A 72089-nucleotide genomic window follows, 5' to 3' on the forward strand; every position below is an offset into this window, starting at 1 on the left:
TTCACGAGGTCAGTGTAATTTGGAGAACAGGGAAAATCCAACCAGCAATACAGCATAAGGTGAGCTCATAAATTTGGGAGAATGAATTTTGCCAAGAAGTCAAGAGCCTTAGTAAATGGTGTTCTTGCCAAAATATGCTGCTTTCTAGGAAACAATTAATGATAGTGTTTCTTGAGTTCTCACTTTGGGACAGGTACTGTTCTGAGTGCTCCCCTTGAATTTACTAATTTAACCTCCTTCCCCACCCCACCCCCACCCTCGCAATTGCTATGAGGAAGATCCTATTTTTCACTCTCATTTTGCAGATGAGGAGAGTACAACACAGAGAGATTGAGTGACTTGTCTAAGTTCACACTTTCACACTGATGTTGACCAAGGCTAACTGTCTCCAGAGCATAGGTTCTTAACCACTAGGAAGTGCTGTCACTTGAAACAAAGAGAGCAGACTTGTACTGGTTGCCTGGGCATTCTAGCTAAGTATAAATCTAGCCTCATGCAGAGCAACAGGTCCAGTTGAGTTTTACTGATACACTCTCTGCACTATAACTTGTATACAATGGCTTGAGGCTACCAGGAACATATCCGCTGAAGTTTATTGCCTGGCAGTCTAGGATTTACAACCTGCATATGGTAGTGGTGTGTTTTTAACATCCCCCTCATGTATATTTTCTCAGTGAGATAGCAAGTTTCCCAAAGATTTGTGTGTAGCCCTTTATTTCTCTTGTATATTCCTTATTCATAAAGCTTTGGGGCTTAGTAAGTGGTTTTGATTGACTTTCAGCAACTCTGCATGGTGGTCACAGTGATCATATTTGCAAAATGAAAAAAGGGTTTAGTTCCATGGTTCAGCTGCTTAAGAATTTTCTTCCAGATTCTGAGGCTTTATTCTTAGTCTGGTTTTATAAGACAGCAAGCCAATAGACATTCAGTGTACATTTATTTATGTATTTATTTATTTTTATTGAAGTATAATTGATCTACAGTCAATACACTTTTTTTTTTTTGAGTGTTCTCCATCAGAAAAAGCCAGTGGCTAGGTACAGAAGAGTCCAAAGGCAAATAAGACACTGATCTTCAAGAACTCACAATATAGTGGAGATTAAATTAAACAATATGCCTCTCAGTTCAGTTCAGTTGCTCAGTGGTGTCCGACTCTTCGCGACCCCATGAATCACAGCATGCCAGGCCTCTCTGTCCATCACCAACTCCCGGAGTTCACCCAGACTCACATCCATCAAGTCAGTGATGCCATCCAGCCACCTCATCCACTGTTGTCCCCTTTTCCTCCTGCCCCCAATCCCTCCCAGCATCAGAGTCTTTTCCAATGAGTCAACTCTTTGCATGAGGTGGCCAAAGTACTGGAGTTTCAGCTTCAGCATCATTCCTTCCAAAGAAATCCCAGGGCTGATCTCCTTCAGAATGGACTGGTTGGATCTCCTTGCAGTCCAAGGGACTCTCAAGAGTCTTCTCCAACACCACAGTTCAAAAGCATCAATTCTTCAGCGCTCAGCCTTCTTCACAGTCCAACTCTCACATCCATACATGACCACAGGAAAAACCATAGCCTTGACTAGACGGACCTTTGTTGGCAAAGTAATGTCTCTGCTTTTGAATATGCTATCTAGGTTGGTCATAACTTTCCTTCCAAGGAGTAAGCATCTTTTAATTTCATGGCTGCAGTCACCAGCTGCAGTGATTTTGGAGCCCAAAAAAATAAAGTCTGACACTGTTTCCACTGTTTCCCCATCTATTTCCCATCAAGTGATGGGACCGGATGCCATGATCTTTGTTTTCTGAATGTTGAGCTTTAAGCCAACTTTTTCACTCTCCACTTTCACTTTCATCAAGAGGCTTTTGAGTTCCTCTTCACTTTCTGCCATAAGGGTGGTGTCATCTGCATATCTGAGGTTATTGATATTTCTCCCAGCAATCTTGATTCCAGCTTGTGTTTCTTCCAGTCTAGCGTTTCTCATGATGTACTCTGCATATAAGTTAAATAAGCAGGGTGACAATATACAGCCTTGACGTACTCCTTTTCCTATTTGGAACCAGTCTGTTGTTCCATGTCCAGTTCTAACTATTGCTTCCTGACCTGCATACAGATTTCTCAAGAGGCAGGTCAGGTGGTCTGGTATTCCCATCTCTTTCAGAATTTTCCACAGTTTATTGTGATCCACATAGTCAAAGGCATTGGCATAATCATTATGCCTCTAGAGGGATGGAAATCTGCCTGGAAGAATCTGGAATGACTCCTTGGAGAAAGTAGGATTTAACTGAACTTTGCAAAAAGCAATAGAATTGAGAACAATATATAGAACAAAGAAGTTTTAAGAATGATCACCCTCGCACTTGAACAGGGGTAGAAATTTCAGCCTAAGTTGATGCACCCATCATAACAGAAAGTTTTTCCTATTTCTATCCTGGAACTTTAAGTGGGATAATTTATTCTTCCAAAAAAAAAAAATTCTGTATGATTTAAGAAAGGAAGAACTGGTCATTTCACAATTTACTTGGAATGAGGTATGGGAGGACTAAATTGTTAAATGCTTTGTATGTGTGAAAGTGAAAGTGAAGTCACTCAGTCATGTCTGACTCTCTGCGACCCCATGGACTGTGGCCCACCAGGCTCCTCCATCCGTGGGATTCTCCAGGCAAGAGTACTGAAGTGGGTTGCCATTTCCTTCTCCAGGAGATCTTCCCAACCCAGGGATCGAACCCAGGTCTCCCGCATTGCAGCCAGACACTTTACCATGTATGAAACAGAATGTTAAATGCTTTAAAATTGTATTATTTAATTCTCACATAAATATAAGAAAACCAAGTCTTAAAAATAACAGTGACTTTCTCATTATCATGCAGATAATAAGTGGCAGAGCAGAAATTAAAATCAGGTATGTCTGAATCCAAAGTCCATACACTAACAAAAAGTACACCTCATTCTGTCGAACTATCTGAGCTTCATCTTGCTATGGGTTCTTGTTTATTCTTCTCTGTGAACACTGCATTTATAGGAAATTTTAAAAACGTCTAAAATGTATAAGTTCACTTTTATTCAGTGTGCATCCAAGTTTCACATTAACTGCCTATTTTTCTTTTCTTTTTCACCCCAAGGTTTTTTTTTTTTAGCTAAAACTTTTCAACCTTCTGTGATCTCTTTATAACTCCCTTTAGAATGCATAATTGTGCTCAATCAATTTGTTAGAGGCTTTTGAAGTGTTAAAAAAACTACATTAAAATTATTTTCTTTCAGGTTTTATGTTAATGAACATAGGTGCTATTCAGAGCAAAGTCAGGGTGTCAAGGGAACTTTAGTTAAAGTTATTCATACATAAACTAAAAAAGGAAACATCTTTAGTGGAGGAAAAATACATTTAATGAGTAAGTACAGCACACAATTCCTCCTTTCAAAAATGTCAGCTTGTATTGAACCTCCATTCTAGATATCTTACAATTACTTTGTCAACAGAAGGTAGAGCAGTGATGGATGACGCATTGGTTCTTGAAACCAAACTTTTGTGAGTTACTTAGGCTGAAACTAAGTGCTTTTACATTCCAGTCTTATTGATGATAGTGGTTTTATATTTATCACCCTGTCATTTCAGTTGACTGTATCAGGCTCTTCCCTGTAAGAATATGGACACTAATGGGGTGTGTCCTTAGTGCTGGGAAGGGTCACCGATTCATTCTGCTAACACAGTCAGGGCACAGACTGTTTCCCATGGAAGCTTGGAAGCAGCTTTTCCCATTTCAAAAAGAGATCAGTAAAAGGGGCCTTAAAACGCCTTTGGAAATTGTCTTCTTACTGGCTCTCTTTTGACCATGACCCATCCTTGCGGTGCTGCACACAGAGGCATTCGGCTCTCAGTAATGGAACATTACTATTTTGCTGCCTCCCCTATAATAGGAAGAATTCTACCAGGACCTTGGTGAGTCCAGGACCTGATTGCAACACTTTATTTATAAGAAATTCTGTCAAGAATCAATAATAGTCTTGGGTCTCAAGTTCTTTCTTTAATAATACTTTGATATGATTTGTCACAAGCTCGCCCAGAGTATCCACCAGATTTTATTACTTACCTTGCAGCACAGTGTCTTATCTTTGAGTCATGAGATCAGCCATGGGGAGACCTTTAAAAAGCTATATTCTTTACTGTTTGGTTATTACAGAAAGTCTATATGACTCAATAATATCTTTTATAGGGTGTGCTGTCACATCTTCACACAGATGTTTAACCCCAATGTAGATATACTGGATGCCTGGAGGCCATTTCAGTGACATGGACGTTGTTTTTCATGATTGGCTGCCTGATGTATCAATAGCAGCAAAAATAGACCTATATGAAAAATCACAATGAAAACAATACCAAAAACACTACCACCGTAACATAGTATGTTGACTTATTCTCCCAGCCTGACGTTTCTGACTGGATCTTAAACTAAATGTCCATTTTGACAGAGATTTTGTTTCGAGTCCAGAGTTTTAGGTTTTTATTACCTGAAAGCAGCAGAAATTTGGAGATCAATTTAGATTCCTTTCCTGTGTGTGATCAGCTCCTCAGGTTTCACTGTACATCTCAATAAACGTGCTCCTCCTACATCAGTAGTGTGCTCTACAGCCATAGCTCCAAATATATTTTGCACCGCTCAGCCGTGGAATTCGTACTGCTGCAGCTAATGCCTGTTGGTAAATGCTTGTATCATTACATGTTGTATTTACACAACTGTATATTGTCAGCCTAGGGTTTCGTCTCTCCAATCTGTTTTTCTTCTCTGGAAGAAAATAGCAGAAAATGTACTAATACTCACTGCAGACAAAACACACACACACACACACACACACACTCAGACACTCACAAGGAGACACACATGCAAACCAAGATTTCCAAATGGTAATCATTTTGAATTTTGAAATTAGAGGAAATGAGGGAGAAACACTCCTTAGAAAGTTATTATTTTAGATCTTTCATCTGTCTCCAAATTGGTACTAATTTTAAATGTAGATTTTTAAACAATTTTTGGTATGTGAGCAAACATTTTATTTTAAAAGTTTTCTGTTTTGTTCCCACGGCTGCTGCAGTTGTTGCCCAAGGGGAGTCTTCTCACTAGGCCAGCTGCTTTCTCCAGCAGTTTGGATCCTGGCTGACCCTGCACACGGCCTGAGCAGCGACACCCTACCCTGGCTCAGCCAGGAGCGTGCTTTCACTGCCCAGAAGACATGTATTCTAAGTCGCTTCAGTTGTGTCTGACTCTGCGATCCCAAGGACTATCGCCTGTCAGGCTCCTCTGTCCATGGAATTTCCCAACCAAGAATACTGAAATGGGTTACCGTTTCCTGCTCCAGGGAATCTTCCTGGCTAGGGGATCGAAACTGCCTCTCTTATATTTCGTGAAGCAGCAGGTGGATTCTTTACAAGACATCCTGGCTTGATTTCTTTGCCTTCTCCAGCATAAGCAGAGGCAGTAAAGCCAGGAGACCCTGGTGACCCGACTGCTGGCTCTGGCTGTGACCCGCCACCCTACTTTGTCTCTGATCCTTTCTTTCAGATCAACACTCCTTTCAGTGCAGAATCGGGACACTTCCCAACCCTCACTCACCTTCTCTCCTCAGACTGGACTTAGGCTGAAGCTAAGCCTAGCTCACGAGTGACAGGTCTCTGCTCCTGTCACTACCCTCCTCAGCTTTCCCAACAGGGAGAAGTGGTAGGAATGTTCAAGAAATTGCCCTGGGCTTGACTCAGGATCCCTTGGTTTACCTGTAGGATTGTGTCCAAGGGCAGGAAAAGGAATCTATAATTGCTAAATACGTACTGTATGCCAAAATCTGAGCCAGGCTTCTGTGTACATTAGCTCCTTTCATGCTCATACCATGCTCTCCATGATACAAATGAGGAGCCCTTCATTCAGAGGTTTTGCTGCCCTTATGAAAATGGGAGTGTGGGAACTGACCTACAGATTGAAGGGGGTTCGACTAAAATTCATCCTTTCTCTACCCAAATTGCCAAACCATGCAGCTAGCCTCTTGCATGCTATCATCCATGGACCACTGTCCCTTGGAGATTCTCATAAGACTACTTTTCAGCCCATTCCCCGCATCACCTGTGCCCTCCCTTCTCTTCCTATCCAAATGCCAGCTCAGTCCTACATCTCTGGGAACTCTACTGCAATGAACTGATTCAGGCTTTTGCTAATTTTTCTAAACTCTTTAATTTGCAATAATTATAGACTCACATGTGACTGTAAGACCTAGTGGAGAGATATCTTCTATACTCTTCACCCAGTTTTCCTGTTATTTATAGTATAGAATCACAAATGGGATGTTGATACTGAAACACTTCACCAGCTTTATTTAAAATTCACCAGTTTCACAAGCTTTCATATCTGTGTGTCTGCATGCCTGCACAAGCATGTGTGAGTGTGCATGTGTGTATTTCATTCCAGGCAACTGCATCACACATGCAGATTCATGTGATAATCACCGCAATTAAGATACACAGACGTTCCATCACAGGATCCCTTGTGCTGCACTCATACAGCCACAGCCACTTTCCTATCTATGCTTACCAGCTCCTGGCTGTCTCTCATCAGTTCTCCACTTACACTTTGTTGTCATTTCAAGAATGTTATATAAGTGAAATTATATGATATGTTGCTTTTGAGGGTAAATCTATTTAGCTTTGAAAATTCTGTTCTTGACTGAAGTATATTTTGTATAGAATTATTCACTTATTTGAAACTAATTGTTGGTCCCCTACAACTTACCAGGTACTTTGAGATACTGAACATACAACAGTGAACCACACTGACAAACATCCCTGTGCCATATACTTGGGTCCTTATTTCTGGTGCAGTTTATTGCTCTTGATGTATATTTCTTACCTAAACTTTCATTCCATCAATAGATCTTAAGCTTTCTGAGAGCAGAGAGCCCATCACACAACCATTCTGTTTTTACATGTGAGGCCTAGAACCACAAACTTTGACTGTAGACTTATGGTATAGGGAGGAGTCTGTAGAGATCATCTGGTCCGTTCTCACATGAAAAGAATTTTAAGGGAGGGGACATTGCTGCTGCTGCTGCTAAGTCACTTCAGTCATGTCCGACTCTGCGTGACCACATAGACGTCAGCCCACCAGGCTCTCCTGCCCCTGGGATTCTCCAGGCAAGAACACTGGAGTGGGTTGCCATTTCCTTCTCCAATGCATGAAAGTGAAAAAGTGAAAGTGAAGTTGCTCAGTCGTGTCTGACTCTTAGCGACCCCATGGACTGCAGCCTACCAGGCTCCTCCATCCATGGGATTTTCCAGGCAAGAGTACTGGAGTGGGGTGCCATTGCCTTCTCCAAAGGGAGGGGACATTATTGCTCTCCTAACATGTGGAAGGGCCTTGCACTAAACAATGACATGTAAAACAATTTAAACCTACCAGCTCCTTTCACAAGGCATTCAGATCTTCAACACCCCTCACTCAGACAGCTCATACTGTCAGTCTTCACGCTCCCAATAGAAGAAGCTTAGCTTCTACAATTAGTCTGTACAACAGATGCACAGCATCTTCTGAGTGAGATCTGCACATCACAAGAGAAAAAGGCTCATCATTGTGCAGATGGCAGCCTTGTTCCACTCACACAGCACCCATGACTGTATCAACACCAGCCTCCCCTTGTGATCACTGTGCAGTTCTTCTCTGTGCGGAGAGTAAAATAACAAGTTCTCCCCTTCCTCTTAAGCATGGAGATTTTGTGAGGACCTTCTGGAGACCTTGTGATGATTCCTTCAATCTGGTGCAAAGGTGAGAAAAATGAACTTAGTAAGCTTTGTAAAGGGTGATCAGCTTCCACAATCAGTCACCAGCAAATTCAAGTCTACAGAAAATGAATTTCCAATGTGGAATGTGACTGTTATTATAGTCTTATAGATTCCTATTGAAAAATAAACCAAGAGAAATGAGTTCTATTGTGAGCCATTGTATCAAAAGTTTTGTGATTACAGAATTGAATTTCCCAGAAGTACATAATTGTTTAAATTGAGTTATTTTCCTCCTCCCCAATTACAAGTCTATTGTCTCTTTATTATATAACAATTGTTGACAAAGAATGGAAAGTTAAAACTTTACCGAAGGATCCTGTATTCAGTTTTCTGTGTAATAGAACTTCTGGAAACCCCAGGATACATGGTAAATTGATTCCAAAATATAACCATTGTCCTGATAGGATTCTCAGGAGGAGAATGCAGTTTTTATCTCAGCACCTTCAGAATACTGACTTGGCACAATAATCTATTTGCTGACTCTAAAATGATAGAATGAAGCCTTGTAGCAAATGATACATTGAAAAGATGAGAAATGAAGTAATCCATGAATCTGAAAAGATTCCTTTATTCAGTATATCATCTGTTCAGAGGATTAAGTTGTTGGCATCAGATAAAGCAGATAAGCTTACTAGCAAAGTGGAAATGTGGACTTTTTTATCTGGCTTTTGATGAATTAGCTGGCCTTGCTGGTGCTGCCCAATGTGCATTTTTTCTTAAGTTTTGTGTTTTAGGGATCATATTTTCATAATCACTAGTGCAAAGAGGAAGTTTTAGTACAATAAAATAGACTTGGCCTGTGATTCATTTGGGTATAGTTTCTAATGATACCCAATCCTGAACTAACCCCATCTTCCACAACAGTTTCACTATCTGTTCATCATTTGGAGCATTGAGTACAGAATCTAGCAGAAAGTAGACTGCTCTCTGCTGAAAGTCTAAGTGGACTTCAGAAGTTGTTTGGGCCTGCTCTCTTTGGTTGAGATTGTGAAGGAATAAGCCATGATTGTGGGAGGATATTCTATTTTGTTAATTGACACAATTCATGCATCAGATGAAGAAATCTTACTTTTTGCAATTTACATGTAGTACAATGAAGAACTGGTGCTCATGAATGAATTATTTGGCTCCTATTGGTTCTGGAAAGATTTGGGGAAAAAAGAATTTCTAGAACAATAAGCAAAAATGAAAAAAAGTAGTCTAAGAGATTTTTAACAAATTCTTTCAGTTACTATTTAGAAGACAATAATTATAGCATTCCAGATAATTATTAGAGAAGATTTAGTGGGAAAGGTAAAAACATTTTTATTCATTATCATAATTTTGTCTTAGAAGGAATTTTAATATTTCTGCCAGGCCCTAGGGGGAAGAAACTAAAAGAACAATAAAACGCTTACAAAAGTTAGATCTAGAATTTACTGGGGTTATTACCAATTTAAACAGAAACTAAATGTCTTTTAAGAATGAGGCAGAAGCCATGTTAACTGGCATTAATGTAGATAGGATGAATGAAATTGTCTGAACAGATGACCTTGTATGGAGTTTGTGGAGTGATGCTGTTGATGGTGATTGCCATTTGTATCCAGTTGATAGACTGAGAATATGTGACACGATGTGCCAAAAAGGAGGAAATAAGCCAAGGACAGTGATGTTGTGCTCAACCATGTCCAACTCTTTGGGGCCCCCTGGACTGCAGCTTACCAGGCTCTTCTATCCATGGAATTTTTTTTTTTTTTTTTTGGCAGGAATACTGGAGTGGGTTGCCATTTCCTCCTCCACAGGGTCTTCCTGATTCAGGGATCAAACCCATGTCTCTTGCATCTGCTGCATTGTCAGGCAGATTCTTTACCATTAAGTTACCTGGGAAACCCCAGGAGAGTGGTGTTGCATGCCCTAAAATGGAACAGCAGGGTATTTGTTATTAGAAGTACAATTTGCCAAGTGGTTTATTTTCACTCTAAACAATTGTAGGTGATTCATAATTTACTTTCAGACTTTTGGTGGTGCACTCTTCATGTCTTGTGATAAACATCCTATATTTTGAGATTCTTTATCAAATAATTGGTTATGACTAACCTGACTGAATTTTTCTTTTTTTAATTGTACTTTTTTGTATACAAATACTGTGCTAAATATTTCCTACATGTTTATTCCTCCTAGGATCCTAATGATGACAATATTATTATCACTCTCATTTTTTAAGTGTTGGAACAAAAAGCTAGAAGAACCCAAGTTCCTATCATAAATAGGACTGGCCACCTACATATCCTTTAAAGCACAGTTGTCTTAGACTTTTCTTCTTATACAACTAAACCTAATCCTAACTGATATACTAACCCATTAAAATTCCAAGGAAAAGGGGAATTGGGGCAATTTTATGTGCTAGACAATTTATATGTAATAACTCATATAATTCTGACATGTATAAAAATTTTTTATTTCCATGTCATAGTTGACAAAGAATCTCAGAGAACTTAGCTTACTTTAATGATGAGAATTTTGGGATCCAGGAAAGTTTTTTAACTTCACACAAGTGATAAATATAAGTCAACCACAGGTCTTTATGGTTCCAAATCCCATGCTTTTAATTAGACTGTGTTGCTTTAGACTATAGAAACCAAATTTAAAAGGTTTCTGTCTTTAATATCACATGATTACCGAAACTGGTTGAGAAAGGAAGAGAGGGTAAACAGACAAACCTGTTGTTGCCCACAGAAAGTGAGTTGGCATTATTTGTTAAGTGAAGAATGAATAAATGATAACTGTCTTTTCACCAGTTCTACTGCAAGCACCTATACATGATGTAAAACAACAGCCACAACAATATCAGAACTTTTTAAAAAACTCAAAACCATTAAAACAAAAAATACCCATTGAGAAGATCGAGGATCCCAGGCACAGAGGTAAACTGGAATCTGGCAGGAAATGCAGATTTGGGGATGAAGTGAAAATCTCATAGAATCATGAGACCACCCGCATATGAGCTCCACTAGTATGTTCAAGAAGAAGGCAATGACACCCCACTCCAGTACTCTTGCCTGGAAAATCCCATGGATGGAGAAGCCTGATAGGCTGCAGTCCATGGGGTCGCTAAGAGTCGGACACGACTGAGCAGCTTCACTTTCACTTTTCACTTTCATGCATTGGAGAAGGAAATGGCAACCCACTCCAGTGTTCTTGCCTGGAGAATCCCAGGGACAGTGGAGCCTGGTGGGCTGCCGTCTATGGGGTTGCACAGAGTCAGACACAACTGAAGCAACTTAACAGTATGTTCAAGTCCAAAATGCTAGCAGCAGAGGGGGAATTGGAGGATGCTTCTCTAGTGAAATTAAACCAGTACAGACCTACAGATGAGAATAGTTAGATGTCCCAGTGAAAAAGCCAGCCGGTCACTCTTGTGCTACAGAGGCACTCATTAGTTGACTGCTGCATTAATGTATGGTTTCCCATCAACTCTTTAATGCCTAACTATGAACAGAGAAGAATGATTAGATACTGTAATATAGAGAAACAAATAAAGAACAGAACTGATAAGAAATCTGGACAATGGAAAGAATGAATATCTTTCACTAATGAATTAACAATAGAAAATGGAACAATTTGAAAAAAATATAGTGTTTTTAAAATTAATGTATGATAGCCAAATTTGAATAAAAGTGTTATAAGATACAGTCAGAAAATATCCCAGAAAGAATGATAATAGAAAGAGATGAACAGATGAAATGTTTTGGAACACCTTATGACCCAAAAATGAGGTCTAACATAGACTTAATAGGCATTCTGGAAAGAGAGAACAGAGAAAATAAAAACAAGGAAGTTATTTTAAAAGAATTCAGGGATTAAAAAAAAAAAAACTAAAGAATATAAAGTGGAAATTCTTTATATTTCCACTGTGGACTGGCTCCAAATTGGGAAAGGAGTATGACAATGTTGTATATTTTCACTCTGCTTATTTAACTTACATGCAGAGAACATCCCAGCAAAATGCTGGGATGGATGAATCACAAGTTGGAATCAAGATTGCTAGGAGAAATAGCAACAATCTCTGACACTCAGACACCACTCTATTGGGAGAAAGTGAAGAGGAACTAAAGAGCCACTTGAAGACAGTGAAAAAGCTGGCTTAAAACTCAACATTAAAAAACCAAGATCATGGCATCCTGTCCCATCACTCCATGGCCAATGTAAGAGGAAAAAGTGGAAGCAGTGACAGATTTTCTTTTCTTGGGCTCCAAAATCACTGTGGATGGTGACTGCAGCCATTGGCAGGGCTGTGTTCTCTCAGGTCAAACAACAGGGGGGAACACAGCTGCGCCTATCAACAGAAAATTGGATTAAAGATTTACTGAGCATGGCCCCACCCATAAGAATAACACCCAGTTTACTCTTGAATAGGCTCTCACATCAGGAAGCTTCCATAAGCTTCTTATCCTTCTCCATCAGAGGGCAGACAGAATGAAAACCACAATCACAGAAAACTAACCAAACTGATCATATGGACCACCGCCTTGTCTAACTCAATGAAACTATGAGCCATGCCATGTAAGCTGCCCAAGATGGATGGGTCATGATGGAGAGTTATGACAAAACATGGTTTACTGGAGAAGGGAATGGCAAACCACTTCAGTATTCTTGCCTTGAGAACCGCATGAACAGAATGAAAAGGCAAAAGATAGAACACTGAATGACGAACTCCCCAGGTTGATAGGTGCCCAATATGCCACCGGACATCACTGGAGAAAAAACTCCAGAAAGAATGAAGAGATGGAGTCAAAGCAAAAACAACACCTAGCTTTGGATGTGACTGGTGATGGAAGTAAAGTCTGATGGTGTAAAGAACAATATTGCATAGGAAACTGGGATGTTGGGTCTATAAATCAAGGCAAATTGCAAGTGGTCAAACAGGAGATGGCAAGAGTGAACACTGACATTTTAGGAATCAGTGAACTAAAATGGACTTCAGTTCAGTTTAGTCACCAAGTCGTGTCCGACTCTTTGGGACCCCATGAATCGCAGCACGCCAGGCCTTCCTGTCCATCACCAACTCCTGGAGTTGACCCAAACTCATGTCCATTGAGTCGGTGATGCCCTCCAACCATCTCATCCTCTGTTGTCCCCTTCTTCACCCACCCTCAATCTTTCCCAGCATCAGGGTCTTTTCAAATGAGTCAGCTCTTCGCATCAGGTGGCCAAAGTATTGGAGTTTCAGCTTCAAAATCAGTCCTACCAGTGAACACCCAGGACTGATCTCCTTCAGAATGGACTGGTTGGATCTCCTTGCAGTCCAAGGGACTCTCAAAAGTCTTCTCCAACACCACAGTTCAAAAGCATCAATTCTTCAGTGCTCAGCTCTCTTCACAGTCCAACTCTCATATCCAAACATGACCACTGGAAAAACCATAGTCTTGACTAGATGGACCTTTGTTGACAAAGTAATGTCTCTGCTTTTTAATATGCTATCTAGGTTGGTCATAACTTTCCTTCCAAGGAACAAGTGTCTTTTAATTTCATGGCTGCAATCACCATCTGCAGTGATTTTGGAGCCCAGAAAAATAAAGTCAGCCACTGTTTCCATTGTTTCCCCATCTGTTTGCCATGAAGTGATGGGACTGGATGCCATGTAAGGTCTGTTTAGGTCTTACTGTTTAGGTAGGACAGCTACATGTAAAAGAACACCATACAAAAAAATAAACTCAAAATGGATTAAAGAGCTAAAGCTAACACCAGAAACTATAAATTTCTTAGAAGAAAACATAGGCAGAACACTAGATGAAATAAATCAAAGCGAGATCCTTTATGGCCTACCTCCTAAAGTAACGGAAATAAAAACAAAAGTAAACAAATGGGACCTGATTAAACTTAAAAGATTTTGCACAGCAAAAGAAACTATAAGCAAGGTGAAAAGACAAACCTTAGAATGGGAGAAAATAGTAGCAAATGAAATGGCTGACAAAGGATTAATTTCCAAAATATACAAGCAGCTCATACAACTCAATACCAGAAAAAAAACAACCCAATCAAAAAAGTGGGAAAACACCTAAACAGACATTTCTCCAAAGAAGACATACAGATGGCTAACAAGCACATGAAAAGATGATCAACATCACTCATTATTAGAGAAATGCAAGTCAAAACTACAATGAGATATCACCTCACACCAGTCAGAATGGCCATCATCAAAAAGTCTACAAACAATAAATGCTGGAGAGGTTATGGAGAAAAGGAAACGCTCTTGCGCTGTTGGTAGGAATGTAAATTGATGCCGCCACTATGGAAGATGATATGTAGATCCCTTAAAAACCTAGGAATAAAACCACCATGTGACCCAGCAATCCCACTCTTAGGCATATGCCCTGAGGAAACCAAAATTTCAAAAGACACATGTATCCCAATGTTCAATGCAGCACTATTTACAATAGCTGGAACATGGAAGCAACCTAGATGTCCATCGACAGATGAATAGATATAGAAGCTGTGGTACAAATACACAACAGAATAGTACTCAGCTATAAAAAGGAACACAGTTGCATCAGTTCTAAAGAGGTAGATGAACCTAGAACCTATTATACAGAATGAAGTAAGTCAGAAAGAGTAAGATAAATAGCATACTCTAATGCATATATATGGAATCTAGAAAAATGGTACTGAAAAATTTATTTACAGGGCAACAGTGGAGATACAGATATAGAGAATAGACTTAACGACATGGGGAGAGGGGAGGAGAGAGTGAGATGTATGGAAAGAGTAACATGGAAACTTACATTACCATATGTAAAATAGATAGCCAACAGGAATTTGCTGTATGACTCAGGAAACTCAAACAGGGGCTCTGTATCAACCTAGAGGGGTAGGATGCAGAGGGAGATGGGAGGGAGTTTCAAAAGGAAGGGGATATATGTATTCCTAAGGCTGATTCATGTTGGGCTTTGACAGAATACAACAAAATTCTGTATTGCAATTATCCTTTAATAAAAAATAAATTAAAAAAAAAACATTGCTAGGAGAAATATCAATAATGTCAGATATGCAGATGACACCACCCTTATGGCAGAGAGTGAAGAAGAACTAAGGAGCCTCTTGATGAAAGTGAAAGAGGAGAGTGAAAAAGCTGGCTTAAAACTCAACATTCAGAAAATTAAGATCATGGTATGCAGTCCCATCACTTTGTGGCAAATAGATGGGGAAACAATGGAAGCAATGACAGACTTTATTTTCTTGGGCTCCAATATCACTGCAGATGGTGACTGAGCCATGAAATTAAAAGACACTTGCTCCCTGGCAGAAAAGTTATGACCAAAACCTAGACAATATATTAAAAAACAGAGACATTACTTTGCCAACAAAGGTCTGTCTAGTCAAAGCTATGGTTTTCCCAGTAGTCATGTATGGATGTGAGAGTTGGACTGTGAAGAAGGCTGAGCGCTGAAGAATTGATGCTTTTGAACTGTGGTATTGGAGAAGACTCTTGAGAGTCCCTTGGACTGCAACTAGTCCATCGTAAAGGAAATCAGTACTGAATATTCATTGGAAGGACTGATTTTGAAGCTGAAACTCCAATACTTTGGCCACTTAACACGAAGAACTGACTCATTTGAAAAGACCCTGATGATGGGAAAGATTGAAGGTAGGAGGAGAAGGAGATAACAGAGGATGAGGTGATTGGATGGTGTCACTGACTCAGTGGACATGAGTTTGAGCAAGCTCTGGGAGATGGTGATGAAGAGGAAAGCCTGGGATGCTGCAGTCCATGGGGTTGCAGGGAGTTGGACATGACTGAGAGACTGAACTGAAACTGAACTTGCATCTTGGAAGGATAGTTATGACAAACCTAGGCAATGTATTAAAAAGCAGAGATATCATTTTCCCAAAAAAGGTTTGTATAGTAAATGCTATGGTTTTTCCAGTAGTCATGCATGGATGTGAGAGAAGGCTGAGCACTGAAGAATTGATGATTTCTAAGTGTGGTGCTGGAGAAGACTTGTGGGAATCTCTTAGAGCGCAAACACATCAAACCAGTCAATCTTAATGAAAATCAATCCTGAATATTCACTGGAAGGAATGATGCTGAAGCTGAAGCTCCAATACTTTGGCCACCTGATGCGAAGAGCTGACTCATTGGAAAGGACCCTGATGGTGGGAAAGATTGAGGGCAAAAGGAGAAGGGGGTGGCAGTGGATGAGATAGTTAGATATCATCACTGACTTAATGGACATGAAATTGAGCAAACCCCAAGAGATAGTAAAGGACAGAGGAGCCTTGTATGCTATAATTCATGGTGTCACAAAAAGTTGAACATGACTTAGTCACTGAACAACAGCTGTATGTATATTTATGTGTGTAAAAGACCTAAAATCTTCATTTACTGCTTTAATAGGTCAACAGATGATGTTTTACTTTGATAAATCACAATATAGCTGGGTAGCAGTAGACATAGTTAAAAACATTAAAAAAAGTTGTTGCCCTTGGCAATATATAAACTGGGTAGTAAACAGAAAGGATAATTTTTTTTTTTAATGTATATATTGCTGTTAGTAATGGTTAAATTCTTCAACTGTATACTCACATTTCTTTAATTTTTTAAGTTTGTAGATCCTTGCCATCATTGCTACTTGACCATCCCTGAATCTATCAGTTTCCTCTTTAGCTTTACAATGCCTCCTTTCTCTTTCTGCCAGTTGTCCCTTCAGTAACGTGGAATTGGGCTAAAATCACTATTATGCACATTCAGAGTTCTTAGAAAGATAAGAATTTATTCCCCCTGCGGTGCTTCTTTTTCAGTTCTGAGCACAGCAAAGACATGTTACATAACTCGGAGTTTCAACAAACACCTGGGAATCAGGCTGTGTATTGCTCAGATGAGACCAGACATGAAGAGATTGGTAGTGACAAGTGTTGTCACTTCTCTCTCTGACAGCAGGCAAGTGGCACACTGTATATACAAGGTCTGATACCATGCTCTCCAGATGAGAAAAAAAGGAACAAGTAAGTGAAAAATAACATTTCAGAGAGAGCTAGCTGGGGAAATAATGGCAAATTACACATGATTTAGCTTTGCTCTTGGCTTTTATAAAGACTCAAGAACTATGAACTGAGCGGTTGAGCCCTAATTAAGTCTCCTCTTGATGTCTGCACTGCACACCCAGTTCTCAGGCTGTGTTTTAAAAAGGCATCATATCATCCTCTAATTCATCTGCTTTTTTTCCTGCCTTGCTTTATTTTTTTTAATTTCCCCTTTGTTTTCCTTGAGTAAAATGAGGTTAAAGTGAGTCATTAAGAATTTTAAAAAGATTACACGATGAAAAAATAGCTCAGATGAATTTTAATTAGAGTCTAATTTAATGGGATTTGAACCCACCACACTGCAAGTCTATAGCTGTAACTTCAGTCATTAAATTGCAAGGCCTTTGCTTAAACTCAGTGGGAGTTTAGAGAGATTATTTTGGCTGCTTGAAGACACCATGTTTTTTCCATTAATGCCAGGGAAATATATTGAGCGACTAAAATATTACTAATAAAAATAAATGTGAAAGTTGTAAATTTCAAACAATGTAAGACCCATAGTTCATACCTGAATTTCCAAATGTGTATGTGACATTTCATTAAGCTTAAAGCTGAAGACACACTGTATTATGTCTGACCTCTTTGAAAAAAGGAACCTAAATATTTCTGCACTTTGTCATCCCTTGGAATCTAACAATAATAAGGCAGAAAATATGATAGGATCTGAGTCTAGAGAAAGCTGTTACGGAAACTCCCTGGTCCTGAGCTCAGACATGAGGCATCGCCATGACCTTTTAGCATCCCCAGTCCTCCCACTGCCTTCTAATGGGTTGTTCTCATTCATAAAATGGAAACAGTGAAATATATCAATTTGGATGGGAGATTATGAGGTAGATCAATTAAAATCCACACCTCAAACCTTTCCAGAAAAGGTAATGCATGGTAAGAGCGAGGCGAAATTCCCAGAGGGATTTGAACTCTTTATCTCAGAAGTTAAGTGCTTCCGCCTTGAACCACTAGGCTGTACGGCCTCGAGAAATACCCCTGTTGGTTTCAGTCGCTAAGTCAGCCACTGGAGGGAGCCAAGATGACTCCCAGAGTGTAGTTGAATATGCTGAACTGGTAGGGAAAGATAATTTTAAAATGGCACGTAAGGATGACAGAATTTGAACAAAATCCCTTTTATTTATTTATGCCAAAATCTGTGTGAATGTAAAATGCCATCTCAATCATGCTTTATTTATGGTGTGGTTTTTTCTTTGGGGAAAAAAAGAAAAGAAGCAGAATGTTGGCTTGACTTTCTCCTCTGACTGATTCTCATTCCCACTGGCAAGTGAGCCATGTGGAGAGCTCGGACACCAGAGCAAGCCCCAGCACAGGCCAAGCCAGGTGTGGGCACGCTCCCTGACTCAACTTGCCTGGTCTGATTTGGGCAGGTTAGAAAAGGCATTGCTTGTCATTTCGTGCAGCTAAAAATCATGCCTATGCCTCTCCTTGAATAGAGAGATGTGCAATATGTAAAATTCCTAAAGACAATTTTATTTATAGCTGTTGCAAATAATGTTTATACAAAGTTTATTAAATATGTCACCCACATTGATTTATCCCAACCAATCTCTTCAATCACTAATATTTATGTGATCGGTTCAGTTGCAACAATTATTTTATATGCTGTAGAGTATGTTATAACTAGGGATTCACCCTGGCAATTATATGAAAGATAAAATGCTTCCTGAAGACCTTGGGGCAGGCCAGGAAGTATATTATTGGACACAAGGTGGTTTTAACTGAATGCCACAGCACTTAATTTAGAGCAAGAAATGTAGAGCATCTTATGCTTTAAAAATGAAAGTTAGTTTTGTGTTCTTTCTGGATTTTTCTTATTTCTGGGATGGTAGTAAAATCCTCTGCACAATTCCTTTCTCACATCCAAACCTTGGGCCTGGAAACACTTTCATCTCTTTGAAACACTTGTCATCTCTTTGAAATTCTGTCAGTTTTTGCTTCTCAGCAGAATTTGTCTTTATTTAGTGCCCAAAGTGGGCAGGAGAGTCTACTTGGCATTTACAAACACCTATGAAGGAAACTAGACACATGTTCGTTGCCTGAAAGGAATTGGCATCTGATATGTGGGACTGAAGCATGGTTAACAAGAAACCAGAATTTTCTAAAGAGCCCAAGGTAACTGTTGAAATTATGAGATGATAAGCTCAACAAAACATAAAAAGTTATTAAAAACTCAAGTGAACGCAACTTCTGTTTCCTAAGAAAGACTCAAAAGTCCTTTGTTTGGCAAAACTGATTTGACAGACCCATTTCAGTTAGGAGAGTAGAGCCTCAGGGCATGGCATGAAAATAGACAATGAAACAAAGAGGAGTCTAAAGTGTTTTGCAAAAGAAGTTAGCAGTCTTTCAGGGATGAAGTTCACTGTAGAAAGGAGAGAGGGCACAAGTTTGAGATCTAGGAAGCAAGAGGAGGGTGAACAAGAGAAGATGATGACTGAAAATTGTTTTCTCCCAAGGATGGGAAACAACCTTGAGTGCAGACATGTGTCATATTCAAGTTGGACAATTTTGCTTTGTTGTTGTGAATGCCTCTGCTTGCTCCCAAATCAACATTTTGGGAAGTGGGGAGTCCAAACTGAAGTAAACTATTTCATAAAAGCACATAGTGATAATTGATAAACTGAGATAATTTGGTCTTTGGTCAAAGCAAAAATACAAAACCAAAGGTAACTAGAAATGTTTTGTCAACACTCTCCCTAACTTCCAAAATCTCTGGGGAGACTGGGAGGAATCCTCACTGAGAGATGAGGACTCCTTTTAAAGTAATTTAATCTCAGGGACAGAGTGAATCCTGACCTAAGGGTTGTGTAACATTGCCACAGGCAACAAATGGGTTCTTCCAGTTCTGCACTAGCAACTGGCTTCTACCCTTTTCTTCCTCCTACTATATATTTTTCAAAAATACTTATTTCTCTGCCAGGAGAGATTTTTTCCACTAACCAAATTGTCCTCTTTAGTTGCGATTAGATTTGATTTTCAGGCTGTTTCATCTCATAGCCTTTTCTAGCAATTAGTATAGACAATGAAGAACTTTGGGGCCTTAAAGATTTGGAAATACTTGTGTAAAACCAATCACTCTCAAGTAGAATCTATTGAACTTGTAGAAACTTTGTGATCAACTCTTTTAGGAAGGCAATTATCCATGAGTTACATGAATAAATCAATTGACTGTTCATTGAACAATCCTGGCACCAGGCTGCAAGCTGGACAAAAGATGAAGAAATCTTCATCTGCAGCAAGTATGCATCTTCATGAGGAAGGAAGTGAATGACCAATCATTTAGGAGAAGCATCAAAACAGTATGGAGTGACTCTCATCTTTTTTGGTCCAATTTATCATTTAATGCAAAGAAGAAAGATTTTACTTCAACTTGGTAGTAGAAATTTGGGCTTTGCCTCATAGGTTCATAAAACAGGGTTATCTGTTAGGAAAAGTTTGCAGAACCTAAGATATTAGAGACTCTCATTGTGGCTGCTAACGGGTATGTTGTAACCTTAGCGTTAAGTTGGTATCCAGAAAAAACCTATGTAACCAACTTAAGGGGTTCATAGTTTTACATGGTATGATGTTATACTATTCTTTTACACTCTTCCTCTGGGAATCTTAGTTTACAACTCTTGACAAAGAACGCTCATTCAGTAAAGTCCTACAGGGATAAATATAGTATAACATTGCTGACAGTAAGATTCTCCAAATTTCTGTGTCCTATGAGACCGTGATGCGGAGTATCTGAGGCCTACTTGATATACTCCCTCCGAGTCCCAAGTTCCATTGAACTGCCAACCCGCATTGCTATCTGATTGCCACAATTCCTTGATATATGAAATCATGGTGGAATTTCCTTGGAATGATATATCTTAAGCCAGGATAGCATTCAATGACTTCCAGATGCCTTCACAATGATGGTCCACTGCGTAAGGAATTACCACAGATTATCTCCCCTTTGATTTGTCACAGTTTTGTATGGAGTTTATTATCAGAAGAAATATTAACCTAACCTTCAACAGCAGCCTATTTCTGAAATCGTCAGACAATATTGAAAAAAAAAAAAAAAGGAACTAAAAAAGGAGACTGTTATTCTTTTTACTGACATGAGAATGGTCAGTTATTTCTGCTAAGCTCCCAGAAAAAAAATGAAGGAAAATCCCATGGTCCTGAAGTGCTTTCTATCCTAAGCATGGAACAAATATCCAGTGGTCTAGAGAGTGTTCATCTAGAGAGTGAACATAGTGGCCAAGGTAACAGAAGTGGGCAGGTACTGTCAGCGCACTGAGCGGGGAAGAGCAGGGCTCTTTCTGTCTGCCACCTACCTTGGCCTCTAGGCTGCTGCCATGCATGTGATCTTGGATTCTGCACCACAGACCTATACAAAACTAATTGTTCATGTGATTTTCTTTCTGAGCCACTGCAGATGTCCTTTTCTGTAACAATTTAATTAACACTTTAAAATAATGATGCATTAATTAATGCCAAATTACAATGAAAATCCTGGAGAATTACACTTTATATCAACATTAATGCAAAATGAGTTCCTCCTGGATAATTTTTCTTACAATGAATACAAAAAGAGATAATACTAATTAGGCCATCAATTTAAATTTACCATAATTTCAATCCATGTCATTTATCTGCTTCCCAGCACAAAACAATTCTGGTCTACCACACGTCTGTACTGCAGTAGGGATGTCTGTGTAGCAATCAGGCCAGGGTCAACTTTAAGGTATTGTAAGATGGGCCTGAATTTTGTATCTCAGTTACTGAAAACAGTGTGTGTGTGTTTAAGAAAGAGAAAGAAATCCAAAGCTTTAGTAATAAAATGTCTTGATTTCAATAAAGTTACATACTCAGTGTTATGATATGCAGGGCATAAGTCATCAGGCTGTCTATCAAGTCACATATAATTCAGTTTATTTTTCAGTCTCAGGGTCATGACCCAGGAGTTAGAACTGTAGTATCTCAGGGCCATTAGTTCCTGAGCAGACCTATATCACCTCTTCCCATGTTCAAAAGTGATACCATCAGCACCTGTTACATTTCATTTTCATTGCTTCTAATAAGCAGATGTTCCTTTCAGCACGAGGAAGAGAGCAGGCTCCAAAGGTTAACGTTACAACTTGTAAAGAAGGAAATCGTGGCAGTGGCTCTTCCATTTCATCTATTTTCTCTCTTCAGTGACCCTTCACACTGGTCTTTCTTGTCGAGATTCACTTCATGTCTAGAGCATTGAGGGTCTGTAGACCATTGTGCTTCTAAGTTAAAACACCTCAACTAAATATTTTCATAAAATCTTAAATGTTTTATTCTTATGTGAGTCTTTCAACAGTAAGAGAGCTCACTGGGTCACATTCCTTCAGCTGTGTGCATGCTAAGTTGCTTCAGTTGTGTCCCACTCTTTGCAACCCTAGGGACTGTAGCCTGCCAGGCTCCTCTATCCATGGGATTCTCCAGGCAAGAACACTAGACTGGGTTACCATGCCCTCCTCCAGGGGATCTTCCTGATCCAGGGATCGAACCTGTGTCTCCTGCATTTGCAGGTAGATTCTTTACCACGAGTGCCACCTGAGAAGCCCATTCCTTCAGGGCTTAATCTTAAATTATACTCTCTTTTTGACAAGGAAGTCTAAGATGATAGAAATTCCCACCTCTCATGTTTGGGAATCCTGACATACACTTTGCTAAAGTGCTGCAAAAACATAATTAATAAAATGACCAACTGTAATGCAGGGTAGATATGGAAATATGCCAGCAAAATAAAGAAACTTTCAACAGTAAGAATCTCTACCTTCAGAAAGGATAACATCAGAATGTGGTGTCATTCTTGTACCTCTGGGGCACTTTCCTGGATGTGTGCTAACTCCTTTTAGCAATTTATCACCACGCACCTCTTGAAGATCACTTTTCCCTTGTATTAAATGACAAAAACTTTGCTCTTTATAGTTTGATTTTCCCATGTTCTAAATCAGCAGTGGAAATTTCTGCTTGCCCAGGTGTTCTCAAGGAAAGTAGGCAATGGGCCTAAATGAAGTCTGGCAGAAAGAAATTAATTTTAAAAAATCAATAAGCTCTGCCTTTGTTTTTATTCAGCTTTAGGGGAATACATATCAGTGACATTTACCTTGGACTGTGTCTCCATGCCTGAAATAACAAGAGCATGTCAGAGCGGATCGGGGGCATAGGTGATCCATTCCACCTCCTCTGCCTGGTTGACTGCCAGGTGGTAGATGATGAAGACAGCTGAAAACTCGATCTTGTAGGACTACTTGGTATCATACAGTCATCTTTCAACCATATGTATCTACAGGAGGCATCAAAATGATGCAATTCAACATGTGCTCCTTGTTTGCATCTGTAGAGTTTTTCATGAGGATGGTAAAAATCTCTAAGCTAGTTCATCATATATGCCATTAATTATATGCTTGAAACTTCTTAAGGTAATTCTAGAAATTAAACAGCATATCCTCATAGCTTAGCTCAGTATCTCAATATTTGTTTATTTGCCTCTTATGATACTTATATTCTCTTCCTACTCCATTCCCCTATCAGGAAATACTAGTAAAAGACTATGCAAATTTAGGAACATTCTGAAATGGAACTGTTTTACAAAGATATGAATTATGTCATGTTGCTGGCAGATGAATGTTTTCAAATCTGTTCTTTTAATAGTATCTTAGCAAGGTTATTATACAAAGAAACTATTTAGACTATTTCTCAGCTGACATAATTTAATCCTTCTAGTTTAAGGTTTATTTTGAATGGTGAAGGCAATGTGTCTCAAATGCTGGATTGCATTGAGTTAGAAATAGTAACTTTACAAAAAAAAAATGAACTTTCTTATTAAATGATCTTCCTGATTTTCTTCACCCACACTTATCCAAGCACAGAACAAGCAGGAACCATAAGACCCTAGTGGCTAGGTCTCAATTTAACCTCATGAGTAGAAACCTGTTAGCCCCAGATCTTCTTCCACTCTTGGATTTTTGCATTGCTACTTTGCCCTTAAGCTCTGAAATTAGATGGGAATTCAAATTTCAGCTCTACCCTAGGAAGCTACCTACCCTCACTAAGCTTTGGTTTTCTCATCTACAAAGTGGAAATAATAGTACAAGTGGTTTTGAAGATGTATGGAATCAAAGTGCTTATACAGTGTTGTGTACTTTTAGTTCAGTTTCTGTTGGTTGAAAATTCATTCGTTGTTTCTGCAAACATTGACTGATCACCTTTTAGTGACAGTCACAAGCCTCTGGCAATAATAAGATGATTAAGATAAATTCTTTATCCAAAAGAACATCACAGTCTAGGTGCCCATTTAGGTACAAGTTCAGTTCAGTTCAGTTTAGTCTCTCAGTCGTGTCTGACTCTACGACACCATGTACCGCTGCACACCAGGCCTCCATGTCCATCACCAACTCCCGGAGTCCACCCAAACCCGTGTCCATTGTGTCAGTGATGCCATCCAACCATCTCATCCTCTGTTGTCCCCTTCTCCTCCTGCCTTCAATCCTTCCCAGCATTAGGGTCTTTTCAAATGAGTCAGCTCTTCACATCAGGTGGCCAAAGTTTGGAGTTTCAGCTTCAACATCAGTCATTCCAATGAACACCCAGGGCTGATCTCCTATAGGATGGACTGGTTGGATCTCCTTGCAGTCCAAGGGACTCTCAAGAGTCTTCTCCAACACCACAGTTCAAAAGCATCAATTCTTTGGAGCTCAGCTTTCTTTATAGTCCAACTCTCACATCCACACATGACCACTGGAAAAACCATAGCCTTGACTAGACTGATCTTTTTTGGGAAAATAACATCTCTGCTTTTTAATATGATGCCTACTTTGGTCATAACTTTCCTTCCAAAGAGTAAGCGTCTTTTAATTTCATGGCTGCAATCACCATCTGCAATGATTTTGGAGACCAGAAAAATAAAGTCAGCCACTGTGTCCACTGTTTCCCCATCTATTTCCCATGAAGTGATGGGACTGGATTCCATGATCTTAGTTTTCTGAATGTTGAGATCTAAACCAACTTTTTCACTCTTCTCTTTCAATTTCATCAAGAGGCTCTTTAGTTCTTCTTCACTTTCTGCCATAAGGGTGGTGTCATCTGCATATCTGAGGTTATTGATATTTCTCCTGGCAATCTTGATTCCAGCTTGTGCTTCCTCCAGCCCAGCACTTCTCATGATGTACTCTGCATATAAATTAAATAAGCAGGGTGACAATATACAGCCTTGACATACTCCTTTTCCTATTTGGAACCAGTCTGTTGTTTCATGTTCAGTTCTAACTATTGCTTCCTGACCTGCATACAGGTTTCTCATGAGGCAGGTCAGGTGGTCTGGTATGCCCATCTCCTTTAGAATTTTCCACAGTTTATTGTGATCCACACAGTCAAAGGCTTTGGCATAGTCAATAAAGCAGAAATAGATGTTTTTTCTGGAACTCTCTTGCTTTTTTGATGATCCAGCGGATGTTGGCAATTTGATCTCTGGTTCCTCTGCCTTTTCTAAAACCAGCTTGAACATCTGGAAGTTCATGGTTCACATATTGCTGAAGCCTGGCTTGGAGAATTTTGAGAATTACTTACTAGCGTGTAAGATGAGTGCAATTGTGCAGTAGTCTGAGCATTCTTTGGCATTGCCTTTCTTGGGATTGGAATGAAAACTGACCTTTTCCAGTCGTGTGGCCACTGATGAGTTTTCCCAATTTGCTGGCATATTGAGTGCAGCACTTTCACAGCATCATCTTTTAGGATTTGAAATAACTCAACTGGAATTCCATCACCTCCACTGTCTTTGTTCATAGTGATGCTTCCTAAGGCCCACCTGACTTCACATTCCAGGATGTCTGGCTCTAGATGAGTGTGAGTGATCACAACTTCATGATTATCTGGGTCGTGAAGATCTTTTTTGTACAGTTCTTCTGTGTATTCTTGCCATCTCTTCTTAATATCTTCTGATTCTGTTAGGTCCATACCTTTTCTGTCCTTTATCGAGCCCATCTTTGCATGAAATGTTCCCTTGGTATCTCTAATTTTCTGGAAGAGGTCTTTAGTCTTTCTCATTCTATTGTTTTCCTCTATTTTTTTGCATTGATCGCTGAGGAAGGTTTTCTTATCTCTCCTTGCTATTCTTTGGAACTCTGCATTCAAATGGGTATATCTTTTCTTTTCTCCTTTGCTTTTCATTTCTCTTCTTTTCACAGCTATTTGTAAGGCCTCCTCAGACAGCCATTTACTTTTTTTTAGGTACAAGAGTAAATAATTAAAATACACTATGTTATAATGGAGGCATGAACAAAATACTATATAGTAACAGAAAAATGGAGAGATTAACTTTGGGGAGTAGGAGGAGGGATCCACATAATAGGTGATATTTGAGTTACAGTCCAGTGAAGAATAAACACAGCACCATTCTAAGAAACCAAGATGCATGTAGAAAAGAGGAGAGTTCATCATGTGTCAAGATGTAGATATGGACATATATGGATTCATAACAGCTTGTTTATGAGGACAGAGATTAAGTGAGTTTGGATGTAAATGATCCAAAACATATATTTTCCTTCTTATAACTCTGGAGAATTTGGTAAACATAACCAAAGTCTTAAATTTTTAGGTACACTATTCTATAGCATTTCTGTTTGCAGGAATTTATTTTAAGAGAATTGTCATGAAATAAGAATAAAGTTGTGATATGAGTTTCTGGTTCTCACCAAGATAGCAAACTAGAAGGACCGTTGGATCCCTGCCTCTAATCAATCCTAGAAACATTAAGAAAAAATGAGAGACTCTGGGACAAACAATATCACAAAACTGTGAAAAACCAATGAGACCACAGTGGATGGTTGACTTTTGAATGTGTGGTAGTACTGGATGCACAAAGAGACAGTAAATGGAGACACAAGATATAACTGGTTATGGCAATAAATATGTGAACCTGGCTAGAAAGGTTTAATTTTTGTTCTCACCTTTCCTTCCATTATCTTGGGATCATTAATGCCTGCTATTTTTCTAGAGACCTACACTCTCAGTATTTGGGTCTGAGGGATCGGATCAAAGTAGCATAGCAAAAATCCCTGAAGGTATGAATAATTGGGGTGAACAGGTTCCTGCCCATCAGTTGTCCTCAGGTGCCCACTGGTTTGCCCTGGCCCTCTGAACCCAGAGTTGGGGGTCACTATGCAGAGTTTGCCTCCTGACACTGTTGCTTGGCAACAAAACTTTCCCAGAGGAGTTACCTGGTGGGCTTGCAACAAAACGGAGTGGTCAACAATGATTGTATACTGACTCATGTCTCTGCCCTGGACTCATCCTTATTTTTCCTTATGCTTGCTTATCTGTCTTTGGTCCTTGGGCTCTTCCACTGCACATTTTACCAGACAGAGAGCAGCAGGCACTCACAAGAGAACATGGACTCATGGACTGAGATAGCAAGCATACTATGGCAGTTAACTTTCTTACAGAACACACACCAGACTGGGCAACATACATCTTCTAAGAGTAAACTTTTAGAAGAGATGGATGAATATTCTAAAATAAGTATGATTAAAATACATTTTGGGAAACAGAACGAGGAATAAGTTAAAAGATCAGAATGAGAAACTCTGGGCTTCGCTTGTAGCTCAGTTGGTAAAGAGTCTGACTGCTATGCAGGAGACCTGGGTTCGATCCCTGCGTCAGGAAGATTCCCTGGAGAAGGAAATGACAACTCACTCCAGTATTCTTGCCTGGAGAATCCCATGGACAAAGGAGCCTGGCAGGCTACAGTCTATGAGGTCACAAGAGTCTGACACGACTGAGCGACTAAGCGCACAACACACAACACACAGCACACACCCAGTCAGCAGGAGGTAGGATGAGGAAGTAGAAGACAGAAAAGCTAAGAGTCACAGCAGCTAGAACTAGAAGTGACATTATGTGAATACCAGGAAGCCCAGGGGAGAAAAATGGAATGAAATAGTTAAAGAAATAAGGAAAACGTAACAGATTTTTGAGAATTTCAAGACCTTAGAATGACAAGGGCTGGTAGAGCACCAAACAAGAAAAATAAGGAAAGCCTCCCACAGGGACTAGCAAAGAGAAGTGGTGGACTTTACTATCTTCCAGAAAGAAAGAGCAGCTCATCTACAAGAAAAGAAGAATAAGATTGGCATCAGATTTCTCCACAGCAACAGTGGATGGAAGAAAAATTAGTGTGCTTAAGAACTGAAAGTAAATATTTAATTACAAAAATGTTTATGAAAGTAAATATTTAATTACAAAAATATTTACTGTGACATTTCTTATAATAGCGAAATACTGAAAGTGCCTTGAATGTCCATACAATGGCATACCATGCATCCACTTAAAATTATGTTACAGAAAAACACTCTAAACTGAAGAAGATAGTCACAATGAATAGATTTCTCTATAAGAGATTCTGCACATGCATAGGATGAGTCCAATTTTGTGTATGTGGAAAGAATGAAAGACTATATGCAGAAGTTTAGTTTTTATCTCTGACAGTTAGCTGGAACTACATATACTACTTCCTTTTTGCTTTTTTAACAACTACATTTTCTCATATGAGATTTTGCTACTTTTTTAAAGGAAAAAAATGTGACTCAACTATTGATTTATCTCTGAGAGAACTCCAAGACTAAATACTAATTGGGAGTGATTTTAGATGCTCAGAGGCTGTTACAACGTTTCTGGGAGATGTGACAGGATTGAATTAAGACAGTGGCAAAGGGGATGGATCTAGGGGGCTCTATTGGACTGACATGCAGGAAAAATGAATAGGAATTTGTTAGCAGTTGGATAGGGGACATGTCAAGGATGACTCTGAAGTTTCTAGCTCCTCTCATATTTTACTTATCAACTCCTAAATTTAGGTTTGAAAGAACTATTATACATGCCCTTCTAAAGAAATGTTGTGATACAAAAGGCAGATATTTATACTATGTTTCCAGCAGCTCCTTCTATGAAAGCACTTTTGAAGCTGATTTGTATGTACACCTACATTGTGAGCCACAGATATTTTATTTTCAAGAAAAACATGCTCTACAAACTCTTTCCCAACCTGTGTCATTAAGCAAAAGCAATTGCTTTATTCACCACCAACCTCTGCCTGAGATCTTTTGAATGCAGCTTCAAAGGTACATTCCATGAATATATCTTTTTCCCATGTGTGTTGAAACCTGCTGGCAAAATATGTGTTATTTCATACCTCTATGAAAAAAATGGGCCACGTACATGAATGGGCAATTTACAACAGAATGGAAACAAATGGCTACTATAAGAAAACATGTTAAATTATCTTAGTAATAAACTTTAAACCTAGTTTCAAATAGCAAAATAATCTCTTAAAAAGATAATGCACAATGCTGGCAGGTTGTTGGTAAGATGAACATTTTCTTACATGGTTAGCATACTTTCTGGAAAAATTCATCACTATTTGAGAACATTAAAACTAATCTTTCCTTCCAGCCCAGCAATCACATTTTTAGAAATTTATATTAAGGAAATACTTAGAAATATAGTTAAGGATTAATTAATTGATGTTTAAGATAGGATAATAGCCAAATAAGTTGTATAGTTATTAAAAGAACATTTTCCTCAAAAGTTTAATGATATGAAAGAATATTCATGCTACCTAAGTGACAAACTCTGTATGCCATAGAATTTTGATTTTAAATAGTTTATTCTTGCATTTTAAAAAAAGGGAAAGAAAGAACCTGAAATATCAGCATTAATTATCTCTAAATAGTGGGATTATTGATAATTTTGCTATCATATTGGTTTTTTTAAGCTTCTAAAGTGAAGCATAAAGATTTTAAAATGGAGATAATTATTAAAAGTAATTTATTTCTGATACACTTTCAGTGATGTTTGGCACTCATCATTACCTTATCTTTTTTTTTCTTTTTGTATATGTATTTAAATACATAACTGGCACAGATATAAAAATCAGTTCAGTAATTTAGGAAAATTACCACATGGCCATAGACATGTGTTTATTTAACTAGGTTGTTGTCTGGGAAGTGCTCCTCATTTAGTAAAAATTTACTGAGGGGCATAAATCCACAATCTGTCAAAGGTGGAAAGGATAGAAATAATACAGTCCAAACATTTTAAAAGTGGGCTTTGTGAAAATTTATTTTTGTTATGAGGCTCTGAGAAGACATTGAAGGCTTTCAAATGCAGAAATGAGATAATTAAATAATTTTGGTAATAATGTGGATGGTGGATTGGCAGGGTAATAGTTGAGGAATAGGACTCCTGAGAGAAGTCTATTTTAATAATCCAGAAAGAAAGCAATGAAACTGTATATTGGGAAAGTGGTAGTAGGTCTGAAGAGCTGATGAGCTAGGTTAGGTAACTATAGAAGGTGATACCATTGCCTGAGATAAATTATCAAATGTGCTTAGTCACTCAGTTGTGTCTGATTCTTTGTGACCCAGTGGACTGTAGCCCGCCAGGCTCCTCTGTCCACAGGACTCTCCAGGCAAGAATACTGGAGTGGGTTGCCATTTCCTCCTCCAAGGATTCTTCCCAACCCAGGGGGCAAACCCATGTCTCCTCAGTCTCTTGCATTGGCAGGCAGATTCTTTACCAATGAACCACCTGGAAGACCTCATATTTGTCCACAATCTTGCCATACTGTGGGCTTTTAATAAATATCAACTCATTGACTAATTAGGCTACATTTATATCTTCTTTAGAGGAACTTGAGTTTGTATTAATAAGTATTTACTTTTAACTTCATATATTTTGAGGAATATAAGAGGAGACCTATGACTTAGGTAAATAGGACAGAGGCACTAAACTTTAAATATACATTAATACTATGTAGCTAGGTTATGCCGTATCTTCCAGCCCATCATTTTCATAGCAACAATGACAAAAGTAACACCTAGAGAAACAGGACTATTTTTAAGTTTTCTACTTTGTGTCAATTAGAAACTAATTTGAAATGTTTTAGTATAAAGGTGGAAGGTATTTCTGGTCCAGTCACCAGCTTTAATTAGTTGTTTTAAAACCAATATATTTTCTTCCTTTCTTTGGGCACCATATGTTCTTCTCCACTGAGATATGGATTTATGCCCTCACTGAGACACAGTAAACAGGCATTTTCAGAGGGGGTGCTTTCTTGCAGGCATGTTCTGTTGACATCACCATGAACATAAGAATGATCTTAAGAAAAAGGAAATTAAATGATAGGAAGTGCATTCTTACATTTTACTGAAGTTGTTGTGAATTCAACTAACAGCATTAGAACAATCTCAAAATTATTAGACTCCAGCCATCCGGCCTGTGATTCAAGTGGTCAAGTCCTTTTTTGAATACCCCACAAAGGGGCTATTTGCTTTGTAAATCTATTGTAAAAGCTTTTGATCGAGGTGAAATTTGTGTCCTTGTAGCCTGTATGTGTTGATCTTAGTACAAGAAGCCAAGTTCCCACTTTGTATACCACTCTTAAGATCCTTCGTGTTGTTTTCTTCTTCAATCCCTTCACATGCTGTCAGTATCTTTTATTCTGTTCATTATTCTGATTGCTCTGTTATGAATGTGCACTAGTTTTGTACGTATTTTTAAAATAAATTTACTTTTTAAAGTATGGAAATAAAAGCCCTCTTAACAATTTCTAAATTTGGTGAACTACTATTTAAAATACATTTTTAAGGAAGATTTCTATATTGTTCTTCCTGCTTCCACATATTTCTGTTCAATTTCAGGTTCCAACCAACCACTGGAGTAATCTGTCTAAACCGCACTTCCCATCAGTGTGTGTTAAGGCTGTCAGATAAGCAACAGCAAACCGAATTATCAGTTCTAGGGCATCATTATGGCTATTTCCTGTGTGCCTGTAAAGATAAATTGGAAGGAGCCGGACAAGATAGTGAGAGTCTTTACTGAGAAGTGGATCTGCTACTTGTGAAAGGAGAGGAGGAACAGAAGCAGAGTGAGTAGACAAAGTCTTAGGTTGCATGGTACAAAAAAGTAAACGAAATGTACAGAAGACATTGTGTGTGTGTGTGTTAGTCACTCAGTCGTGTCTGACTCTTGTGACCCCATGGACTGTAGCCTGCAGGGCTTCTCTGTCCATAGAATTCTCCAGGCAAGAATACTGGAGTGGGTTACCTCCCCTGATATCTCAGATGGTCAAGAATCTGCCTGCAATGCGGGAGACCTGGGTTTGATCCCTGGGTTGGGAAAATCCCCTGGAGAAGGGGAAGGCTACCCACTCTAGTATTCTGGCCTGGTGAATTCCATGGACTGTATAGTCCTTAAGGTTACAAAGAGTCAGACACGACTGAGCCACTTTCACTTTGCCATTCCCTTCTCCAGAGAATCTTCCTGACTCAGGAATAGAACCTGGGTCTCTTGCATTGCAGGCAGATTCTTTACTGACTGAACTACTACAGAAGCCCTATTTGCATTGTAATAAAGTCATGCTAATTTGAACTAAGAATTATTCAAAAAATATATTATTATTCAGAATTTGGGAAACAAAATTCACTATACAGACATCCAATAGAGAGAATTTTTTTTTTTGGTCATGGTTTATTATTGGAGAAGGAAATGGCAACCCACTCCAGTGTTCTTGCCTGGAGAATCCCAGGGACAGTGGAGCCTGGTGGGCTGCCGTCTATGGGGTTGCAGAGAGTCAGACATGACTGAAGAGACTTAGCAGCAGCATTGACTATAGTTCTATGTGGTATACAATAGGACTTTGTTGTTTATCCATTCTATATATAATAGTCTGCATCTGCTAGTCCTAAACTCCCAATCCATTCCTCCCACACTGCACCGCCCCCTTGGCAGCCATAAGTCTATTCTCTATGTCTGAGTCTGTTTCATAGATAAGTTCGTTTGTGTCATATGTCAGATTCCACATATAAGTGATATCATACAGTATTTATCTTTCTCCTTCTCACTTACTTTGCTTAGTATGATAATCTCTAGGTCCATCCATGTAGCTGCAAGTGGCATTATTTCATTCTATTTATTGATGAGCAATATTCCATTGGATATATGTACAACACCTTTATCCATTCATCTGTCATTGGTCATATAGGCTGTTTGTAAATAGTGATGCTATGAATACAGGGATGCATGGATCTTTTCAAATTATAGGTTTTTCTGGATATATGTCCAGGAGTTAGATTACTGTACTATATGGCAACTCTATTTTTAGTCTTTTGAATAACCTTCATACTATTCTCCAAGTGGTTTTACCAAATTGCATTCCCACCAACAGTGTGGGAGAGTTCCCTTTTCTCCACAACTTCTCCAGCCTTTGTTATTTGTAGATTTTTAATGATGGTCACTTCCAAGAGAGAAAATTTTATATAAAGACATGTTGATGAATACTGGAAAGGTTAAGATAGCAAAAAAGAAAAGGAAAAAGAGTTGGAGGAACAAAGCTAACACCAAGGAAAAGTGACCACCTATGCCCACTCTTCTTTGATCTAGAATCAATCAACCTATTCCTGCTGTTACTACAGAATTGCCAGCAATTGCCAGCTACTGCCACAGTTTTGGAGCCAAAGGAGGAACCTTTGCTTGTTCTGCTTTCTTCTTATTTCTCATTAGTACCTTCTATTAGCAGAACTCATCAGAAAGAAAGCAGTCAAGGAGAAATGAGAAACGTACCTTGCAGACTTCTAACTTTCGATATACAGAAAAGCACAGAAGAGAGAATAAGGGTTGAGAGCAAATAAGCAAATGTCTGGCCTAGTAGGTATGCCAGACAGCAAAAACTCAAGAATATGAAAGTTATAGTGTAACATAGAAGTGAGAATTTAAACTACATGAAGAAGTCCTAGTTTCATTTTTTTCTTATAGTTTTTATTTTTTAATGATGAGAATTTTTTAGCATATGAATTCTTGTACATATATTTTAAAAGAACTAGTATCCTTTGCTCCTGGGGTAAAAAAGATGAAAATTACACATATACATTGGTTTATTCTTAATATTATTATTTCCTTCACTAACAATATTTTTTAAACTGCTCTTCCATGTAAGCAGAAACGTAAGTCACTATTTTCAAAAGAAGTTCTGGGCAATTGGGAGAGGTAGGAAGATGGAAGGAAATTAATCATGAATTGCAAAGCTTACAGATCTTGGAAGATCTATCAAAGAAACATCAGACTCATCTTCATGTCCTGAGTAAAATCATTTTTGTCTCACCTCTGATTTCGGCCATGGTTAGAATAGACATTTTCTTGAGCCTTCCACCCATCTCATGCTGACAGTGTCTTGTTCAGACACTAGAGAGCCTAGTATCTCTAGGTCTTTCATTTCTGGCTGGGCTTCTATCAAGAAGAGGTGGCAAGAATACACAGAACTGTACAAAAAAGTTCTTCATGTCCCAGATAATCACGATGGTGTGATCACTGACCTAGAGCCAGACATCCTGGAATGTGAAGTCAAGTGGGCCTTAGAAAGCATCACTACGAACAAAGCTAGAGGAGGTGATGGAATTCCAGTTGAGCTGTTTCAAATCCTGAAAGATGATGCTGTAAAAGTGCTGCACTCAATATGCCAGCAAATTTGGAAAACTCAGCAGTGGCCACTGGACTGGAAAATGTCAGTTTTCATTCCAATCCCAAAGAAAGGCAGTGCCAAAGAATGCTCAAACTACCGCACAATTGCACTCATCTCACATGCTAGTAAAGTAATGCTCAAAATTCTCCAAGCCAGGCTTCAGCAATACGTGAACCGTGAACTTCCAGATGTTCAAGCTGGTTTTAGAAAAGGCAGAGGAACCAGAGATCAAACTGCCAACATTCGCTGGATCATAGAAAAAGCAAGAGAGTTCCAGAAAAACATCTATTTCTGCTTTATTGACTATGCCAAAGCCTTTGACTGTGTGGATCACAAGAAACTGTGGAAAATTCTGAAAGAGACGGGCATACCAGACCACCTGACCTGCTTCTTGAGAAATCTGTATGCAGGTCAGGAAGCAACAGTTAGAACTGGACATGGAACAAGAGACTGGTTCCAAATAGGAAAAGGAGTACATCAAGGCTGTATATTGTCACCCTGCTTATTTAACTTATATGCAGAGTACATCATGAGAAACACTAGGCTGGAAGAAGCACAAGCTGGAATCAAGATTGCCAGGAGATATATCAATAACTTCAGATATGCAGATGACACCACCCTATGGCAGAAAGTGAAGAGGAACTAAAAAGCCTCTTGATGAAAGTCAAGGTGGAGAGTGAAAAAGTTGGCTTAAAGCTCAACATTCAGAAAACGAAGATCATGGCATCTGGTTCCATCACTTGATGGGAAATAGATGGGGAAACAGTGGAAACAGTGTCAGATTTTATTTTTTTGGGCTCCAAAATCACTGCAGATGGTGACTGCAGCCATGAAATTAAAAGACACTTACTCCTTGGAAGGAAAGTTATGACCAACCTAGATAGCATATTCAAAAGCAGAGACATTACTTTGCCAACAAAGGTCCGTCTAGTCAAGGCTATGGTTTTTCCTGTGGTCACATATGGATGTGAGAGTTGGACTGTGAAGAGGGCTGAGTGCTGAAGAATTGATGCTTTTGAACTGTGGTGTTGGAGAAGCCTCTTGAGAGTCCCTTGGACTGCACGGAGATCCAACCAGTCCATTCTGAAGGAGATCAGCCCTGGGATTTCTTTGGAAGGAATGATGCTGAAGCTGAAACTCCAGTACTTTGGCCACCTCATGCGAAGAGTTGACTCCTTGGAAAAGACTCTGATGCTGGGAGGGATTGGGGGCAGGAGGAGAAGGGGACGACAGAGGATGAGATGGCTGGATGGCATCACCGACTCAATGGACATGAGTCTGAGTGAACTCCGGGAGTTGGTGATGGACAGGGAGGCCTGGCGTGCTGTGATTCATGGGGTCGCAAAGAGTCAGACACGACTGAGCGACTGAACTGAACTGAACTGAAGGAGCAACCAGCCTGTGAAACCAGAGGTATCACGATGTTAATGTTTCCAAGTGCATCTCCTAATCAGTGGGAGACAGGTTGATATATAAATAATTATCCTGGTCTAGCCTCTGTAATGCTACTTTGAGTTATTTTTTATGCTCCTCGGAAAATTCTGTTCGGAATGGAACCCCATTTATATTTGATATTTTTATTTTGTGGATTTCAATACACCATTTAGACTTTTTAGCTTCAACTCTTTTTTTCAATGATGGTTGCTGTCTCATAATTCTGTGAATTTGACTGACTTCAAAATTAGCAGTAAATATTTATTTGTTTGTTTATTTTTAAACGGAAGTATAGTTGATTTACTTCAGGATCAGGTTCAATCCCTGGGTTGGGAAGATCTCCCAGAGAAGAGAATGGCTACCCACCCCAGTATTCCTGCTTGGAAAATTCCACCGACTGAGGAGCCTGGCGAGTGACAGTCCATAGGGTCACAGAGTCAGACACCACTGAGCGACTAATACTCTCACACTTTCATAGTTGATTTACAATGTGGTGCTAGTACAGCAGAGTGATTCAGTTACATACATACCTATATGGAGCTATAGATATATGCTCTTTCGTATCCTTTTTCTTTATAAGTTAGTAAAAGTTATGGAATGTTGTTCCCTCTGCTACATAGTATGACCTTGTTTCTTGTCTGTTTTATATAAAGTATCATGTATCTGTTAATCCTAAGCTCCTAATTTATCCTTTTGCTTCCCTTTCCCCTTTGGTAACCATACTTTTGTTTTCTATGTCTATGAGTTTGCTTCTATTTTATAAATACATCATTCATATCATTTTTCTTTTAGATTTTACACATAAGTAACATGTATGATATTTACCATTTGTAGCTAGAGATTATAATATAACTTATAAGTAAGTATATAATATAATATAACTTATAAGTAAGTCAGAGAAAGACAAATATCATAAGACTTCTTTTACTCAGCATGATGTTTCTGATATTCACCCATATCATGTATTTTAATAGTTTGTTCCTTTTTTTTTTGGTGAATTATATTTCATTGCATAAATATGTCACAGTTGATTTATGCTTCCATTTATGGACATCTGATTGGGCTATTTTGAATAAAACTATAATTTGGTTCAATAATATTTTATTAAGTATTTTTGAAGATTTAAATAGAATGTTTTTGCATCTATGTCCATGAGAGATGTTCATCTATAATTTTTTGTTAATATTTTTTGTGAGAGATCAGTATCAAGATTATGCTGCACTCATAAAGTAAGTTAGCAAATATCCCTTCTTCCTCTAATTTCTGTAAGCCTTTGTATAAATTTAGTACTATTTTCCTTATATTTTGATAGAATTCACAAATGAAATCATCTGGGCCTGGAGTTTTCTTTGTGCAAGTCTTTTGATGATTGATTTGACTTTATTAATAGTAGGACATTTACAATTTTCAATTTAATTTAAAGTCAGTTTTTGTTAGCTGTTCCTCTCTGCCCCCAGGATTTATCTATTTCATCTACATTGTCAATAAGTTTGTGATACGAAGTTGATCATAATATTGTTTTAATGTCCTTTTAATGTCTGTATTATAAGCAATGATAGCAACACTTTTGTTCCTGTTATTGGTAACCTGTTTTCTTTATTTTTGATCAGTCTAACTAGAGGCTTGTTATTTTGTTGATCTTTTAAAGAAAACCAAGTTTTAGCCTACTGATTTTTGTATTGCTTGTCTGTCTTTTATTTCATTAAAATCTGCCATTATCATGATAATTTCCCTTTTTTTTACTTACTTTGCCTTTAATTTCCTCTGTTCCTATGTTTCTGTCTTTTTTGGATTTTTAAATATTTTGAAAATTGCAATTTAATTTATCTATTGGTTTTTATTTATATCTACTTGCATTATTTTTAGTAATTGCTTTCAGTTGAGTTCAGTTCAGTCGCCCAGTCGTGTCCGACTCTTTGCGACCCCATGAATCACAGCACGCCAGGCCTCCCTGTCCATCATCAAGCCCCGGAGTTCACTCAGACCCACGTCCATCGAGTCAGTGATGCCATCCAGCCATCTCTTCCTCTGTCGTCCCCTTCTCCTCCTGCCCCCAATCCCTCCCAGCATCAGAGTCTTTTCCAATGAGTCAACTCTTCGCATGAGCTGGCCAAAGTACTGGAGTTTCAGCTTCAGTATCATTCCCTCCAAAGGAATCCCAGGGCTGATCTCCTTCAGAATGGACTGGTTGGATCTCCGTGCAGTCCAAGGGACTCTCAAGAGTCTTCTCCAACACCACAGTTCAAAAGCATCAATTCTTTGGTGCTCAGCTTCTTCACAGTCCAACCCTCACATCCATACATGACCACTGGAAAAACCATAGCCTTGACTAGACGGACCTTTGCTGACAAAGTAATGTCTCTGCTTTTGAATATGCTGTCTAGGTTGGTCATAACTTTTCTTCCAAGGAGTAAGCATTTTTTTATTTCATGGCTGCAATCGCCATCTGCAGTGATTTTGGAGCCCAAAAAAATAAAATCTGACACTGTTTCCACTGTTTCCCCATCTATTTCCCATCAAGTGATGGGACCAGATGCCATGATCTTCATTTTCTGAATGTTGAGCTTTAAGCCAACTCTTTTGCTCTCCTCTTTCACTTTCATCAAGAGGCTTTTGAGTTCCTCTTCACTTTCTGCCATAAGGGTGGTGTCAGCTTTAGGTATTCAAAATACATCTTTACATTTTCACAGTGAATCTAGAGCTAATATCATGCCATTTTATGTAAACTGCAGAACGTTGCAGTTGTGTATAGGATCATATAATATCTCTCACTTTATGTTCTCATGGACATAAAATTTTATTTCTGTATACATTATAAACTCCATGAGATAATGCTGTAATTTTTGTTTTAAATCATCATATGAATTTTAAAGAAATTTAGAGGAAAAGAGATTAGTCATTTATCTTCATATTTGCCATTTTCAATAGTCTTTATTCTTCCTGAGGATACAAGTTTCCAACTGGCTTAATTTTCTCTAGTCTCAGACCGGCCTTTGGCAATTCTTTTAATTTATGTCTGCTGGCAACAAATTCTCTAATATATATTTTTAATCCAAAAATATATTTTCCCTACAATCTAGAAAGATATTGTTGCTAGATATAGAATTCCTGGTTGTTGAAAGATTTTGTTTGTTTGATATTTTGCTTTCATCACCTTAATGGTATCTCCTTATTCTCTTCTGGGTCCCAAAGTTTCTGGTAAATAAATGGTATAACAATCTATTTTTTCTCTCTGTATGGAATGCTTCATTTTTCTTTGGCTGTTTTCAGTTTATTTTTCTCTTTTTATTTGGTTTTGTGCAGCTTTGTTTTAATACATCTAAATATGATTCTCTCATATATTTCCTGATTGGGAATTACTGAGGTTCTTAAATCTTTAAATTTGTGTCTTTATCATATTTTGAAAAATATTCAGCTCTTATTTCTTTAAAATAACATTCAATTTTATAGATATGCCACATTTTGTCTACCTGTCCATCAGCTGGTGAGCACTTCAGTTTTTTTTCCCAGTTTTTGGCTATTGTGAACATCCTGTACAAGTTTTTGTGTGGACGTGTGTAATTTCTCTTGATATACATCTAGGAGTGGGATGACTGGGTCATAAAGTAAGTGTATGTTCAATTTTTTGAGATAAATTTTTTTAAAGGGATTACATTGACATATTTCCACTAGCAATGAACTAGGGTTGATGAATGAAGATTTAGGTTTGCCATTTTGCTATTTGATTTCCATACATATATTATTCCCTTTATTTTCATCACTGCCTTCTTTTGTATTAACTACATATTTCCTAGTATGTAATTATTTTGCTGTTTGTTTTATGAATATTAAGGGTTTTTAAAGTCATTTTCTTAGTAACTTCACTAGGGAGCACAACTGACATCTTGTTTATAACAATCTAGTTCTTATTAGTACCAACTTAACTTGAATAGTGTACAAAACAACTTGTTCTAACAAAGCCCCATTGCTTTTCCACTCTTTTATGCTATTATTGACATACAAATTATGTCCTTATACATTTCGAGTCCATCAAAATAGCCTTATAAATACTGCTTTATGCAGTTGTTTTTCAACTGAGATAGAGGAATTAGTTACCAACAAAAATATATTTGTACTGTCTTCCATATTTACCTGTGTAGTTACAACCACTAAAGAGCCTCTTGATGAAAGTGAAAGAGGAGAGTGAAAAAGCTGGCTTAAAACTCAACATTTAGAAAACTAAGATCATTGCATTGGGTTCCATCACTTCATGGCAAATAGATGGGGAAACAATGAAAACAGTGACAGACTTTATTTTCTTGGGCTCCAAAATCACTGCAGATGGTGACTGCAGCCGTGAAATTAAAAGTTACTTGCTCTTTGGAAGAAATGCTATGACCAATCTACACAGCATTTTAAAAGGCAGAGATATTACTTTACCAACAAAGGTCTGTCCAGTCAAGGCTATGGTTTTTCCAGTAGTCATATATGGATGTGAGAGTTGGACTATAAAGAAAGCTGAATGCTGAAGGATTGATGCTTCTGAACTGTGATGTTAGAGCAGACTCTTGAGAGTCCCTTGGACTGCAAGGAGATCCAACCAGTCCATCCTAAAGGAAATCAGTCCTGAATATTCATTGGGAAGACTGATGCTGAAGCTGAAACTCCAATACTTTGGCCCCCTGATGAGAAGAACTGACTCACTGGAAAAGACCTTGATGCTGGGAAAGATTGAAGGCAGGAGGAGAAGGGGACAACAGAGGATGAAATGGTTGTATGGCATCACTGACTCAATGGACATGAGTTTGAGCAAGCTCTGGGAGATGGTGATGCACAGAGAAGCCTGGCATGCTGCAGTCCATGGGGTTGCAAAGAGTTTGACATGACTGAGTGATTGAACTGAACTGGACTGAGTTACCATCACTGGTACTCTTTATGAATCCTTGTGGATTAAAACTAATGTCTAGTATTTTTCTGGGCTCCAAAATCACTGCAGATGGTGACTGCAACCATGAAATTAAAAGACACTCACTCCTTGGAAGGAAACTTATGACCAACCTAGACAGCATATTGAAAAGCATAGACATTTGTCAACAAAGGTCCGTCTAGTGAAGGCTATGGTTTTTCCAGTGGTCATGTATGGATGTGAGAGTTGGACTATAAAGAAAGCTGAGTGCCAAAGAATTGAAGCTTTTGAACTGTGGTGTTGGAGAAGGCTCTTGAGAGTCCCTTGGACTGCAAGGAGATCCAGTCAGTCCATCCTAAAGGAGATCAGTCCTGGGTGTTCATTGGAAGGACTGATGTTGAAACTGAAACTCCAATACTTTGGCCACCTGATGCGAAGAGCTGACTCATTGGAAAAGACCCTGATGCTGGGAAAGATTGTGGGCTGGAGGAGAAGGGGACGACAGAGGATGTGATGGTTGGATGGCATCACCGACTCAATGGACATGGGTTTGGGTGGACTCTGGGAGTTGGTGATGGACAGGGAGGCCTGGCATGCTGCGCTTTGTGGGTTTGCAAAGAGTCGGAGATGACTGAGGAACTAACTGAACTGAAGGGTCCTTTTATTTCAAGCTGAAGGATTCCCTTTAGTATTTCTAAGGCAGGCTCCCTAGCAATTAATTTTTCTTATTTTGTTTACTTGCAATGTTTTAATTTTACCTTTATTTTTGACCAATAGTTTTGTTGTTGTTGTTGTTTATAGTCTTATTTCAGTCCTTTGAGTTTATCACCTCCTTACGACATTCTGGTTTTCTTGGTTTTTGCTAAGTCAGTTGTCACTCTCATTGAAAATTACTTGTGCATGTTGAGTTTGTTTTCTCTCCCTATTGCTCCTTCAAGGTGCTCTCCTTGTCTTTTGACAGTTTGGCTATGATGTCTCTAGATATGGATCTCCCTTTGTTGATCCTACTAGTAGTGTTTCAGGATTCTTGTAAGTATAGGTTCATCAAATTTGGGGAGTTTTCAGCTATTCTTTCTTCAAATATTATTTCTGCCCTTTCTGATTCTCTCTTTTTCTTCTGGAACTTTCACATCAGAGTATCTATCAGGCTTCTGAGTTTCTGGTAATTTTCCTTTAATTATTTTTTCTATGCCTTAAAGTGGATAATTTCATTTGACCTATCTTCAAGCATACTTATTTTTCTTCTGTCAGTTCTTATCTGCTCTTATTCCACTCTAATGAATGTTTCATTTTAACAATCAGACTTTTAAGCTCCAGCATTTCTGTTTGGTTTCATTTCATAATTTTAATTTTTTGTTCATATTTTCTGTTCTGTTGTTGTTGACTCAGTCATATCTGACTCTTTCTGACCCCAAGGACTGCAGCACACCAGGCTTCCCTGTCATTCACCATCACCTGGAGCTTGCTCAAACTCTTGTCCATTGAGTCGGTGGTGCCATCCAACCATCTCATCTGCCATTGTCCCATTCTCCTCCTGCCTTCAGTCTTTCCCAGCATCAGGGTCTTTTCTAATGAGTCAGCTCTTCACATCAGGTGGCCAAAGTATTGGAGCTTCAACTTCACCATCATTCCTTCTAATGAATATTCAGGATTGATTTCCTTTAGGATTGACTGGTTTGATCTCTTTGCAGTCCAAGAGACTCTTAAGAGTCTGGTGTGCGACTTATCATACTTTCCTTTAGTTTTTTGTGTTTTTTTTTTAATTATTTATTTTATTTTACTATTTTTTTAACTTTTATTATTTTTTTAATTTTATTTTATTTTTAAACTTTACAAAATTGTATTAGTTTTGCCAAATATCAAAATGAATCCGCCACAGGTATACATGTGTTCCCCATCCTGAACTCTCCTCCCTCCTCCCTCCCCATACCCTCCCTCTGGGTCGTCCCAGTGCACTAGCCCCAAGCATCCAGTTGAGCATGTATATGATATCTGATTTAAAGTTTTTGTCTTGTAAGTCCAGTATTTGGACTATTGGACATGCTTTTCTATTTCTTCATATATCATGTAATTCTTTTGTTGAAACTTGGACATTTTAAGTAATCTAGCATGGTGGCTCTGAGAATAAATCTTTGCCTCCTCCCCCAGACTGTTCTTATTGTTGTGGTTTATTTGTTTAGTGAATTTCCTGGGAAATTATGTAATACCTTACTCTTTGTTATGTGTAGCCATTAAAGTTTCCTCTCTGCTTAGTTATCTTTCTGGTCAGATAGTGACTGGACAGAGATTTTCTTAAATGGCCTGAACCAGTAAGTTTCTCACCTCTGTTAAAGGACCCAGTGTGTGTGTTGGAGTAGGCTTTCAACGCTGGAGTAGTTTGTACCTTAGCCTTTAGTTCTTACTTGCACAGATCCTTAAGGTCAGCTATGGATAGAGAGTAGAACCTCATCAAGTCTTTCTGTGGCATGTGTCACTGTACTATACATGCAGATGGCCTTCTAGGTCCCCAGAAAAATATTAGGTATCTTCAAAAACCCCCATGGAAATCTCATTTCCCTTTTATTTTTTTGGCTGCTCAGTTACCCCAACTGGCATTGCTGTCCCAGGAAACAGAGGTTAAACTATTATCTCTGACTATTTTAGACAAATGCCCCATGGACTTTCCTCATCCACTGAGCTCTGAGTGAGTTTGAGTAAGAACAAGCTCTGGGAATGTTTTTTACCATGAAGCTCCAAGACAGATCAGATAATGACATTTCTTTGGGGATGGATTTTTAGGAGAGTTCCAAACCCATTTGGTCCACTCCCATGACTGCTGGACTGCTGTTTTTTAGTTACCATGGTTCCAAAGTGAATGGTTCTTAAGGCTACTATAAAGCTGGGAAAAAGAAGATGGGAATAGAGTAAGTTTAAATGCCACAAGGCTCAGTACTCTTACTGAGATTCAACCAGTTTTCTTGAATAAACACTCCTTGGGTTGTTGGAAGTCTTCGGTTAATTCCAGGAGTTCTTAAAAAAGATGATTTAACAATTGTATCAGTGTTCTCATCGCTTTTATGGAAGGGCGGATTTTCAGAGACCCTTACTTTGCCAATGTTGCTTTCCAATAAACAGAGTAATTTATTTAATTCATAAATACTCCCATGTACTAAAATACTAATTCTTTAGGTACATCTTAAAGTATTTGAAAATAGAAATTTAAAACAAATACAATAAAAAGTAACTATATATAAAAGTTCTAATATTCCCTGTTGTATCATAATAGATTGTCTTCCTGGAATATGAGTTTCCTAGATGAAACTTTCTGGGATAGACTTTTGTCAAATTTCACTTCTCGTATTATTGAGACCACAGAAAATTTGTCAGGGATTGTATTCTATTGATAATAAATGATGATATAGTAAGTGTAATTATCAGTATATTTAAAAGGCTTTTAATTTACGTTTTACAGCATGTGGGTCAAAGCCAAGCTGCTGGGATCAATTCTAGCCAAGCCCATTTGCTTAAGCTGCTTTTGTGCTACAAAGGCAGACTTGAGTAGCTGCAATAGAGACTACATTGCCCAAAGAGCCTAAAATGTCTACTCTCTGGCCCTTTGCATAAAAAATTTTCTGATCTTTACAGTAAAGCAAGACTCAGAGTTGCACTGGACTCTGATGGTTCTCAAACTTTGGGTTGTATCCAAACCATTACCATATTTGTGAACAAAATAGATTTCTGGGTTCTACCCCAGGAATCATAACATCAATGAGTTACTTGTTCTCTGATTTTTAGTTCAGCTTGGTGGATGAGGAGCCCTAGGAGACTGGAGGAAAGGAAAAAAGTGAGGTCAAAAGATTTATTCCCCTTATTTCTTTCCTCCAATCTCCTCTGACTTAGACGACTTTCTCCATCCATCCTTCTGTGTATCAGTGTCCCCTTAATCAGCTCCTCTTCTCACACTTTCAGGTGTACAAGGGGTGGTTGAGTTTTTTATTCTTTCGGGTATTTCACAATCCCTTATGGTTTTCCCTATACACACTCTTTTTAATAATTCCTTTGTTTACTTCTCCTAAATTATACTAATTTTAGGGTATCTTTTAAGCTAGAAATCACGCTGAAACTCTAAGCCTTCCTACTCTTGTTTTTTAACATCCAAATTTCAACCTATCCTTTCTCTATACTGAACTCCTGTCTTAAAAAAATATTATCTGTCCCTTTCAGTTTTGTGCTATATTGAATTTAAAAATTCTACCTTCTGTTTCTTTCATCAAGTTGCTAATAAAATTGTGAACAGTTATGGCTAAGAATAATACCTGTGGATGGTTACCAAAAAGCTTCCTGGTTGATCTGATCCATTTACAACAGTCTTTGCTGTTATTACACTAGTTACTAATCAATTTATTTAAAAGCCTCTGGTCTTCATGCCTGTATTTTAGCCACTGTTGCTGTCCATGACACTCTGATTTCCCTAAAGTCTCATATTCATATGAAGTACGAAATTTCAGAGATTATACATATATAGTGGTTTAGTCGCTAAGTTATGTCCAACTCTTGTGACTCCATGGATTGTAGGCCACCAGGTCCCTCTGAGCATGGAATTTTGCAGGCAAGAATGCTGGAGTGGTTTGCCATTTCCTTCTCCAGGGGATCTTCCCGACCCAGGGATGAAACCCAGGTATCCTGCACTTCAGGCAGATTCTTTACTGATTGAGCTACTAGCCTCTCTCTAGTCTCTGAAACTCAGTTTCTGCTAGATGGCAGACTAAAATTCAGATATGCTTGAAAATGGCAGTTTAAATATTTCCGTTTTTTTCAGACTTGACTTTCCTTTAATAGATCCTGTAGAAAGACTGCTTTATGACACTGTTGATGTCCTTTTGACACTTGACCCTTTATACTTGATCACCCCTGTTACCATTGAAGTTCATCAGCATTTTAGCAATAAACATTTCTTGAACTTCCTTTTTTGGTCAGATTGAATAAGCCTAAGCTAGAGAATTAAGATCAATGCAAAATACCTGGTAAAATAGGTCCATTTGACATGACAGCATGCTACATATTATTTTTACTACATAATATATGTATATCTTCTGTTTGGAAAGTTCTCTGTATCTTTATTGAGGGTGAGCATAAGCAAAGGCAGGTTTTTCAAAATTGGCCCATGTATAATTTGCTCATAATTGCTTTTATGGAATTGCTCATCAGAAATCTGTCATTAAATCTTCTCCAGAGAGCATAACACAGGTGATCAGAAATAAATTGCTTTTAGTGTTATGTGTGTATAAAGATATTGGTTTTATTTGTATAATTATTTTCAGCTCCTTGGTATAGTATTTTCATGAGTCTAAGACAACTTCAAGACTTTATCTCTTTATGAGAAGGAAATCAACATTAGGAAACAGAAAAAATATGCAGATAGATTCACATTTCAATTTTGATTCTTGGGAGAGGGATAGGAAACATGTGCAGACACATTTCACTGTTTGTATTTTCTTAAAGAATTGAGGGGTATCAGCAAGCTAATGAAGAAAGAAGTCAATAGGAGACCAACTGAGTGGGGCAGAATCATTAGTACCAGCTAGTGATTTCTCTGTCTTTACTTGCTGGTGCCAAAATGTGATTATATCTAAAATGAAAACATAGTGAATTATGAAACATCTTTGTTCTTTCCTTAAATAATGAATACCACTAATAAATATTTAATAAGTACTTACTATAGATGGCCAAAAAGTATGAAAGCATAGGCAGAAATGCATAAAAAGTAGTTATTTATATTACAATATATGATTTTGTTCAATGGTCTGACCTGATAAATTCAGTGCATTGCCCCTTATCATGATGGTCAGGATCATGTTCCCATAAACTTTGTAGAACTTAAGTTATGTACGATTGAAGGGCATGTATCTGGGAACTCTCTTGTACAATTCTGCTGGTAACTCCAATTCCTTGAATCTTTGGCAAGTTGACCTTTTTGGACTGGCCACGGCCATGGCTATGCCAGTCTCATTCATCTTGTTGGAAATGGATGATAATTCACAAAAGTGTTTGTCCAACATACTGCCTGTATCTTTGAATTTTTGAACCAGCTTTCCAGTTGTGCTGTGGGAAATGGCAGCTCTTTCAAAATGATATGCGTTAAAGAGTTCTGCTATTCATTGTTTTTTTGTTTTTTTGTTTTTAATTTATTTATTTTTTTTAATTTTTTTTAAATTTTATTTTATTTTTAAACTTTACAAAATTGTGTTAGTTTTGCCAAATATCAAAATGAATCCGCCACAGGTATACATGTGTTCCCCATCCTGAACCCTCCTCCCTCCTCCCTCCCCATACCATCCCTCTGGGTCGTCCCAGTGCACTAGCCCCAAGCATCCAGTATCGTGCATTGAACCTGGACTGGCAACTCGTTTCATATATGATATTTTACATGTTTCAATGCCATTCTCCCAAATCTTCCCACCCTCTCCCTCTCCCACAGAGTCCATAAGACTGTTCTATACATTATCTGCATAGCAGTATCAACTCGATCCATTCATTTTTCGTCAATATTTAAAAAACATAAAATTATAGTATTTGTGTTTCCAAATTTTAATGACACTCTGTCTATACAGAAGATCTTCTAAGAATTTTTCATTTAATCCTCATGACAAGTGTATGAGTTGACGTCTCTTTTTACTTCCATTTTGCAGCGGTATAAATGGAGGCAGAGGGAGATTAAGTCATTTGTACAGCATCATAGAGCTCATAAATGGAAAATCGTGAGTCCTGAGTTTAGGGAAGGAGAATAAATTAAACAGAGTAAAATGAGTGAAGAAACACTAGGTTAACTAGTAGAACAGAAATATTTTGCTGTCTGTTTATATAATATGATTAACTATTAATATAACCTACTCTGGCTTGCATATTAGATGTCAATTTTAAGGAATGCTAGAATGATTTCCAGAGACTTGTTCTAATAAGCGTATTTCACCATGAAAGTGCTATGTGGCCTTTGACAATTTTTTAGCATTTCTGTGCCTTCAAAAAATGGAGATGATTGTTTTAACCATCTACCAGGTGAGTTGCTATTTGGGAATTTGAATATAAATTGTTTTTTGATTTCCTTGGAAGAAAGTCATACTATAAAAACAAATTTGGGCTATTATAATGACAAGTGTGTGAGTGTACATTAATTTCCCCCTTATGTTCTTATTGCCAGCAGATGGAGGCCGAAATTGAATTGCTGCTGACTGTTGTCCCTTGTTATGGCCTGTGGAGATATGACAATTGAGGAAGAACTTAGAGAAATGCCAAGTAGTAGAGCATGAAGGAGTGGGTGTGACCCACTGCCTTGGATATTTTATGGCTGATAGCATTTGGCAAGAAAAAATCTGCAGCCTCTATAGTACTCTTGCAAATAGATTTCAACATCAACCATGCCCCTACCCTCATCCCTATTTGATTTGCCCTGTAAGGTATATATTTGCCAAAATCTGCTCTTCTAATTTTCAGTTACCTCACAGGACCCCTTGTAAACACCTAAATATTGAAATAAATAACACTTGGAAAGTTCTTTGTTTAATTAAAAATTGGGGCACAGAAAATAGAGGCAAGGCACATGAAATTTCTTATCCATCCTACTTTTCATTCCTTTTGGACTTGTCCTATTTTCCAGGCTGTTTGACCAGAAATTTTTACCAAGAGAGTCTTTGAATGATCTTTCAGGGGTGCTTGCCCCATGGGAATTAGAAGTACAATATCTGTGCATGCTACACCGGGTTTTTTTTTTTTTTTTTTTTTTCACCAGAAGAGAGTCTGCAGTTTTCATGAGATTCTGGAAGCAGCTTAAAACTTCAAAAAGTTTATGAATCCCTGCTTTGGATCTTTGGTTTATGGGGCAGTGAAACTTTGTATGTTTGCTTTAATGATTGAGACACAGCATTTTATGCGAAAGAGTACAAGGGAGTGGTGGAGAAAAACAGCTTGGAGGGCATTATTACCTTTCCCGATCTTCATTTCTTGTCATGAATTATTAATCATGAGGTAACACTTCATCTGATGCTTTGAAAACTCTCCCTCTGGTAAGAACAGCCTAATTGAATTGGAGGAAGTGGAGCAGGAAGAACTAAACGTGGACGTTGATGGTTTCACCAAAAGCAATTATACACACTACAGCCTTCTCCACCTGTTTGAAAACCCAAGGCCCACTAATCCTCATGCCACAAGGGAACACATGGGAAAGTAGAGGAGAAATGAAAATTGTTGAGCTTCAAGCCTATCTTCCTTGAGAGCACTTGATTTTGGCTAAGGGGAGTATTCAGGGATAAGAGAGGATAAGGGGCATGGGCAGGGGTCTGATCAATGGGAGATGAGAGTGTGAGCCAGTTTGATCTCTGGAATGCATTTTGGCAATGTAACAGAAACTTTAACATAGCATATCACCTAGTAATTTCGATTTTAGGAATTTATCTCAGCAAATTGTATATCTAAAAGTTTGAAATAATTGGCATACATAATAGAATATGGAGTCATAGAAATCATGTTTAAGTATATTTTTGATATGAAACTGTATTTTTTATATTTTGTATAAAAAGTAAAATAAGCAATAAAATAATACATATTCTGCAAAGTATAGTATAATTCACATTGATGAGAAATGTAATGCTATGGGGTTAAGGAATATGTGTGTAAGGTACTTTTTTATATGATATAAGCATGGAAAGAATGATAGGATATACATTAAATGATAAAAATGGTCCCAGTGGGTGATCTGATTGCACTTAATTTATTTTTGCTTTACTTTCATTTTTTTTCAGTAGGCATGTCCCTTTTTTTGTCATTAAGTATATGGCAACCCACTACAGTATTCTTGCCTGAAGAATACCGTGGACAGGGGCGCCTGGTGGGCTGCTGTCCATGGGGTCGCACAGAGTCGGACATGACTGAAGCGACTTAGCATGCATGCATGGCATGCATTGGAGAAGGAAATGGTAACCCACTCCAGTATTCTTGCCTGGAGAATCCCAGGGATGGGGAGCCTGGTGGGGTCTATGGGGTCGCACAGAGTCAGACACGACTGATGCAACTTAGCAGCAGCAGCATATTAATACAAGTTTAGACAATATCTTCTTTTGAAAATATAGGCTCCAGGTTAAAAGTAGATTGTCCCATCAGCAAAAGACCAAGTCTTTCCAACTCTCAAAGGTTGAGTTCTACCTGAAATTGAAGCAGACAGAGGTGACTCGGAGGGTGCCTGTGCTCCCCTGAGACAAGGCAGAAAGGGCAGTCCAGGTTGTCTCCCTGGGTCTGCACCGCCTCCTTCTATCCACAGCCAGGTCAAACCGAGAGAGTTTCAGCCATGTTAAGTACCACACAGAAAAACTTTTAAAGACATTTGAACACAAAAGGAGAAAGCAAAATCAACTCAGACCCTAGCAGAATTTCCTACTTCGTACTGCTTATATGCTAACTCCCCTTAGCTCCCTGTGCTTACTCTGACTGGATCATTTCCCAAACTCTGCTAGACTCACCTTGCCTGTCTTTCTTACAGAATGCAGACTCTCTCCTTCTTGATTTTCACTGTATCCTCAATGCCTAGCACAACACTCCTTTCGTGCTGAGTGAATAAATGATTAAAGAAATGCATGAATGAAGAGCATCAAGGAACAACATCTTAGCTACCTTGGATTCCCCAGAAGCAAACACAATGAAATCCAAGACTAGAAAACAGATATTTTTCCAAAGATAACCAGAGTAGAACAGGCATCCCTGAGGGGTAAGAAATGATGACTCAAAATAGCGCACATGGGGATTTGGAAGGGTAACAAGGAAAGAACTGCTGCAGAAAACAAGCTGAAATGAAAAGGCAGAGCTGGGCTGTGGCAGTTACATTCTACTGTTACACATGACATTACTGGAGGAACAAAGGTTGTTTAGTTTGCAGAGAAGTGGATTGTTGAATGGGTGAAAATTGAATCTGTGGTATGATTTGAAGTGGAGACAGCACGCAGGACGATTTTAGTCCCATAAACAAGAACGGCTGTGTGCAATGATTTCTATTCAACCCCCCTGGCTTCCTGGCCTAAGCTGATTATTATTAAGCATTTATGTGGCATTTCATATGTACAAGTGCTTTACAATCATTTATTATTTATTCCTCACAACGTGAGAAAGCCACAAATCAAGGGCAGGGATAAAGTTAATACAATTTTATTAAACAAGAGGGGTGTGCCTAGCAGCAGGCTCAGCTACAACCAGAGAGTGTGACCTCACAGGAGAGAAGAAATATGACAATTACTTCTTTTTTTTTTCTTTTTGTGTTGCAATTTACACTTTTAATCTGTATTAAGTCAGATGACCCTACACACCTGGGAGAACTCCTGGGAGCCTGGCAACCTGGTGTGTCAGCTCCAGGGAGAGCCTGCCTCAGAATCTATCCCTTTTATCATACATTTCCTCCTCGAGTCCTGTTTCTCCCCTTTCTTCCTTCTGCTTTCTAGATTTAATTTCATATATCTCTTCTTTATCTTTCTTTCCTTTCTTTTATGCCCTATCTCTCTTCTCTTTCCTTCCTATTTCTTTCTGACTCATCTTTGTCTTTTTTCTTTGGTCTTCCTTCTCATCTCTTATCTCTCTCTCTGACTCTTTCTCTTTTCTGAATTTTTTCTCTGTTTCTCTCTCTTTCTCTCCCTCCTCACCCCAGATACACATAGATACACATGGACACCAAATACAGAGAAAGAAGCAGAATCTAATTGTATGAGGTGCAGAAGGTCATTTTCCTCTCAAGACAGCACTCCTTCACTGCCTTCTTCTGAGAACTGACACATGGAAAATTTTAACTCGATTTGTGCAAGGAGAATAATGCCAGTGTTAATCCAAGTTGCTTGGAAGGTCGTTTAAAAACCATTCTAGGTTGTTTTACTCCCACTGCTAGTGTTCTTCAGGCACTTCTCATAAATGCTAATGAATAATTCACCTTGGTAGTATAGACAAACACAGGCTGGTGTGTTATTTGGAAATCATTCAAATTGACTAATTAGCCATTTCCTTTCAATTTTATTTAACAAAGAAAAAGGATTTTGAGATTTACATTACAAAAATTCTTAATGATTCATTTTAATTTGGGGAAGGGGTTGATCACATTTAGTATAAAAGCCTGAATGGTTTCAAATTTTTAAATTACATATACATTTATTACATTTTAGGCAGAACTTTATTAGACAGTGAATGAAAATAGCTTAGCTAGAAGTTTCACTGGTCCAATATTGAGAGTAGATAAGAATCATTTGTTATTGACCAATGTATTGGAAACAAAGAACTGTAGATGTATACTGTTCTTAAAATCTCTTTAAATACTCTTATTCATTCAAGATAAGTGAATCCGTACTATGTGTAGGATACTGTTCTACATGCTAAGGATAGACTAGAAATCTGGGGGAAAAGGTCCTTGCTTTCATGAGATTTAGATTCAAACTGGGATATTTTACATTTAAAGAAAGATAATTAGATGGATGATAGATGGAAGGATAGATGGATGATAGATAGAGACATATGGATGTCACATAATGACACATGGTAAGCAGAAAATAGAAAGTGTCTGGGGGTGTTCTGGGGGTATGTTGAGTGCTATTTTAAGAAGGGTCAGGAAAAAGCTCTAAGGAAGGTGACAACAGATCAGAGACTAAATATTGAGAAGGAGCCAACTATGTTAAGATTTGAGCATTCCAAGCGGATAAGCAAGGTGTAAGAGCCCTAAGTTGAGAACAGGCTTGGTGTGTTGCGATCCCATATTGGAAACTTAGTGATGAAAGAAAGAGCGGTAGGACAAAGGGGCAAAATCTGGCCAGGGACCAAATCACATTGATTCTTTCTTTGTTTATCAAACTCTCCCTAGTGCATGAAACAGCATTTCATCCCAGTAACTAAATCATCACAATTGTCAATTACTGGCTGGAACAGGATGAGTCTGTTCAGTTATGACCAATGTATTTCCCCTTCACACACATTTCTTTTCAAATTTGTAACCTTCCCTATTTGGGGCAATAGATGTGAGTTTCCAGTATACCAATAAAGAGAAACCTCAGAGAATGAAGAAATAACTTGGTTTTTCAATAAAGTAAAAAGCCAAGCATAATAATATATATACTAATTATTTGTGTGTGTATATATATATATACACACACATAACATATATATATATATATATATTGAAATAATATATACCGAAGTGCATTCTTGAATTTTCTCTCCAAGATTATACTAAGATCTTCCTAGATGGGTAGATGGAGACTATCTGGACTCTATTTGCACCCTATCCAACCCAGACCAAATCCAGAAAGGGGAAGACAGATGCCTAACCTTACCAGCTGCCAGCATTGGAGCTGCAGGCACTGTATCAAAGTCCTTCTCCACGCTTTACTCCTTCACTAGAAGGTGAGGGTTTGGCTGATTAAAACTGGGATAAATCTTTACTAGTCCCAGTGGTCGGCAACCAGTGGTTGGAGTTTTAACATAAAGATTTACTGGGAGATGTAGCTCAAAAGAAATTTTGGAGCTAGCTTGGGATGGATAGTATAACATTGGGTGACATATAGCCTTTGATTTTACATGTATAAAGTCTTTGATTTTACAGAAGTTACCAAAATATTTGATTTTACAGAAGTTTCACAGAAAATATTTGATTTTACAAAAGTTTCACAGAAAATATTTAATTTTATAGAAATTATCAAAATATATGACTATTTCTAGTAGTCATTTATGAATGTGAGAGTTGGACTATAAAGAAAGCTGAATGCTGAAGAATTGATGCTTTTGAACTGTGGTGTTGGAGAAGACCCTTGAGAGTCCTTTGGACTGCAAGGAGATCCAACCAGTCCATCCTAAAGGAAATCAGTCCTGAATATTCATTGGAAGGACTGATGTTGAAGCTGAAACTCCAATACTTTTGCCACCTGATGCGAAGAACTGACTCATTGGAAAAGACCCTGATCCTGGGAAAGATTGAAGGTGGGAGGAGAAGGGGATAACAGAGGATGAGATGGTTGGATGGCATCACTGACTCAATGGACGTGAGTTTGAGTAAACTCTGGGAGTTGGTGATGGACAGGGAAGCCTGGTGTGTTGCAGTCCGTGGGGTCACAAAAAGTCAGAAACGACTGAGTGACTGAACTGAACTGAACCAAAGTATCAGAGACAAACTGAAAGGTGGGGTTTGGAACGTAGTTCTTTTACATTATTTTCCTTTTTCTTTTCTTTAATCTCTACCTGTTACCTTTTTACTCCCCTTCCTCCTTCCCTTCTTTTCTATTGCTTTCTAAGTATTGGCCTCCGTAAGCATGTGGTACAATGAGAAATGTAATCCATGGGTCAAACATTTGAAAGTCGCAAGTTTCACTAGAGTCAACTTGCTGTTGTCCTACTGGTGATGGAATACTTAATGTCTCCCTTTCCTCATATGCCTGAGTAATTTGGGGCTCATCTTTTCCCTAGACATTGCTACTCTGCTAAATTCTCAGTCACTTCTCTACATGTTATCACTTGCATAACTATCTAGTTTCCATGTTGAATCACATTGTCAACACTGATATAATCTCTTAACTTTCTGAGATGCCACCTACTGAAGGTTATGAATGAGTAGATTTTACTGAGGATTTGGAATCAATAAATGGAAAATGGGATCATGGAAAGATTGAAAGGTGGATACACCACAATATGGTAAAGTCAACTTATAGAAAAAAACAATCAGATGTCTTATTTTTTCTTCATAGAAGCCTCGATTGTAACAGGCTCTGAAATTTTTCTATTTGTTTTCTCCAACCAGTTTTATTCCCTTGCTTTGTTGAAAATATTCTTCCTTTCTACTTTCACATCCTTCCCCAAGTATGCTGCTCCTTCCCTCCAACAGAACAGTTTATCTATCTACCTGACTCTTTCCCAATTAAAACAGAACAAATTCTAAGAACTGTATGCATTGGTCATGATTCTCCCAAGAAACAGAACCAATAGGATGTGTATAAAATAGAAGTTATTTTTAAGGAATTGTTTCATGTGATTGTGGAGACTTGATGAATCAAAAAAAATGTGATAGTGTGTGTGTGCGCGCGCGCGTGTTGTGGAGTTTGAAGTGGACAGTAGCATGAAGACTCCAAAAGGGTTTCAGTTCAATTTCAAAGGCAGTCTGCTTGAAAATAAGGAAAAGCCAGTATTTCAGATGAAGTTTAAAGGCAATCTGCTAGAAAATTCCCTCTTGCTCAGAGAAGGTCACACTTTTGTTTCATTCAGGAAGATGTTTGCTCACATTATGGAGGGAAATTTTCTTTACTCAAAGTCCACTGATATAAATGTAAAGCCATCGTCGTTAGTATAGTGGTATCCCCGCCTGTCACACGGGAGACCGGGGTTTGATTCCCCGACAGGGAGGCAGCAGACCCCTGGACTTCCCTGGTGGCTCAGTCGGTAAACCGTCTGTCTACAATGCAGGAGACCTGGGTTCGATCCCTGGGCCGGGAAGATTCCCTGGAGAAGGAAATGGCAAACCACTCCAGTACTCTTGCCTAGAAAATCCCATGGACAGAGGAGCCTGGTGTCCATGGGGTCACAAAGAGTGGGACACGACTGAGCGACTTCACTTTCATTTTCACTTTTAGTATCCAAAAATACCTTAATGGAAGTTTGATCCCTGGATCGGGCAGATCCCCTGGAGGAGTACCAGGGGAACCCACTGGTACTCCAGTATTCTGGAGTACTCCAGAACCCACTCCAGTATTCTTGCCTGGGTCACAGAGTCGGACACGACTGAGCAGTTGAGCAACTGCGCACTTACACATACATATACACACAAAAGTCTGAATTTACAAAATGGAAATTGAGAAAATGATTTCTTTTTGTAGCACAATCTTGTAAACGTAGCACAGCTAGAAGGAGAGCTTTTCTTGCCAAAGAGGGAACAGATGTTGAGGGGAAGGTAGAAGAAAAAAGTAGAAGCTTTCTTGTCCTGCATTTGCTCCTTGTGAAGACCTCCTGTAAATACAGCTTGCACGTTACTATAGTAGGGGGAAACTAAATTTATCTATATAGGAAAAACAATCCTCAAAGTGGATTTTAATAGCTGGGTATCGAGTTCATTTAAAATGTATCTCAGTGTATGCTTATTCTAATTGCTGCTGCTGCTCATTCTAATAAAATATCACCCCTGTGAAGCTCTTCCCAGTGTTCCCCTTGGAGGAGGGGATCATTGCTACCTATAATGTCCCACCAGTATTTGTACATCTATTAGTGTCAGCCACTTCGTATTTTATTATACTGTGAGTTTCTCAAGTCTGGATCCTTTTCAACATTGTATCCAACAGCCTAATGCAGAGCGAGGGTCAGAGTTATGTGTGACCAGTGAACACACCTATCTCGTAATTTGTAGAATTTTTTCATGTTTTAAATAAAAATGTCAGGTTCATCCTTACAACTTAGTATAGGCAACCTTGATTTTAGGTTTCCAACAGTATACTGTTTCTCCCCTTCAAATTCAGTTTGAATCGACAAATGTGTTATCAAACTAAATATAATGTTCTTCATGTACAGAATAAATTAAAATTAATTTTTTCTTAATGTTTAAAATTACATGTGCTTCATTGAAAGAAGTAAGATGTTTGAAAGATTAGGATCTTAGACCTGTCAAATAATTAGTGTTAGAATCATTGAAATATTTTTTTACTATTTTAATATATTTCAAATTAGAAATTAAAGAGAAAAAAGTGGATATGAAGAAGTAATGAGATTGAAACATTCTTGTAATCAGAATTGCAGCTTTATTCTGCTATCAATGTAAAGTAATGGAAAAAATGTGAACATAATTATAAGAACAAGAGGTTTAATAGATTCTAAAATCATGGATTGGAAATTACTTCCCAAGATCCCTCTGCCATGAGCACTTTGAATGAAATACAACTTTGATTTGCTTTTGGATCATGAAGGTACAAAACAATTATATTTCTGAGTGATTGAGGGAAATGGGCATAGAAAATAGGATTGACCCATACTCCTCTCTCTGGTGGCTACCATCAGATAACCGATTTTGAAAATTCTAATTGGATTAATTAATTAATTTTTTTTCTAACAGTATGAAAATTTTGGCAAGACAATACCCATGAATAAGGGTAGGGATCACATGTAAGGGTAGGGATCATTGTTAGGGTATTGCTAAAGGAAATGGTGTTCTGAGATGTATTGTTTTACTTTGCTAGGGAATTCCATTTGGTGCATAGAAATATGCTTCACTGACTACAACATGCCATGCTATTCCCACTTCCTGTTATTCTAAAAGAAAAACTATGGAAGAAATATTCTTCATTATTGTTTAATAATTAAATAGAAAAGAACTTCTTTCGGATTCTTTTGAAGTAATCACAAGGAGTTTTTGAAATCTCAGCAAAGGAAATACCCCATGTGTTTCTTTTCCTTTTTTGTGTGATTCTATGTCATGGAAAGGATGAAAGAAATGCCTTAAGAAGAAGACTACTAAAACTTTTGACATTTTTTAAGCAAATATGAAAGCTGAGTAGTCACAGGATTAGTTCCTTAAGAATGCATAGTTACAATTTACAAAGCTAGAGAAGCTTTTGAGGGAAACTGACCTGAAGCACTAGAAGCATATAAAATTCGAGAAAAGGCCCAAGCTAAAAATCTAAATGATTAAGAAAGAAGTACCTGATCAGATTCTGTAGGTGATATTAAGACTGATATGGATAAAAAATAGTTAGGATTTACTGAGAAAGATACCAAATCATTTGTGTGTGTCATATTATTTAAAAATATTTCTTTAAAAGGTATGTGCTTTACTACTTATCAGTTTTTTTATTTAGATATTTTAATGGATTTATAACATTTATTAAAACTATAATGTATTTTTATATCAGCTATAATGAACCATGGCATGCACATTACACACACATAAACAGAGTCTTTGGCTTGTATTTTTTGGCCATGAATGAGCACCATTGCTAGCACGAATAGCCAAATATGATCACGAGAAAATATGTTTAAGAGGGTAAAAATGTTTCTTAAATGCCAGTGCTTAAATCCCAGAGCAGGCATCTGGGCAGAAGGAAAATGTTTGGCACACTGAATGCTTCTGGCTGGTGTCTGCCTGCCTCTTTTGTATATCTTTTCTAATTGGTCGATGCCTATGACATTTTGATTTTTAAAATTGTCAATGTCATTTATGGTGGCATATATAATTATAAAGTGACAGACAGCACTTTCAAAGTTTCCACAAGCTCACTTCTATATGTTGTTGTTGTTCAGTCGCTAAGTCATGTTGGACTCTGCAACACCATGGACTGTGGCACGCTAGGCTTCCCTGTCCTTAACTATCTTCCAAAGTTTGCTCAATTTCATGTCCACTGAGTCAGTGATGTTATCTCACCATCTAATTCTCTTTTGCCCCCTTCTCCTTTTGCCTTCAATCTTTCCCATCATCAGGATCTTTTCTAATGAGTCAGCTCTTTGCATCAGGTGGCCAAAGTATTGGTGCTTCAGCTTTAGCATCAGTACTTCCAATGATATTCAGAGTTGATTTCTTTTAGGATTGACTGGTTTTATCTCCTTGCAGTCCAAGAGACTCTAAAGAGTCTTCTCCAGCACCACAATTCAAAAGCATAAATTCTTCCATGCACAGCTTTCTTTGGACAGGGACAGAATCCCATGGACAGAAGAATATGGCAAGTCTCAGTTCATGGGGTTGCAAAGAATCAGACACCACTGAGTAACTAACAGTTCACTTCACCAGGTTTCTTTGTGGTCCAACTCATACATCCATACATGACTACTGGGTAAACCATCACTTTGACGCTACGGTCCTTGTTTGGTAAAGTGATGTCTGCTTTTTAATACACTGTCTAGGTTTGTCATAGCTTTCCTTTTAAGGCGCAAGCATCTTTTAATTTCATGGCTATAGTCACAGTCTGCAGTGATTTTAGAGCCCAAGAATATAAAATCTGTAACAATAGCCTAGAAAAGTTATTAGCATATTCACAACAATATTCACTGCAGCATTGTTTGTAATGGGAAAAAATGGGAAACTAAAGGTGGCACCTGTGGTAAAGAAGCCACCTGCCAATGCAGGAGACATGAGAGACACAGGTTCAATCCTTGGATAGGGAAGATCCCCTGGAGGAGAGCATGGCAACCCCCTCCAGTATTCTTGCCCGGGGAATCCCATGGACAGAGGAACCTGGCAGGATACAGTCCACAGGATTGCAAAGAATCAAACACGACTGATGCGTCTTAGCACACAAAGGCCCATGAGTAGGAGATTTAATAAATTGTGATATGCCCTCACTTTCATATACTGTGCAACAATAAAAATGAATGAGGTAGATCTATTTGTATCCTCATGTAAAAGTTACAAGATAGTCTTTATTGAAAAAAATTTCAAAAAATATATACATATTACTTGTGTATAAAAGAAACCCCAAAACCAGAAAAATTATTACCCCATATGTATGTGTAAATTCAGAGAAAACTGTCCTGGAAGAAACACATCAAATCAATGACAATGATTACTTCTGTTAATGGTATACGATACAGGGCTTGTTTTCAAAAGAGACTTTAATCTTATTTCCAATGTCTTCCTTTTTATTAGGGAACTGCATTCTAATATTAACTAACTAAACTTTTTTTTTTTTAACTTGCTATGGCTATTGGAAAAAAGTCAAAGGGAAATGCATAGCAATGTCTATTACACTGTTTTTTTTCTTTATGCCCAGATAACGCCCTTCAAACTTGGGAACATTTCTAGGGACTTGACAAGGCAATTGACTTTATGCAAAACCATCCATTCATTACTGTAGCAGAGTGTGTGGGGCAAAGACTGCTGGGTCTCCTGCCCAAACATAAACCTATTTGAAAACACTCTAGATATATAATAGCTCATCTAAGTGTGTCTATTCTTTTCCTGCTGTGGCTGTTACATGTGGTTCTTACTAATGAATGCAAAGCATGTTTTTCAGAAGACATATAGGGTTTAATAAAAAAAAGGTATAAACTAATATATTATAGAGCTAATTTGAGAGATTGGAACAAAGTATCCATGGAATATAAATGTACTTATTCTGGTGAATCAGCATTCTGGAAGTTACAAAGATGAATTGAACTATGGACATGACAGAGAAGATATGCTAATAATAACCCTTGGCTATAATAGTTCTGTGAAAACCCTGGCCCACCTGCCCCTGTCAACAAGGGAAGACTTCTTGGTCATATGCTTATTTGCTCTCATGGAACTGTATTTTGTTCTGTGGATGAGACATGAAATTAATTGTTGTCTCCTCATAGATAATAAGCTTTATGAGGACAAGTTCCACACATGCTCTTACTCACCTTTATATAGGCACAATGCCTGGTAAGGAATTAACAAATGAATTAATGAATGAAATAAAAGAAAATAAGAGCTAATTTTACATGTTGAGGAAGAGAAAAGACTTTTAATGAAATTTTGCTTAATTTTTCTATTAGGAAATAGAGACAAAGCCATGTTGTAAACTGCAGAGCAGTTTAAATAGCATTATTGCAGTTTTAATGAAGATAATGTAAGTAAATATCCATTATGTGCTACTCATTAGTCTACAAATAAGGGATATGGTGATGATGAATGAGCTGTACCACAAAGAGCTGAAATCACAAGGAATTTCACCCTGGGGACTTTGCACAAATGTGAGCAATTACACCCTAAAGCTAGGGAGGCTGCATGATTGAGGTGACTGTATTGCAGTGTTCTGGCTTTGATGTATTACTTAAATGGCATAACCATAGTAATGACTGGTACCATGAACCAATACTTTAGAGCTTACTTTGTGCCAAGCACTCTTTTGAGGTGTTAACATGTATTCATCTACTCCATTTCCTCCCTAATTAAGGAGGTAATACCTACTTGTTAGAAAACTTGAAATTATAAAAGACTGAATTTCTGATTGTCCTTGATAAATCTTGCATTTCAAATTTTATAAAGTTGTTTTATTCTTAGAGGATTATATTGAATTTTAAAATATCAATCTGAGAGGCCTTACTTTTTTAATAGGTCGCACAATATATTTATATATATTTTATAACATAAATTTAGCCTTGCATTTGCCATGTTTTAGGAATATTCTTTTATTTTATTGTTTGTATGGGTTTACTTTATCTGATCTGCCCCTTCCTTGGTTTTCTGTGTTTCACTGTTACAGACTTTATTTTAATTTTTTAACTTTTACACTTATTTGGAAGATAGACATCTTATTTTTAATTCTACTAATGGTTGCCTTTTAGTTTACAACATACATAATTCAATCTGCATTTCTTTAATTCTCAAAGATAAGCATAAAGAGATAACATTCATTGTCCTTGGTGCCTAACAGAGAATTTAGCAGCTTGGCCAATGTGATACCACATTTTAACCTTCATTAATTGTCTGGGGTTGTAAATTCAACAAATTACCGTACAATTATTGTCTTTACCACATAAAGTTTTCCATTAGTTGTTTTTGGATTTACCACTGAAACTCAAAACCAGTGTTACAAATGCAATCCACAGCCAGATCTGTAAACATATTTTATCATTTAGTAACAGTATTGTTTAGTAAAATAATAAGAATTGTGTATATATATTTAATACTTTTATGTATCAGATACAGTGCCATATGAACTATGCAACTGTATATACACTCTCTCTGAGGAGTTGTCTATTTTGTTTTTTTTTTTTGAGTTGTCTATTTTTATCTCCATTTTCTTACTGAAGGATCTGAAATTCAAATAATATTAGGCAATTAATCCAAGGTCAGTGAATTAAGCAATTAATCCAAGGTCAGCTTGGTGGTGCCCAAGCTGAGATTTGAATGCAGCACTCAGTGGAAGGAAGACTGAACTCTTTTATTTTTGGCTGTGCCAGGTGGCAGGTGGGATCTTAGTTCCTTGGCCATTGACTGAACCCATGCCCCCTGAGTGGAAGCACAGAGTCTTAACCACTGGACTACCAGGGAAGATCCAAGGCTGAACTCCTATAAACCACACTACACAATCACTATAAAGTTTTCTTTATCTACCTCCTCTAATGTTGCACTTCATTTTTTCCATACATACTGATAAAGTACATAAAACTTAGTAGACAATCTGTTGAATGAAATGTTAAGGCTTTGCCCTCCTTTGATGGGAAAAACTGACTCATTGGGAAAGACCCTGATGCTGGGAAAGATTGAAAGCAGGAGAAGAAGGGGACAACAAAGGATGAGATGGTTGGATGACATCACTGACTTGATGGACATGAGTTTGAGCAAGCTCTGGAAGTTGGTGATGGACAGGGAAGCCTGGTGTGCTGCACTCCATGGGGTCACAAAGAGTCAGACATGACTGAGAAACTGAATTGAACTGAACTGAGAGGATCAATGCTTTTATTTCTGCTTTATGCATTTTTTTTGCTATTTTGAAAGATTGAGGGCAAAAGGAGAAGGGGGTGGCAGTGGATGAGATAGTTAGATATCATCACTGACTTAATGGACATGAAATTGAGCAAACCCCAAGAGATAGTGAAGGACAGAGGAGCCTGGTATGCTATAATTCATGGGGTCAGAAAAAGTTGAACATGACTTAGTGACTGAACAACAGCTGTATGTATACTTATGTGTGTAAAAGACCTAAAATCTTCATTTACTGCTTTAATAGGTCAATAGATGATGTTTTCGGAGAAGGCAATGGCACCCCACTCCAGTACTCTTGCCTGGAAAATCCCATGGATGAAGGAGCCTGGTAGGCTCCAGTCCATGGGGTCGCTAGGAGTCAGACACGACTGAGTGACTTCACTTTCACTTTTCACTTTCATGCATTGGAGAAGGAAATGGCAACCCACTCCAGTGTTCTTGCCTGGAGAATCCCAGGGACAGAGGAGCCTAGTGGGCTGCCATCTCTGGGGTCGCACAGAGTCAGACATGACTGAAGCGACTTAGCAGCAGCAGCAGTTGTTCCATGTCCAGTTCTAATTGTTGCTCCTTTACACGCATACAGGTTTCTCAGAAGATAGGTAAGGTGGTCTGATAGTCTCATCTCTTCAAGAATTTTCCACAGTTTGTTGTTATCTACACAGCCAAAGGAAATGGCAACCCACTCCATTATTCTTGCCTGAGAAATCCCATGGACAGAGGAGACTGGTGGGTTGCAGTCCATGGGCTTGCAAAGTGTCAGACACGACTGAGCAACTAAACAACAAATACATATATTGAATCACCATGTTGTACACCTGAGACTAATATAACAATATAAGTCAATAAAAAGCTTAACAAATGTTCTGATAGGGGAATTACAAAGTGCTAGAAAATCTCTTGACAAGGATTGAGCTTACTATGTGCATCAGGGCAGGCACTGCAGACAGAGGGACTTTATGGTGCCAACATGAAAGGTGAAGAGGAGCTAAGTGGTGAGAAAGATACTGAAAGAAGGTGAATATGACTGGAGAGTCAGATTATCAATCATTTTGATGTGAAAAAATTAAAATGATGTATTTAAAGAAGATAGAAGAATGAGAAATGAGGCTAAAGAGGTGTCCATAGATTAGATAATAGAACTTGTCTCCCCTCTGGACTCTTGCTTTTAGTTTGTATCTAGTGCTGGAAATCTGCTGTTATGTTATTGTGAAATTTAAAATGAAAATTTAGCTTCCAGAAATATTTGCCATAATGAAAAGGAAATTCTAAGAGGACAGCTCTGAATATGTGTTTGTTGAGCTGTTGGAAATGATGAGAAGCTTGGTGGAGCTTATTATTAACATACTCTTGTTGGTTTTTGAGGGACAGACTCTGAAAAAGTCATTGGAATATTAATGAAAGTTTTATTATGAGATAAAAATCCTACAACTAGAACAAAAAACACACATTAACCAAAAATAATAGTGGGATATAATTTCCATGGCTACTAAAATATTATTCTGGTTTTTGTTAAGCTGAGAAATGAAATAGATATCTCATAAAGAGGTAAATGGAGTTTAGCCCAGTTACATTGGCTGAGAAGAAGCACAAATCTCACTTTTTCAATTCCTGCCATCAAAAATGGTGAACTATCTAAATTTTCAATCTTGAGATGAAAACTCTAGTATGACTATTCGCCCTATTAATGTGATGTAGGAGAAAAATGATCAGTGAAGTCCAGATAAAATGCAATATGCATATTCTATAAATGATAAAGATTTAACAAGAGTAGAAATGATAGACTCTAAAATCTTTAGACATTCAAAGCTATCAATTGTAGCAGAAATCAACTTCTCTCACATATTTGCAAAATGAATGTATTTTCACTTAAAACCAAGTTCATAGAAAAAATTAATTGAAAGCCTTACTTTAGAGAAGTGATATAAACGAGGTGATGCATGTTAACTTGTATAGTGAAAACCATAGTTGTGCTTATCTCACATCCCTGTCCTCCACCAAAAACCAACAACAAAAACAAAACAGAAAAATAACACAGCAACCTCCTGCCTTAAGGAGAGAAATTCCTGGGAGTGGGAGTGGTGGTGGAAATGGGAGTGGAGCCATGGTATGCTAACATCTAAAGAGAGAGTTTTCAAATTTTGAAATCTGACAAAATATTTTTCAGAAAGATGGATGGGGTAAGGGTTTGTGAAAGATTTTCAAATACTTTCCCTCTGAATTTTGGTAAGTTCTTGGTACATATTTTTCTTTATGTGAACTAAATTTATTTTACCGAAAGTAAGCCAGGCACATGAAAAACCTGGCTTAAAACTCAACATTCCAAAAAAGAAGATCATGGCATCCGGTCCCATCACTTCATGGCAAATAGATGGGAAAACAATGGAAGCAGTGACAGACTTTATTTTCTTGGGCTCCAAAATCACTGCAGATCATGACTATAGCCATGAAATTAAAAGACACTTTTTCCTTGGAAGAAAAGCTATGATCAACCTAGACAGCATATTAAAAAGCCGAGACATTACTTTGCCACCAAAGGTCCATCTAGTCAAGCCTATGGTTTTTCCAGTAGTCATGTATGGATGTGAGAGGTGGACTATAAAGAAAGCTGAGCACCGAAGAATTGATGCTTCTGAACTGTGGTATTGGAGAAGACTCTTGAAAGTCCTTTGGACTGCGAGGAGATCCAATCAGTTCATCCTAAAGGAAATCAGTACTGAATATTCATTGGAAGGACTGATGCTGAAGCTGAAACTCCAATACTTTGGCCACCTGATGAGAAGAACCTAATGCTGGGAAAGATTGAAGGTAGGAGAAGAGGACAACAGATGATGAGATGGTTGGATGGTATCACCAACTCAATGGACATGAGTTTGAGTAAACTCTGGGAGCTGGTAATGGATAGGGGGCCTGGCATGCTGGAGTCCATGGGGTCGCAAAGAGTCAGACATGACTGAGAGACTGAGCTGAACTGAAGCCAGGCACATGAGAGTCATTAAATCAGAAGTAGAGGAGTGATTAAAAGCATGGATCCTGGATTTAGACACCCTGAGGTCTTAGCTCTATTATTTTCAAGTATGCACTGTATCCACCTGTCTCAGTTTTCCAATATATTAAAATAGACACAAAGCCTTCTAACTCTCTGATTGTTGTCAGGGTTAACATGAAATAAAGGCAAAGATCTTAATTCAGGGGCATGTATAGATCCTACAAAAATGATTAGACAATGAAAACGTCAACAATGACTAAATAATGATGATGATGTAGGAAGAAGCCTCAATTGAGTGAAAATGTATAATCATCTCTTTTTAAATTCCAACTTCTCAAGTTGGAAATAATTAGAAAGTAGAAGGTGTCAACCTTGAGACAGCAGCAAGAACTGAAACATTCAGAGACAGAAAGCTGGAGGTGCACCCCCAACATCAAGTAACTTTCAGCCTAAACTCTGTTAGGCAATCAGACCCCACAGCAAGTCACTGGATCATGGCTTTTGAATCTGGGAAGTTGCCTCTTCATGGTGGTTCTTGAAGCCATAGCTGCTATTTGTCTGCTCTGAATCTTTCTTCCTCCCAGAAATAATATATACACTTGGCCTGCAAGACACTTTCTGTCTTGGTTTTCCTCCTGTTATTACTGACTGCAATTTCTCAACCTCCTTTGCATGATGATTTTTTATATGCCCAACCTCTAAGTAATGGAATTCCTTAGAGCTCATTTCTTGGAATTCTTTCTTTCTTTATTCTGCACTCACTGTCTAGTTGCCAGGCATTTATAATGTATACTACACACTTGCAACTCTCATATTTACATCTAGGCCCTGACTTGTCACCTGAACTCCAAGTTCCTGTATCCAACCATTCATTTCTCATATCCACTTATATATCTAATCACTATCTTAAATTTAACACAAGAAAACAGAGTTCTTGTGTTAACATTACCCACCCATCCCACTGCCTTCCTCAGCTCATTAAATCATAAGTCTATTTTTCAGTTACTCAGGTTCCCAAATCCTTATTCATCCTTAACTTGTATTTTTTCTCTCATACCCTAAATCCAGCCCACCAAAAAAAATTCTATTAGTTCTAAATTCAAATAGATGCATTAAATGACCTCTTTTGCCACTTCTATCCCACTCATATTTCCTTTCCCCTGGGTCCAAGCCATCACCTTTTCTCTCCTGGATTATATCGCAGTCTCCTAAGTGGTTTCCCTGCTACAATCCTTGCCCTTCCACCATCTGGTCTCAAACAGCAACTAGAACTATCTTTAAAAAAAAATAAGTTAGATACTATCACATCTCTGCTCAAAACATTCTTAAGATTTTCAACATCACTCAAAGTAAAATAACCTACATTGACCCAGTGGCCCATTTTCTATGATTCACTTCCTGCTTTTTTCCCTGTTTGCTGTTTCCCAGCTACATTGCTTTCCTTGTTCTTCTAACACTCCAAGTATGTTTCTCCCTCAGGCCATTTGAACTTACTGTAGCTCTGCCTAAGATGTCATCCCCTCAAATGTCCAGAGGACTTGCCCATGTATTTCATTCAGGCCACTTTTCCTCAAATTTCACATTGTCATAGAACATTCCCCTGTCCCGTCCATTCTAAAGAGCACCTTTCCCGTGACTCTACCCCCTTCTTTTGAGTTATTGTGCCTCGAAGAATGTAACATATCCTAGAATGTTTATTACATCTTTTGGATCACTGCAATATTACTTATACCTAGAAAAGTGTCTGGCTCATGGTTGAAGAAATACATCTATTAAATATGAGTAAGTGCCTGGGAAAGAATAGAAGTTTTATCTTGCCAGTGAGAAAGGATCTCTTCCAATTCTTAGCTGGGATCTTTGGAACCAAAGGTGAGGTGGGCAGTGAGGACTTACAATAGTACCTTGCCTGGTAAGGATTTTATTTTAAACACTTGATTTAAAATAGGCTACCTTACGGTTTAAAACTGTCTACATACCTCGTGATACATTTCTTCCTACAAGGTGGGTGTTTAGGATCATTTTTGTTTGTTTTTTTTGGTAAATAAAATGTACCCCCCCATGTACTTCCACCAAAAGATTGGTAAAGCTTTCTCTGAAAAAATGTGTTTATGTCATTTCTGGGACAGAAGGCAAATTGACCACACATTAAAATAAGATTTTTGGAGCTATGGAACTCTCTTCTTCCTTTCTCCCTGAGGTCTCTACTCTCCCTTCCAATAATATCTCTTGGTATAAGCCTGGCTAAACAAAGTAAACTGCACATATATTAATAGGAAAACAGCTGTTGAGCTGTTGCAAGAGCAATATCACCAACTAATATTAGGGCAATATATTTTGGTCTCTGAAGACAAAGAGCTTTTCAGTTCACCTTTGCATTATAACATTTGCACATTCATTAAAAGGGGAGAGGGGGAGGTATTTCAAACCAAGAACTGGAGCCCTTTAGAGGAGACTTTGAATTAGGATTCAGATCATACACCCTGGAAGGAAAAATAATGGAGCCAAGACCTCGTTAACCTGTATTTGAAAAGCTTTTGGTGTATTTGCTTGTTTGTTTTAACCAACATTATTGATCAGATAGTGATCCACGGGACTTGTATGCGTGGGACCAGCTCTGACTATTATCAGCTTCCCTTGCTAAGCTCCTCTGTTCTCCCACCTTAGAAGGTCTCTGTCTTGTTTCCTCTTCCCTACCTCCATGTCTCTCTCAGTCCACCCATTCTGGTCCTCTTGAGTCCAAGAAGGTTTCCCTTCCATCTCTAATAAATGTTCATTTTGTCCTCCAGTCAGATACAAACTATAGGTAATTTTTGCATCATGTCAGCATGTGTAGTGAGTGTCATGTAAGTATGAGTGTTTTATCTCCTCCAACTAATCTGTAAAGTTATTGAGAGCAGAGAGTAGATTTTTATTGAGCCATGTCTCAAAGAATCTCACAGTGCTGTGTACAAAGTTGGCCTCTGTGAAGTCTCACTGGGGAAGTATGTGTATGCACATGTGGATCTGAATGGTGTTAATGTGAGGAGTCTAAGCTTTGCAATCTGGATCAGCTGCCCACTCACTGTGTGACTATTGCCAAGTTTATTCACAGTGGAAAATAAAAATGTCTTCCTCAAGGTGGGTGGTTGAAGGAATTGAGAGGTCATACATGTTAACTGGGCTAGTTCAGAATCAAGCAAATAGTAATGACTTACTAAATGTTGAAGTAAGTGAGTATACAATTGATGATGGACTATATATATAAGTTATTGTAGAGCTAGATGGAGCAGCTAAAACCTTTGAGGGCTTACTCTGCCCATAGAGGTATAAACAAAAAATAAAGAAACAAAAACAAAGCAAAAGCAATCTTCTGTGGAATTAGATCTGAGTTTGACTCTCCCATTTCCTATTAATAGCTATCTGACTTAAATACACTTTTAAAGACTTTCAGACCTGTATTGTCCTTTTGGAAACTTTAATACTTTTCTTGCAGAGATGTTATGAGGATAGAATGGGAATGCTGGGAGAAGTCTCCAGAGGAGTTAATAGATGTAAGTTTGTTGATTTATTCTGGAGCTGATCACTCCTTGAGCTACAGTTGTTGGATTCCACTTGGCTCAGTCAGATTCCTTGATACCTCAGAGACTGCTGCTTGACTGCCCAACCCTGTTTCTTGGAACACACAGCTAGACGACATTTCCTAAGAACCCTCATACTCACTGTAGCCCACATGATGGCAATTTATCCAGTGAATGTGAGCAGAAATGCCACCTGCCTCTTTCTGGAGGGTGAGAAGAGCTTTCACTCATTCTTCAGTTTCCTCTCCACTGGATTCAGATGACAACCGTGGACATGCAAACAGTAGAGCAAAGAGATGATGGAGCCTGGAGTCTTGAATTGACACAGATCAAAGCTGCTTCGCCAGCCTGAATATCTGCCCAGAAATCGTACATAAAAAAAGGAGACTTCCTTTTAATCAGCCACTAAAAGCTTAAGATCTCTTTGTTATTACGGACTAGCCTACTTTACTATTCTAATATACTCCTCTACCCTCCAAAGTCTCAGACATAAAGGTTACTCTGTGCCGTTAAGAACACTGTGAGTGCTAGCTTTAAATACTATTTCTACTAGCAGTAAGTGAAAGTGTTTTATTTCTAGACCTGTTGACTCTCAAGGTCAAAAATGTAATATCTTTTTTTCTCATTTTTTTAGTAATATGGCTTAAAATGTTTATATATTATTGATGAATTATTTTTTGTCTTATGAATATTCTTTGTCCTAAAATGTGTTCATTTTCTATTGGATTATTTATCTTATTCTTTGAGGATTTGGAAAGCTTTTTTACATATAATTATTATTATCTCCATTATATTTTGTAGTTTCGGCTTCCCTTATGGCTTAGTTGGTAAAGAATGTGCCTACAATGTGAGAGACCTGGGTTCAATCCCTGGGTTGGGAAGATGCCCTGGAGAAAGGAAAGGCTATCCACTCCAGTATTCTGGCCTACAGAATTCTATGGACTGTATAGTCCATAGGGTTGCAAAGAGTCAGACATGACTGGGCAACTTTCACTCACTCTAGTTTTTGACAATAAGCAGCAGCACTTAATAGTGTATAGTCATTAAGTTGACCAATATCTTCTTTATGGATTCATCTTTTGATTGCATGTTTTAAAAGTCATCCCTAATCCTAAGATTAGATCTGAATTTTTCCTATTAAAAAATTGTGAGGCTGGTTGCACACACTTGCTTACTAGGCTCTCATGTCACCTTATATTCCAGCATATTAAGCACTGATCTGCAGCACCTTTTTAAAATCAGACAATTTTATGTTTCTTAGTCACTTTCTTTTTATTTCTAATTAAAGAATTTGGGATCTAAGTGATCTGAGGAATATTTTCCTCTCTGATATTTAACTTTTATTCTGTCAGTATATCTCTCATATCTCTTTAAGTTCTTTGTTTAATTTATTAATGCTCTTACGGATGCTTTGAAGATTTCATTAACATGCTGTTTACCCCTTCAGATGCTATTAGTGATGATGGTCCAATAAAGCAGAGTTAAACTGATCCCCCATTATCTGATTAGGCAGTCTGCACATTCTAACCTGACACCTTCCTGTATTATATTCATCCCATGTTTGCTGTATTCGGATATTTAAGATCTACATATTCAGCCAATTTAAATTAATTTAGCTATCAAGATTTCATGAGATGCTGTATCCAGCACTTTACTATGTGCACTATCAAGACACAAAATCAAATAATCATCTACCACATTCCCTTTAGCTAATATAATCTTTGTGATTTCAGCCAAAAAGTTTCTAGTTAGTCTAATCTGTTTTACTCTTTGTGCATCTAGGCTATTTATTGCCAGTAGCCTTGTTCTCTCAGAGTTGGATTATCTGTTAGGAGCAGCCTGGATAAATTTTCTACATTATAGGGCTCAGAAGGAAATATTGAGAAGGCCAGGAGTTTAGCAGGAACCAATTGAGCAGAGTAATCTAATTCCAATATCAATTGATTAATCACTCATTCAACAGGTTTTTATCAAATCAACCATATGCAGAGTGCTGAGTCCTACAGGGGCTATAGACATTGAAAACATAGATGTTTTGGTCAGGATTCTTTTGGTTGCAAGTCACAGAAGCACAACTCAAGCTAGTTAAAGCATCAGAGGGAATTTATTGGAAGAGTCTAATTTAGCCTTAGAATTGAAGGAAACAGTGCTACAACCATGAACTAGGAACATCAGAAGTGAAATAAAAATCCAGTACTTGAGGCCTTGAAGCCACATCTCTCTTTCTCTGCCTCTTATCTCTGCATGTCAGTTTCATTCTCTTTCTCCACATGGCAGGACATATGTATTAGTCAGCATTCCCCAGAGAGACAGAAACAGAAACAATAGAATATCAATACATATATGTATGTGTGTGTGTAAAGAGGTTTATTATAAGGACTTGGCTTACATGATTATGGAGGCTGGAAAGTCCCAAGATCTGCTGGGTGAGTCAGCACAATTGAAGCCCAGGAGAGCCAATGATTTAGTTCCATTCTAAGTCAAAATGTCTGAAAATCAGGAAAACTGATGGTGCACTTCCAGTCTAAAGGTCAATGGTTTCAAAATCAGGAAGAACTAAAGTTTCAGTTAGAGTCTGAAGGCAGGAAAAAAAATTTTTTTTTCCTGCTTTCAGTCAGACAGGAAAAGGTCCCTTACTCAGAGAGGGGTAAACCTTTTTGTTAGGTCTAGGCCTTCAAATAATTGGATAAGGTCCACCCACATTAGGAAGAGCAGTCTGCTTTATTTATTATATCAATTTAAGCATTCATCTCATCCAAAAACACACTCACAGAAACACTCAGAATAATGTTTGACTAAATATCTGGGTGTCTTGTGGCCTGATCAAATGACAGGTAAAATTAACCGTCACAGAACATACCTGCCATCAGTTAAGAAGTCCCACCCCAATGCCTTGCCTACCAAAGAGACAGGAAATATTTCCCTTCCTTCTAGCTGCCATTGGGAAATACTAGAGAAAACTTATTAGTTACCCTATAGATGAACCATTATAATTACTAGAATGTAGTATTATAAATCATCAAAACTTGCTCACCTGGCTATTACTGTGATGGAGAGATGAGGTGAGTATTTTAACTAGTGATGTTGATCCCCAGTAGGAGCATGCAGTTAAAATTGGCAAAAGGCAGTTTCTCAAAAGAAATAAGGGTAGGGTGCTGAAGTGAAGGCAGCACCATACAAAGCCACTGTGTAGACCGTGCACTCAAAAGAGTTTGCAAATTACTGGAGGAACCCAGCCAGCACGGAGATTCAAAACAGCACTGCCCTCCTTCAGTATCCATGAGTTTGGTATCTGCAGAGTCAACCAACGTGGCTGCTATCGTTTGAATCCACTGATGCAGAAACTGGATACAGAGGCATCTGTACTACGCCATTTTCATAAAGGACTTGAACATCCTCAGATTTTGGTATCTATGGGGGTCTTTGAGCCAA

The 72089-nt window shown here is 38.1% G+C and overlaps 1 long non-coding RNA gene across 2 annotated transcripts; it reads left to right on the forward strand.

The window, feature by feature from the left end:
- The first annotated feature begins 16655 nt into the window (after positions 1-16655).
- LOC112585480 lies at positions 16656-48565 on the forward strand. 2 transcript variants are annotated; one of them, XR_006552084.2, is made up of 3 exons: positions 16656-16787; positions 31577-31803; positions 47889-48565. It is a non-coding gene; the product is annotated as an uncharacterized LOC112585480 (long non-coding RNA). The 2 variants fall into 2 exon arrangements; XR_003109859.3 differs by lacking the exon at positions 16656-16787 and adding an exon at positions 27696-28996.
- Positions 48566-72089: the final 23524 nt, after the last annotated feature.

This window comes from Bubalus bubalis, chromosome 6, assembly GCF_019923935.1.
Source record: "Bubalus bubalis isolate 160015118507 breed Murrah chromosome 6, NDDB_SH_1, whole genome shotgun sequence".
Classification (NCBI taxonomy): domain Eukaryota; kingdom Metazoa; phylum Chordata; class Mammalia; order Artiodactyla; family Bovidae; genus Bubalus; species Bubalus bubalis.